Source organism: Sarcophilus harrisii, chromosome 3 (assembly GCF_902635505.1).
Source record: "Sarcophilus harrisii chromosome 3, mSarHar1.11, whole genome shotgun sequence".
Taxonomy (NCBI): Eukaryota; Metazoa; Chordata; class Mammalia; order Dasyuromorphia; family Dasyuridae; genus Sarcophilus; species Sarcophilus harrisii.
The window spans coordinates 315,843,088-315,915,176 of NC_045428.1; the positions used below are offsets into that span (position 1 = coordinate 315,843,088).

At 34.5% G+C, this 72,089-nt stretch overlaps 1 protein-coding gene and 1 long non-coding RNA gene across 3 annotated transcripts; one reads left to right on the top strand and one right to left on the bottom strand.

The window, feature by feature from the left end:
- Positions 1 to 12,240: 12,240 nt before the first annotated feature.
- On the bottom strand, positions 12,241 to 15,836 carry LOC105749839. The gene is made up of 4 exons (XR_001120724.2): positions 15,744 to 15,836; positions 15,302 to 15,466; positions 13,219 to 13,304; positions 12,241 to 12,349 (listed from the first exon to the last, which is right to left on the bottom strand). It is a non-coding gene; the product is annotated as an uncharacterized LOC105749839 (long non-coding RNA).
- On the top strand, positions 15,656 to 57,062 carry PLEKHB2 (pleckstrin homology domain containing B2). 2 transcript variants are annotated; one of them, XM_003763747.4, is made up of 8 exons: positions 15,656 to 15,859; positions 38,345 to 38,389; positions 40,678 to 40,830; positions 42,886 to 42,988; positions 45,454 to 45,493; positions 46,884 to 46,973; positions 48,621 to 48,726; positions 52,951 to 57,062. In XM_003763747.4, the coding sequence occupies exons 2-8, from the start codon at positions 38,353 to 38,355 to the stop codon at positions 53,085 to 53,087; spliced, it is 666 nt and encodes a 221-aa protein (XP_003763795.1). In that variant the 5' UTR covers positions 15,656 to 15,859; positions 38,345 to 38,352; the 3' UTR covers positions 53,088 to 57,062. The 2 variants fall into 2 exon arrangements, with proteins under 2 accessions (XP_003763795.1, XP_031815708.1); XM_031959848.1 differs by having other exon boundaries at positions 15,755 to 15,874.
- Positions 57,063 to 72,089: the final 15,027 nt, after the last annotated feature.

Here is a 72,089-nt window from a genome sequence, read left to right on the forward strand (position 1 = left end):
GAACATATATATCACACCAATTTTGTTTAAAGACCAAGGCTTAGTTACCTATCTTCACTTTTCTTTTTATACTTTCACTGGGTAAATTCTTTGGTTCTTATAGTTTTAATTTTTATCTCTTTACAAATGACTTAAGATCTACAAATGTAATCTTGGTTTCTCTCCTAGGTTCTAGTCCTTCAATAATATCTTTTTTTTTTCCTGATGCAATTGAGGTCAAGGGACTTGCCCAGAGTCACACAACTAGGAAGTGTTAGGTGTCTGAGGCCAGATTTGGACTCAGGTCCTCCTGACTTCAGGGCTGGTGCTCTATCTACTGCACCACCTAATTGCCTCCAATGATACCATTGTAAAGTGGATATTACTTTTATTGGGTAGGTAGGTGGTATAGTGGATAGAGTGCCTGTGTTCGGATCTGAGTTCATGACCCTGGGCAAGTCACTTAACTTTATTTACCTCAGTTTCTTTATCTGTAAAATGAGCTGGGAAAGGAAATGGCAAAAAAAAAAAAAAAAATTATCTTTGCCAAGAACCCCAAATAGGGTCATGGAGAATCAGACACAGCTGAAATGACATTACTACTACTACTACTACTACTACTACTACTACTACTACTACTACTACTACTACTATTACTACTACTACTTCTACTACTACATCTCATGCTCAACATATCTGAGATAGAATTCATTATCTTTCCCCTCAAAATCTTCCTGTCTTCTAAACTTCCCTATTATCATTAAGGACACCACTATCTTTATCAACCAGGTTCTCAATGCTGGTATTGGCGTCAACTCTACTTTCCTTTGGCCCATATGACCAACCACCTACCAAATCTTGCCATTTTTACCTCAACATAAAATGGAGGCATTTTTAAAAAGCCTCATTTTTAGTTTTTTTTTAGAAATCTTAAGCAGTATTATTTCTCTGGCTTAAAATCTTTTCTAAGCCTTTTCCTTTAAGGAGAGTGGAAAGAACAAAATGTAGGGCCTTTCTCTGAAATAGAGTAAATTTTACTAAATGGATTATCACGGGGAAGAACTCCTAAGGGGGAGTGATCCAGAATAAAGCTTAGTGGTGACTATTCTGGAATGTTAACCCCAAACTGTTTTTTTTTTTTCAAAAAAACACATTATGATCTTTTCCTTTTTCAAGATACCTATAAATGTTACTTAAAATCTTCTTGGGGAAGAGAATCAAGCTGAAAGGAATAAAAGACTAGGCTATTTAGACATCTCTCTCCCAACTAAAAGGCACCACAGTGCATTGAACACCAGGCTTAGAATCTGTAAGACTTCATGAATTGAAATCCAGCTTCAGATACTAGTTCTGTAATCCTAGGCAGGTCATTGAACCTTATTTGCTTCAGTTCCTCTTCTGTAAAAAACGAGCTGGAAAAAAGGAGAGAATACATCATTCCAGTGTCCCAAAGAGTCAGAAATGACTGAACAATAGCAGCTTCAAACTAGAAATAACTTAAGGGGAAGGAGGAGAGGGAAAGAGAAATGGGGGAGAGGGGGGGACAAAAGGAGGGGTAGGGAGAGAGACAGAAAGAGAGAGGGGAGAGAGAGACAGAAAGACAGAAACAGAGCGGGGAGGGAGACAGAGGGAGAGAGAAACAAAGAGGGGGGAGGGAGACAGAGGGAGAGAGAAACAAAGAGGGGGGAGGGAGACAGAGGGAGAGACAGAGACAGAAAGAGGAATCGAGAGAGAGAGGGAGAGAAAGAGAGGGACAGAGGGGGAGAGAGAGATAGAAAGAGAGGGAGGAAGGGAGAAAAAGAGACAGGCAGGCAGACAGATAGAGAGAGAAGGAGGGAGAGAGAAAAAAAAAATGAAGACAGATAGAGATAGACACAGAGAGGAAGAGACAAAGAGAAAGGGAGAGAGAGAGAGGCAGGGAAAGAAAGGGAGAGATAGAGAAATACAGAGAGACAGAGAGAGAGAGACAGAGATAGAGACAGGGAGACACAGAGAAATGGACAGATTAAGTGAAACTATTTCTGGCAGAACTGAGCCTAAATAAGTATTAATGAGATCTTTTTCTCCAGTAATCTTACACACACACACACACACACACACACACACACGCATTCCCCTTTTTTTCTAAACATGACATCACCCCAGTTTGGGTTCTGCTAAACGTTAGGATATTTCTTACTGGGGGCATATTTTATTAAGTATTTGTTCAGCATTTTTTAATACTATATGTGTGTAAGATCTAACTTAGTTTCAATTGATCAAGGATGGACAGAAGCAGCTACACCCACAGAAAGAACACTAGGAAATGAATGTAAACTGCTTGCATTTTTGTTCTTCTTCCCAGGTTATTTATACCTTCTAAATCCAATTCTCTCTGAGCAACAAGAAAACTGTTTGGTTCTGCACACATATATTGTATCCAAGATCTACTGTAATCTATTTAACATGTATAGGACTGCTTGCCATCTTTGGGGAGAGGGTGGAGGGAGGGAGGGGAAAAATCGGAACAGAAGTGAGTGCAAGGGATAATGTTGTAAAAAATTACCCTGGCATAGGTTCTGTCAATAAAAAGTTATTTAATTAAAAAAAAAATAATAATCTATTTAACAAGAAAAAAATACTATATGTGTGTACACACATATAATATATAAACATATATGTGTATATATACATGCCAATAAATTCAAAACTTTTCTTAATTTTATTTTCAATTTATAGGCTCTGGAGCTATTCTCCTTACCCTTATTTGCACTGACTAGCTAGGCCCACAAAAGAAGGCTGCATACTTTCACAAGAGTATGAATAGAGTCCAAAGAGAAAACATGTGATAAACGGGTAACCCAGCTCTTGCTTTTCTCCCCTTTGTAGATACTCATAAAGTTACCTTAGGCATGAGTTTGTTTGTTTTTCTGGTCTCCTTACAAAGTCTTAACATTGATTTTTCTTGGGGTATGTAATCTGTCCTTGCAACATTACCAATGTCCTTGTAAGCATTGTCTTTGCTCTCCAGACCCTGCTAAGATGCCAGGTTGTTCCTTATTCAAGAGCAGAGAGAAGAGCCTGAATCTCAAGCTTTAAAACGCAGCCTCTTCTTTCCCCCCCAAGAGATTTCTTCTCTGGATATTTGTTGGAGCAGCTTCTACCATTAATCTGCCAGATGCTAGAATGCCAAAATGCAAACTAGCTTTCATATAAAACTTATAGGATGTGACCAACTTTACCTAATGAATTTGAATAGAATCTCTGTGTAAATAAATGAAATGCTTTTGATAGGCTGGTCAAAGGAAATAGCTGGGGCTAAATACTTGGTTCATATCTCTTATCTGGAAAAGGTACTTGGGCTTATCTTCCTTAGTTGGAAACAAAGGTGGAACTTCCCTTAAGGTGGAGCTGATTAATTGAATGAATTAACCCATCTTCCCTTAAAAGTAATTCTGTTGTTTTGCTTCTAAAAATATTTATGTAAAAAAAGTAACCATTTTTAAAATTACAACTAGAAAACCTATAATTATTATTATCTCTTCTAATTTAGTGTGTAGGAGATAGAGAAGGGCAGAAAACATGGGGAAAAATATGTCATTTGAAACTTTTTACTGTACTGGGTTTCTGTACTAAGTGGCTTACTTTGCTTTTTAAAGTAACAAATTTAACTTTCAAAATTTAGGAGGAATCTTATGTGTATTAATATGTATGTATATACATACACACATATATACATAAATATATATGTGTGTGAATATTTTTATTACATTTTTTTCTTTACCAAATAGTAATTTATGTGGTTCTCAGTAAGGTGTGGGAAAAAGGATAGTGTTTGGGGAATACTGAGAAAGATAATTTGACTAGTATGTAGGGTACCTAAAGGGGAGGAATATTAGACAAGGTTACTTTTTTTTTCTATCTTTTTAGGAGCTTTTTTAACCTTGAGACTTTTGGCTTACTGACAATTTTTCCTAAGAATCTCATCTTTGCTTTACAGAGTGCTCTTATCCCTTCCCTCTGTGGCTGCATTGAGAAATCATGGATAAATCTCAATGACCTAATTATCTTTTGAGTTTTCAAAATATTCAGACTAACTTTCAAAGCCTTAGGTAACATAAAAGTAGAAAGAGTAACAATTTCTATTTTTTACAGTTCTCTCCAGATGCATTCTGCGTTCCTTCTGGTTTCTTTTGGATTGATCTGTCCATATAGCTGTGCCATGTGAACTAAGACTAATAATATTCCAAATTTATTCTCCAGGGAAGTCAGTGAAGTTCATGCTTGTCAGGTTCCATTCAGAGATTTCTTTAGACAAGTCCTCAAATGTGTCTTACTCGGGAAAATAAAATTGGTGTTATAAAAGTTTTGGAGCAATTCTGAAGTATAAATATAAGGAAAATAAATCTTCTTTGCATAAGAAATATTCATATTAATTCACCAAGCCTTTATAAAGCTCCTACAATATGATAGGCACTGTACTATGACCTGGGGAGACAAAACAATAAACACTCTGCTCTCTCAAGGATCTTATAATTTTATAGAATCAGTTGAGAACATCAGACCTAAGTCTTTATCCTGCACCTTATCCCACTCTGCTTCACCCACCCCACACTTGCCCTTGAGTTCCAAGAAAGGAATTAGTCAGGTTCAAGAAGTCTTGCTTTAAAAGACACAGAAAATCATACAAAAGACAAAATTGAACATCTGGAGAAGATTTGTGTTGGATGTTATAGGGGCTGAAGAAAAAATATAATTGATAGGCCTTGTAATAAAAGGACTTAGGGACTACTTGAAGAGATAATACTAATATACATAAAATTAAATAACAATATAAGTATAACCCATATTTCAATTGGGACTGGATCTGACATGATGCATCTATATACAATTTTTCTTGAGGGTATAGTATCTAACAAAATTTCTCTTGGTTTATCTCCTAATCACGAAAAAACCTTGGGAATCAATAGATGGTCCTTTTTATTTCTACAAAAAGGACTTTTGGCTCCTCAATAAATACTTTTAAAAGTAATCAAATGTAGGACTTTTACATTTTAAACAAAAATATACAGAATGGGCTCACACTTTAACTCCTTGTAACTCAGGAAACCCCTGTTTCTGCTAGGTGCTATGAAAGCCTCCTTTCTTATGGGTCTCATCTTTTCTCAGAATCTATATTATCCACATGTCTTAGACTATGATACATTTGGCTTGTTCCTTGATGTCTGCTAATGTGATCCTTTCTACCTTCTAAGGTCATGTAGAAGGAGCAGCCAGATGGCCTTTCCTAAGGTAAAAATTAATCTGGAAATCTCCATTTCATTAGCTTCTTGTTTTGGTCATGTATGTTGTGAAGCTGTTACTTCTTTATTCTTAAATTCCATCTCTGCTACCTTGGACCACATAGTTCAACTTTATTTTTTAGTTATTATTATTATTTTTATTATAATAACTTTTTTATTGACAGGACCCATGCCACGGTAATTTTTTACATTATCCCTTGCACTCGCTTCTGTTCCGATTTTTCTCCTCCCTCTCTCCACCCCCTCCCCAAGATGGCAAGCAGTCCTATACATGTTAAATATGCCACAGTATATCCTAGATACAATATATGTGTGCAGAACCAAACAGTTCTCTTGTTGCACATCCCTGTGTGATTCTCCCGAATCGGATTCAGAAAGTAAAAATAACCAGGGAAGAAAAACAAAAATGCAGTTTACATTCATGTCCCAATGTTTTTTCTTTGGGTGTAGCTGCTTCTGTCCATCCTTGATCAATTGAAACTGAGTTAGGTCTCTGTCAAAGAAATCCACTTTCATTAGAATGCATCCTCATACAGTATTGTTGTTGAAGTATATAATGATCTCCTGGTCCTGCTCATTTCACTTAGCATCAGTTCATGTAAGTCTCTCCAAGCCTCTCTGTATTCATCCTGCTGATCATTTCTTACAGAACAATAATATTCCATAACATTCATATACCACAATTTACCCAACCATTCTCCAATTGATGGGCAGCCACTCAGTTTCCAGCTTATAGCCACTACAAACAGGGCTGCCACAAACATTTTGGCATACAGGTCCCTTTCCCTTTAGTATCTCTTTGGGGTATAAGCCCAGTAGAAACACTGCTGGGTCAAAGGGTATACACATTGATAACTTTTGGGGCATAATTCCAGATTGTTCTCCAGAATGGTTGGATTCGTTCACAACTCCACACATGGTTCAATTTTAAGGTTATTTTTTTCCCCCTATGTTTTCATGTCTAGCCTTTATTTCATTTGAAAACCAATCTTAATAATCAGCTTAGGTGTGTTAAATATGATTATTGGGATATTTTCTTGGATTGAGTAAACCTCAAAGAAGAGGTTTTGAATAATGGCATTAGATGTACAGTCTCCAATGGTAATGGTGATCAAGGATCAAGGAATATTACAACTTCAACACCAAGAGTCAAAAGCCAGATGAAAAGAGTGAGAAAGGAAAACAAAAAGGCTTAAGATGAAATTAGGCTTATTACCTATGAAACAAGCATTCCAACAGAGCACACTGAAAGAGGTGGATAGATCTTGAGTGGGACATTGTAAGGGTTGAGAATAAGGGAGTAGGTGATGGGAGGACAGAGAATAAGGTTTATACAGTGATATCTAGGGGTTCAGAATCACTGAGATGAAGAGAGTATGAAGAAGGAAGGAGTATATTACTCATTGAAAAATGAATTAGAGCAAGTTAATATTCTCAGAAGTCTGGGAAACTGATAGGGAGGTAGGACAGTCCAGAGGATTAACCAGTAGAAAATGGAAATGGAAGGATGGATTCTGGAACTTGAAAGGGATATTTTAAAGAGTATCAATAGAACATTTATATATATATATATATATATATATATAATTATCCATTCCTAAAGTGGAAGATAAAATCAGAAACTTAGACTTTTCTTGATGTACACATTCCTACTCAAGATCATTGATATGTGAAGTATACATGAATAATGTGGAGAATAAAGTGGTGAAATAGTTCAGAGAAGGGAGGGAATTGGGGTAGACCACTGAATTATTTGAGGGAGACAAGATGGACAGTAACGAATCACCAAGTAAGCTTTGAATGTGTCCTGGATGCCCAGAACTATCCTACATGTTATAAGAGTACCTGGCATAGATTCTGCCCCCAATTTTACAATTTAGATAGGAGATAGTATGAAATCATGAAAAAAAGAAATAAACTATTTTGTAGGACATAGAACTTTATAGTTTACAAATAAAATAATAATAATAATAGCTCCCATTTTTAGCATAGTTTACAATTCATCCTCCCCGTTTCCTTATCTATACAATGTGGGAGTAGGACGAGGTGGCCTCTAAGGTCCCTTCCAAGTTCTAGCTCTACATCCTTTGATGCTATAAAACCACAAGTGTTACAGTGTGGTATAGTGACTAGTATAGTGGACTTTATCAGAAAAGTATTGCAAAAGGAAAACCTTGCTTCAGTTTCTGCTTCAGAAACTCGCCATGTGATCCCTGGTACATCACTTAAAATTCTGAGCCTCAATTCCTTCAAATTTAAGGGTGGAGTATATTATCTTGGATGAAATGAGATAAAATGCACACAGTGCTTTACAAACTTTAAAGTGTTACAGAAAATCCAATTTTCATCATCATCATCATCATTATACCTCTTTCTGGCCAAGAAACAAATCAAATACATGGAAAAGCTGAAATTCCCGTTTCTGATTCCAAATCTAGTATTCTTTATACTACATGATGCTACTTCTCAATATAATGCTAAACCTAAATTATTCCTGCTTTCAAAGAAACTACAATCCAGTCATAGTTGACAACTAGAGAGCACTTTATTGTATAAACAAATGTTAATTGGTCTGTTTCAGAGACTATAAAAGGCTAGAATAGGGAGAAAGATATCTTCTAGGAAGACATGCTTATCAAATTTGCAGATAACATAAAGCTGAGAGCAATAGTTAATACATGGGATAACAGAATCAGAATCCAAACAGATCTTGGCAGATTAACATATTGAACCTAATCTAATAAAATGAAATTCAATGAAAATAAATGTAAGGTTTTAAATTAGTGTTCAAAAAATAAACCCGACATATATAGTCTGGAGAAAGTATGGTTAAGTAATAGTTTGTCTGAAAGAGTTCTTGAGATCTTAACAGTTTGCAAACTCGATATAAATTGTGATGTGGCAGCCAAAAAAAAAAAAAAACAAAAACTCAAGATGACAAAAGGCTTTAAATCCACATAACATGAATAAATATTGGAGGAACTAGGGATATGACTCAGGGAGCACATGATAAATGTCCACAAGTTTTTGAAATACTTTGTTCTGTATTATACTGGAGGTTGAGGTTAGGTAATAACTACTTATATAATTTATAATTACTATCAGGAAAAAAATCTTCCTAATAATTAAATCTGTCTAAAAGAGGAATAGGCCATGAGAGATAGTAGGTTCTACTTACATGGAGATATTTAAGCAGGGGCTGGATGACTACTTCTAATAGGGATCTCTTTTTGGCACTGATTGAATTAAATGGTATGGATGAAAAAGATGGTATGCTTTTGGAGGGGGCTATCCCTTCAAACTCAAATATTCTATCAATCTGATGTAGGAATTGATCTTTTAGATAGTTAGATGGCATAGTGGATTGGATACTAGTCCTAGATCCAGTAAGTCTTACATTTAAATCCAACTCAGGTATTTGACTAGCTATGTGAGTCTCAACAAATCACTTACCTTCTGGGTTTTGAGGATCAAATGAGATACTATTTGTAAAGTGTTTTGCACTAGTTGCTGGAACATAGTTGATACTGAATATTTATTTTTTCCCTTCCTCTCTTCTTCCTTTTTTTTCTTCCTTCTCTTAAGAGAAATAATTGAGGTATCATCTAAGTGTTTTGATATCTTAAACCTTGGGGGTCCAGTTTTCCCATTTGCCTAGACTGTTTTCTTGATTTGGCCCTTCAAAACAGGAACCCGACTACCTGTTTCCAGCCTTATTTTAAAGACTTTTTTTTTCTTCTGATGATTCATTCAGTAATAAAACTAGTGAAGTGTTTCAAACTTCCTGGAGCTGTAATTGCCTGGGTAGGCTGAATGGATAAATATCACATGGGTACAGTTCACATTCCTTAAGGGACATTTGCTAATCTTCCGAGTTCAATTTATTTAAGTATCTACACTTTGGGCTTTTGGAAAACAACTGGGGGGAGGCTTTCTTTGTTTAAAGTTAATCTTAACGAGATTATAAATAGATTAAAGGAACATAGGATAGTTTATCTCTCAGACTTGTGGAAAAGGAAGAAACATAGGATAGTTTATCTCTCAGACTTGTGGAGGAGGAAGAAATTTGTGACCAAAGATGAACTAGAGACCATTATTGACCACAAAATAGAAAATTTTGATTACATCAAATTAAAAAGCCTTTGTACAAACAAAACTAATGCAAACAAGATTAGAAGGGAAACAACAAACTGGGAAAACATCTTCACAGTTAAAGTTTCTGATAAAGGCCTCATTTCCAAAATATATAGAGAATTGACTCTAATTTATAAGAAATCAAGCCATTCTCCAATTGATAAATGGTCAAAGGATATGAACAGACAATTTTCAGATGATGAAATTGAAACTATTTCCACTCATATGAGTGTTCCAAATCACTATTGATCAGAGAAATGCAGATTAAGACAACTCTGAGATACCACTACACACCTGTCAGATTGGCTAAGATGACAGGAAAAAATAATGATGAATGTTGCAGAGGATGCGGGAAAACTGGGACACTGATGCATTGTTGGTGGGGTTGTGAACAAATCCAACCATTCTGGAGAGCAATCTGGAATTATGCCCAAAAAGTTATCAAACTGTGCATACCTTTTGATCCAGCAGGGCTACTACTGGGCTTATACCCCAAAGAAATACTAAAGAAGGGAAAGGGACCTGTATGTGCCAAAATATTTGTGGCAGCTCTGTTTGGAGTGGCTAGAAACTGGAAACTGAATGGATGCCCATCAATTGGAGAATGGTTGGGTAAATTGTGGTATATGAATGTTATGGAATATTATTGTTCTGTAAGAAATGACCAGCAGGATGAGTACAGAGAGGCTTGGAGAGACTTACATGAACTGATGCTAAGTGAAATGAGCAGAACCAGGAGATCATTATACACTTCAACAATGATACTGTATGACGATGTATTATCATGGAAGTGGATTTCTTTGACAAAGAGAAGATCTAACTCAGTTTCAATTGATCAATGATGTACAGAAGCAGCTGCACCCAAAGAAAGAACACTGGGAAATGAATGTAAACTGCTTGCATTTTTGTTTTTCTTCCTGGGTTATTTATACCTTCTGAATCCAATTCTTCCTGTGCAACAAGAGACCTGTTTGGTTCTGCACACATATATTGTATCTAGGATATACTGTGGCATATTTAACATGTATAGGACTGCTTGCCATCTGGGGGAGAGGGTGGAGGGAGGGAGGGGAAAAATTGGAACAGAAGTGAGTGGAAAGGATAATGTTGTTAAAAAATTACCCTGGCATGGGTTCTGTCAATAAAAAGTTATAATTATTAAAAAAAAATAATAAAATAAAGTTAATCTTATCATTAACTTTTCAATCTTTTATCCCGAATGTTGTCAATAGGTAAATACCATTTTTCCTATTCCAATCTGAATCTTCAGGAAACCTTCTGCTTTTTATAAATCTATCATCTTCCCTTGCTCTGATTCTTTCTATGAGGCTGATACTGAGCCATAGAATCCATTACTTTTTGCAAGTAAGGCCAGTCCTTAGTTAAACTATGAAAATTGTCAAGTTATTTTGTAACTTCTTTTTCTATGTTTTCCCTCTGGATTTCCCTTGTATTCTCTGTTCCTCTTATTCTTTTATGCAAAAGTATAAATTAGAGGTGTCAAACTTAATGGCTCACCCACTGACTGAACCACAATAGAATGTAATTGGGAAAAGCTTAACAAAATCAATAAATATATTTTAATCATTATTAGAATAATTTATCATTATATTATACATTATTATAATATAATTAAATATTATACATTACAATAAAACTATCTGTATAATATGTATTATATATATAATATAATTATGTTACATGTTATATATATAAAACAAAATGTAACTCTCCATAGACATACATACACATAAAATTTTTAGTTTTTAAAATCAATATGCAGCAAGCTCTCTGTACATATCCAATTCTTGCCTAACCCCTTAGGTTGAAGGTCATAGTTCAGCGTTTCCTCTCAATACCTCCAGTGAATTGGGATTAATACATGATCCTTGTAGCTGCCTTTCCCTTCTGCAGAAGCAACATTTATTCCAATCTCCATCACCATTGAGAGCTGCCTGCCTGCCATTACACTCTCTAAAGTCAGTAATTACTCATTCCTCTACCACCAAACACCCAAGGTGTGAAGCAAAGACAAAGGCCTGGTCACAGTAATCTCAGTTAACAGTCCTCTCTCTCTATGGGATTATGGGGACCAAAAGGATGTTGTGAAATAATGATGCTTTACTTAAGACTACAGCTCTCCTGCACCACATGGAGGTATCAGTAACCTACTGGTACCCAGCATAAACTGAGATTTGAATGCAGGCTCTCTGAATCCAACACAGCATTCTTTTTACTGCAATGTTTACTCTATTGAAATCAATTCAGGAGTCTACACTCCTCTACTGCCTTGTTCCCTGGGGAGAGTGGATTCAAACTTAAAGTGGTAACTACCTACATTCCCTTTTCTGCTTTCTACTTTGAGTGATCTCTGAATAGTCATTTTGGGTAGGGGTCTTCTGTGTCCCACACAGTGATGCTGTATTCTTTTTTTTTTTTTAATTTTTTTATTATTATAGCTTTTTATTTACAAGATATATGCATAGGTAATTTTTCAGCATTGACCATTGCAAAATCTTTTGTTCCAATTTTTCCCCTTCTTCCCCCCACCCCCTCCCCTACATGGCAGGTTGACCAATACATGTTAAATATGTTAAAGTATATGTTAAATACAATATATGGATATATGTCCATACAGTTATTTTGCTGTACAAAAAGAATCAGACTTTGAAATAGTGTACAATTAACCTGTGAAGGAAATCAAAAATGCAGGCAGACAAAAATAGAGGGATTGGGAATTCTATGTAGGGAATTCATACTCATTTCCCAGCGTTCTTTTGCTGGGTGTAGCTGGTTCATTTTATTACTGCTCTATTGCAACTGATTTGGTTCATTTCATCGTTGAAGAGGGGCACATCCATCAGAATATTGTTGTTGAAGTATATAATGATCTCCTGGTCCTGCTCATTTCACTCAGATGATGATGCATTCTTAAAAGACAGGACTTAAAAAAGCTGAAAAATGGAATTTTATAGAAGATGAGCAAGAAAATTCTGAATGGCTAAATGGAGTTTCTTGAGCTAAAACTGACCCACAAGTCTCTTGATTCCTAATGCTTGTGAACCCAGACATTGTTGAAAAAAGGCATCTCTTCTTGGTTAGACTAAAATTTTGTCATGCTCCTGATTTCAAGAACAATTTATTCTTATGTATTGTCTTGTTTACTCTAGTCTTGAGTTCTGCTTTACTGCTTCCTTAGATAAATGTCTGCTAGCTATCTGTGATTTTCCTTTGTGAAACAAGAATTTGTTGTGAGAGAACTAACCTGATGGAAAATAAATTGATTATTACTCTTGATTCTGGAAAGGAACTACATCTCCTCTATAATGATTAGAGAAAGGATTTTATTCTGAACTCAATTTGGTGAGGGAAGGAGTGATCTCCCAGAAATGTTAATTCTACTGTACTTTAAGGTAGAGATCAGAGTTTTCTTGGAGACAATATAGGACTTTCTAGATTCCAGATCTTTTAAAATATATCCCTGTATCCCAGTTTAAAATCTGTGACATGATCCAGTCTGCGGGGGGAACCATATTTTTATTATCCTTTGCTTCTAGTTCTGCTCTTTGGAATCAAGTGCAAGTTTAATATATTTTCTATTTGATAACCCTTGGGAATATTTCAAAATAGTTATAATGTCCTCTTTTTATCTTTTTTTTTTTTTTGGCAGGGTAAATACCTCCATTTTCTATCCCTAGAAGTTGTATTGATATAAAGGCTTTAACATCCTGGTATCCTTCTTCTGGTATCTCTAATTTGTCAGGGTCCTTTGCTTTTACTTGTATCACATTGTGGGAGAGAGCACAGTGGGATTTGTACTTACCTGCCTAGCTTCTAGGTACAACCCCAGAAGCTACTGGTGGAAAGTTTGTAGCCTATATGGTGGTCAGGTAAAATGGCAAAAGAGACCTAAATAGTTTAAAAGAAGAAAAAGATCAGCTAGGAATAACTGAAAATAGCTCAGAAATTCTGACAAAATCCTATTGTTTATTTAGGAAATCGCACTAAAGAGAATCACACCTCATCCTGAGTTCTGAGCAGTCAAGCTCTTAGTGCTCCAGGCACTTTACTTAACCTGGGATCTTTAACTTAAAAAGTTTTAATAACTATTTTGATCCAATTGGTTTCTTTTGTAATTTTATATATTTCATTGTCTGCCTTTAAAAGACATAATTCTGAGAAAAAGTCCTTAGGCTTCACCAGGCTGCCAAAGATGATAATGAATTAAAAATCCTTGATCTAACACTTAAGTTACAGAGAAGCTGCCTATCACTTTGGGAATTTTGTTCTGCAATTTAATCTTAGGTACAAATCAACAATAGTAACAACCATCAAAAACGCACCAGGAGAGCTAAAGTGAGTCATTTTATCAAAATATCCTAATTTATGGAACAGAAGATGATTCTAAAATAATTCTTTTATAGTAAGTTTCAACTTTGTAAAGTATTTTTCCCCATTATTACATTTGATCCTTCTAACATTGTGGTGAGATAGGAAGGCATTGTTACATACCCTGTCGAAATGGAAATTTAGGGAGTTTGTGTGACTTGCTCCCAGCCCCTCTCCTCCCAATGAATTAGTGGATAAGCTTGGGACCATAAATCAGGTCTCTAGATTCTTGGAGAAAAAGACTCCTTCCACTATAAACTAAATTATAAATCCCTTGACAGCAGAAATCATTCTTATACTTTTGCTAAGCCCCATACAGTCTACAGAAAACAGAGCACTGTACATAATAAACATTCATATCTATACCTCTAGAAAGGAATAGAAACTAATGGCAGGTACCATATCTAAATTATCCCCCCAATGTCTAAAATAAATTAGCAGTTTGTTTAATAAATATCTGTTAAGTTAAAGGGGCAAAAAGAAATAGTGCAAAGAAAGCTGGTCTTAAAGTCAGGTGCTATCTCTGTTTCTGGCTTTATGCGTTACCTAAGGATATTTTTTTAAGAGAAAGTGCTCCTTAGCTTTGGCAGTAGGAGTTTCCTTACTGAGCTGTTCCCTTTATCAAAAACAAAAAAACAAAAACATAAACCCAGTCCTTATCCCTTAATTCATTAAGATGCTAGTTAGATACTGTTAGTATCTGTCTGCCTCAATTTCCTTTTCTGTAAAATGAAGATAAGAGCATCTACCTTCCAAAGTGATGAGGATCAAGTAAGATAATAATTGTAAAGGCTTTTCAAACCTTAAAGTTGTAAGGATCAAATGAGATATTTGAAAGGACTTAGCACAGTGCCTGGCACATCATTATTATTTTTCCCTTAACCATAAATTGGAGGTAGTAATACTCTTATCTCTGGCACATCATTATTATTTTTCCCTTAATCATAAATTGGAGGTTGCAATACTCTTATCTCTGGCACATCATTATTATTTTCCCCTTAACCATAAATTGGAGGTAGTAATACTCTTATCTCTGGCACATCATTATTATTTTTCCCTTAATCATAAATTGGAGGTTGCAATACTCTTATCTCTGGCACATCATTATTATTTTTCCCTTAATCATAAATTGGAGGTAGTAATACTCTTATCTCTGGCACATCATTATTATTTTTCCCTTAATCATAAATTGGAGGTAGTAATACTCTTATCTCTGGCACATCATTATTATTTTTCCCTTAACCATAAATTGGAGGTAGTAATACTCTTATCTCTGGCACATCATTATTATTTTTCCCTTAATCATAAATTGGAGGTTGCAATACTCTTATCTCTGGCACATCATTATTATTTTCCCCTTAACCATAAATTGGAGGTAGTAATACTTTACCTCCCAGAATTGTTAAGAGCTAATGAAATATCTGTAAAGTGCACAGTGCCTGACCCATAATAGGTGTTCAACAAATGCTAACTATTTTTATTTTCCTCAAGGGTTAAATGGGAATAATAGCCCTTACCTTGCAAGGCTGTGGTGAAGACTAAATGAGATCCGTAAAAGATTTAGCAGTGACTGGCACATAGTAGTAGGTGTTTAATAAGTTTTAATTATTATCATTGTTATTATTTTCCTCAACTATAAATTGGGGATAGTAATAGTTCTTATCCTCTTCCTCCTTCCTCAACTGCAAAATAATGATAATAATTAGTCCCTAATAATATAATAGATAATAATACAAGATAATAACTAATACCTGGCTTCCAGGGTTGTTATGAGGCTCAAATAAGATATGTGTAAAGCGCTGTCCACAGTAAGCACTTAATAAATGCTATTTATATTATTTATTGCAACAAGAAGCGCCCCCCCTCCAAACTACAATTCCCAGAAATCTTCACGGCGCATGCGTGGCTTGCCCAGCCCCTGGGCAGGAGTGACGTTGTAGCTCTGTGGCCACTTCTGACCTGCTGGATCTGCCCAGTGTCCCGTAGGGAAGAGCCGGAGGAGGTGCGTCCGTCGTTCCGTCCGTCAGATTAGGCTCCCACCTTGAGAGTTTCGTGGCCTGTTGAGTTACCCGAAGGTGAGCCTGGGAGAGGTGCGTTATGGGTGGTGGGTGTGTGAATGTGTGTGAGGGGCGTGGGGTCCGGCGGCGAAGTCCTTTCCCTTGGGACCCCTCGCTTTTACTTCAGACTCCGTCCCATCCCCCATTTCACGACCGGGTCCCAACTCTCAAGCCCACCGGCCTTTTCTGTCCGCACTCTTCGCTTTCGTCCAGCAGGTGCGGGATGTTCTCATCCATTCTCTTTACCTGCCCCTCGCCCCCATTTTTTTCCCGTACCCTGCCCCCACCTCTTCCGTGTTCCTTTATCCTCAACCCAACCGTTCCCATCCCCCCCCACCCCCATCCCCATCCCCATCCTCAAACTTCCCGGTTTTCTCCCGCCCCGCCCCCCACGGCTCGCACCTGCTTGGTCTCCTCCCGCCACCCTTGACCCCACCCTGCCCCTCGTGCGGCTCCACCCTCTATCCCTACCCTGTCCCATCTTTCGCCGTCCTCCCAAGCTGCTTCTGTCTCGGTCCGCATCCTCCCCCCCCCCGCCCCGCCCATCTCTAGCTCCTTCTGACCACCCCAATCTTGTGTTTGGGTTCCGTCTCTGTCCAGTCCCATCTTTTCATTTTCTCCACCTCTAAGACTTTCCTTTAGTCTCTTTTGGTCCCACCCCGTCGATTTGGGTCTTATTTCAATTAAATTTTATTTTTCTTAATCCCTGGTAATATTTATATTTTTTACGTTTGAGTGAAATACGTAGTCTCTTCCTCCTCCCTCCCCCGTTGAGAAAGAAGGAAAAATCCCTTGCTGACTAACAAACGGTCAAGCCAAGTAGATTCGCGTTTGCCTTGTCCAAAGATGTCTCAATCCGCGCCCGGTCTGCTTCCCCTCCCAGTCCGTCACTTTTGCTGGCTCTAAATGACCGCCCCGCGCACTGTATCAACCCGCCTGTCACGATGCGTTGGGCCCTGTGAGCCTTTGCTTCCTTCTTGCCCCAAACATAACTTTAACTTCTTCCCATACTCATCTCGCTTCCGTTTTATTTAGCAGAAACAGGTTTCTGCTGCCCCTCCTCCGATCTTCTATCGGGGTAGACTCTGATAAGGACTGAGATCCGGGATTGGGGATTTCGGTCCGTGTCACCTGACCGGGTTCGTTATCTGCGAGGAAAGCCGAGGGTGGAGAGAACCAGGTCACCGGGGCCCAACCCCTCGTTTTGTAATCTCTGTGTCTGGGGGGGGAGTTGCCCTGGGCTGCCTGGAAGCGGGCGCAGACCTGGAGGACAAGTTTTCAGGGCCGTTTGTCTCCCCCTGCAGTTACACTTGAGCAATCGATGGAAAAAGCTTTCCCTCAGAGCGATGCTTGAGTTACGGAACCAAGAAAATAACTTCCTTGAGTATATATTGTGATAGGTTAAATTGTGGCATAATAAATCAGGTTGCTTTTTATAAGGGTTACACGCGGCCGCCCTTGGCAGAAATGACACTTTTGGTATTGAAGACAAGAGGAGGAGGGTTTGGTTTGAAAACTTTTCAGCAAGGAAAAAAAATTGAAACCTTTCGATAGTGAGATTTTTCAACAAGAATGTAAAAGATTGTTACCAAAAAAAAAGAATTGCGTTAAGTAATGGAACAATAATTTGTTTCACAAAGTAGAAAATGACTAGAAAAATGACTGTTTAGAGGCACTGGGCCATCCTAATTTTCCCTCAAATTTAAAATGGAAGAATACTTCAATTCTGAAAAGTCAGAACCTATTTTCTTGTCTTTTTTACATTTTTTCCCTTAGTTATTTTATTAATTATTGTAATTATTAATTGTATCAATGAATTGATGTATCCTTCCCTCAGTGTGCTTTTTAATATTATTGAATATTTTTTTGAATAGTCAATATTTGTCATTTTTTACCTTTGGAAAATTCCTTTTAATCTCACTTCTTTGGAAATTTTGTGCGATGGAAGCAATGCGTTTTCTTACGGGATCCTCCTCCCCCCGAGAAAAAAAGCAATAATGTGATGTGATTTTCCCAACATACTTACATTTTTTTTAGGTATGTTAAGTAATATTTCACTTTTTTGGGGGGAGGAGTGTGACCTAAATTTTCTGGTTACTGGCAGAATTGTAAATTGGGTGCTAAATGATTAGTGCTTTTTATAGCAGCCTTTTTTAGAAAAATAGGGAAGCGGAAGTTGCTACTTTTTTAAGGCTTTCTGTGTTTTGAAACTACGGTCTAGGGTTTGCTATAGTTTGATGAATATGATTTCATTCTTTGAAAAGAAAACAAGCTAAAACTTTGATTTTTTTGAAAAATGGAATAATAATGTCTAATCAGCTTAGATTACCTCATCAAACATATGGTGTTAAAATATTAACCTGAAGAATATCACTTTGCAAACTGTTCTCTCCTTTTGTATTCATAGTGGAACCATTTTTAAGAAGACAAAGAATTTTAGAGATGAAAGAACCCTTAAAAATTAACTAGTTCAATTTCCTGATTTGACAGATAGTTATGTTCATTCCCTATCATCCCCACTATTTGTGAAAGATAATGAGAAATTTAGAAAATCACTTTTCATGAGATATACTCTACTTTTTTGGGATCAGCGTTCTAGAAGGAATCTCAAAAGCAGTGTGACAAAGCCCCTTCATTTTATAGAAAAGGTCAAGTTCCACTGAGATCAAAGGATTATACTATAAATTTTTTAAAATACTAGAATGGTTTTCTGGAAGACAATAGAATGCACTATGATTAGTAAAAGGTATTAGTTAACTATGTTTCTTTCCCAGGGTGGTGCTTCCCTTACCACCTTTTCTTGTACTGGTCATATTTTCCTATCCCCATTCTTTCCCAGATCTACATTGGCTGCACTCTCTTTCCTTCTCTATTTTAATTCCTTTGGTGGAAATCTTCTCAGCTTTCTACTCTATTACACTCTAGATTCCTTTGCTTCCTTGTCCTGTTGCTCCAACCCTGGTGTGGCTTCCACTGTTTGCTGTATTTGCTTCTATTTATGTATAGAGCTAGAAGTAATCAGAAAATTGCTAATTAGTCAGACTACAATTTTATGGCATGTAACTCAATCTTGGTCCTCATAAAAGTTAGGCAAATATTGGATTCTTAAGTTGATTTACTATCCTAATTTTTAATAGTTTCAGTCCTTCTTGGTCCTCAAGTCTCTAACCCCTTCTCCACCTTTTTGTCAAAGGACCTCACCTTACTTTTCACTGAAAAAATTGAAGCCATTTTAGGAAAACTTCCCTCCCTGACCTCCATCTCATGTTACCCGGTTATCTTTCAGTCTTGTCTCGGTAAAGAGATGGAATTTGACGTAGAAGGAACAGCAGAGAGGTCTACAACACTAGATTGTGGTACATAGAGGAGAGATGGGAAGGAGCCAGGTTATGAAGGGCTTTAAAAGTCTAAGGGGCCCTTGGAGTTTATTGAATGGGGGAGGTAACATGGACAGACCTGTGGTTTAGGAAGATCTAGGAGAAGAGGGTGATTGACACTTAAAATGGTGTGAAGTTCAAGATGAGCTTTAGAATGTGCAGATTTAGTTGAATGTTGATCAATTGTGTCTGTGTAATTCTATTTGAGGTTTTCTCCGAGTGGTTTGCCATTGAAAACTGAAACAAACAGAATTAGATGATTTGCCCCGTAAATCAATAATAAATGTTTGAGTCTGGATTTGAATTCAGGAAGATGTCTTTTTCCTGACTCTAGGCCTGGTGCTCTCTCTATTCACTGAACTATCTACTTGCCCCAGAAGCCAGATTGCAAAGTTAATAAGAATGAGGAAAGGGGGGCAGCTAAGTGGTGCAGTGGATAGAGCAGGAGCCCTGAAGTCAGGAGGACCTGAGTTCAAGTGCGGCTTCAGGCACTTAACAATTCCTAGCTGTGTGATCCTGGGTAAGTCACTTAATCCCAATTTCCTCAGCAAAAAAAAAAAAAAGAAAAAAAAAGAGGAAAGGAAGTGGAAGCACTTGCTATAGATGATGGCCTTCTCAAAAGTCATGGGACTCTCATAGGAAAGGGAAGAGAGAGAGAGATATAGGACAGTGTCCCTCCATTCTGAAAAAAACCTTATTTGATCCATTCATCCCCTGGGTGCCTCTACTTCTTTTTTTTTTTTTTTAATTTATCTTGATTAATGCCATTTTTCTTTTTTTTTTTTTCTTTTCTTTCTTTTTTTTTTTTTTATTTAATAGCCTTTTATTTACAGGATATATACATGGGTAACTTTACAGCATTAACAATTGCCAAACCTCTTGTTCCAATTTTTCACCTCTTACCCCCCCCCTCCCTTAAATGGCAGGATGACCAGTAGATGTTAAATATATTAAAATATAACTTAGATACACAATAAGTATACATGACCAAACCGTTATTTTGCTGTACAAAAAGAATCAGACTGAATTATTGTACAATTAGCTTGTGAAGGAAATCAAAAATGCAGGTGTGCATAAATATAGGGATTGGGAATTCAATGTAATGGTTTTTAGTCATCTCCCAGAGTTCTAAGCCTTCTTCAGTCTCACCAAACTTATCAATGATCTTTTGATTTCTGAATCAAAAGATCCTTTCTTAGAACTGATCCTTGACTTCTTTGCAGCAGCCATCTTTTATTCTTTCCTCTGCTTTTTCATGATAATTGCTCTCTTTGTTGACCTATTTGTTTGACTGCTCTTTCTTATTCTCCTCTGTTTTTTATACAGCTAGCTCATGTCCTTTACCTATGGGTGTTCCCCAGAGCTCTGACCTTGGTTTCTTTTCTTTTTTTTCTTTTTACTATTTCACTTGCTTTGGGTTCAAGCCCATCTCTGCAGATAATTCTGAGATCAAAAAATAACAACCTAATTAATCTCTTTGAGGAATTCTAATTACACATTTCTAGTTTCACTTGGACATCTTGAACCAGATGTCTTGCAAACATAATATCTTCATGGCAAAACAGAACTTGGGTTCTTTTCACTTAAACCTTCCCCCTCATCCAGACTGCTGTTACTTTTGTGGCATCCTTACAGTCCTAGTCATTCTAGGCTTCCAACCTTGGCATAATTTTCAGCCCACTTATCCTACATATCTAGGGACTGCCAAATACATTTTATCATTTCTACCTGCACAACATTTCTTGTCTGCTCCATTTTCTTTACTCAGGTACAACTCTAGTTCAATCCTTCATCACTTCTGTTTTAGATTTATGACTAGTCTTACCTCAAGTCTCTTCTCATTCCAGTCCCTCTTCCACTCTACTTCCAAGTTAGTTTTCTTTTTTTAAAATTTTCATTCATTTTTCAATTAAGCATTTTTTTCATACTTTTTCATTAATCCCATTTGAAGGGGAAAAAAACACCCCACCAAATCCGTATCAAATATAAGGATAGTCAAGCAAAAAAACCAAATTTGTTCCATTGACCATGCCCTAAAGTTTGAGTCTTATTTTGCATCTTAAGTACATTATCTCAGCTGTCTGGAGGTAGATAGCCGAGACATCCTTTGAAATTCAGGTTGATCCTTGCTTTGATCAGATCAGTTCTTTAAAATAGACTTTTGAGAATTGTCTTCAAACTGCTTTTGTTATTTTCTGAATTGTTCTGCTCCCTTTTACTTTGTTTTAGTTTTGTAGAAATCTTTCTAGGTTTCTCTTAAACTTTCCCTTTGCATCATTACTTAAGGCACTATAGCATTCTCTGAAAGTTCAGCTCAAGTTTTACCTGCTGAGACTTTTGCTAATTGGGTGACCTTCTAATGCCTTCCCCTTTCAGACTATTTTTTTTTTTCTTACCCTTGTGGCTTTTTTGTATTTAGTTATTTACATGTTGTCTCTTCCATTATAATGTATGTTTTTTGAGAATTGGGCTCTTTTGTCTTTTTTTTTATTCTCTGTGCTTAGCAATATGCCTGTGAATAGTAAGTGCTTAATAAATGCTTGTTAATTGACAGTCTTGCCCCCTGTTGTTGGATCACTGTGACTTTGTTATTTACCTTTCCTAAGTGTTTGTAAGTAATGGTTTCAAAATTTTTTGCGAAACAGGAAAAGGCTAAACTCTTCTGGTAGATATTCACAACTTCCATAATCTGACTGCCTGTGTTTTCCAGTCTTAAGGCTTTGCTCATATTTTCCCCTCAGTATCTTTTTTTCCCTTTAATTAAAAAACCCTCTAAACCAACAATTTTATTTTTAATCAATTTGACAAACATCAACATGGGAGCATTTTTTGCATATGAAGAGCAGAAAATAAGATTTTTTAATTGAAACCTTGAATCTGTTATGTAGTATTGTTTTGAGTATAAGATTTAATAAGATAAGTACTGTCCCGCTTGTCTGTGTTACATCTGAATGTTTCTGCTTACTTCTGTGCATTTTTAAAGTGTTTCATCCATTCTTTTTTTTTTTTTTTGCATCATTATCATTACTCTTTTATAGTAATCCCACCAAATAAAAACTCTCTTTTGTGACAAATCAGTATTATCAAACAAAACAAAATCATGCATTATGTCAGTATAATGCATGTTTCATTCTGCATTTATAATCTGTAATCTACAGAGTAGTGGGAAGCATGCTTCTTCATCAGTCTTTGGTGTCATGATTGTTCTTTGCATTGAACAGAGTTCCTAAGTTTTTCAGAATTTTCTTTTTGTGACTGTAATGTCAGTGACTGTAGTCATTAGCTACATTGTTTTCTTGATTCTTCTTACTTCATTCATTCTGTCTGTTCAAATTAAGTTTTCTGTCCCTTTTATAATTTATGGAGTAATAACATTCCATTACATTTGTGTATCTTGATTTATTTAGCTATCCTTTATTGTGAGGCACTCCCTTTGTTTCCAGTTCTTTGCTACAAGCTGTAGTATTGATAATCATTTTATAATATGCGACTTCTTTCCTCCTGTCTTTTTTCTCTGGATAAAAGACATTTGCATAGTCTTATTTCTTTGTCGGTTGAATTCCAAATTACCTTTCATAATGGTTAGATTACTTCATAACTGTAGACAGTGCATTAGTTTGACAGTTCTCCCACTACTCAGTATGAATTGGAATCTCAAAGTGAATAGCATTTTCACTTTGTTGTGTGTTTGCATTTTATTTTCTTTCTCATTTTTTTTCCTTTTTGATCTGATTTTTCTTGTACAGCAAGATAATTGTATAAATATATATGCATATATTGAATTTAACATATATTTTTTTTATCATGTTTAACATATATTGGATTACTTGCCATTTAGGGAAGAGGAGAAATTGGAATGCAAGATTTTGCAAGGGTCATTGTTGAAAAATTAAATGTTTTTGAAATGTTTTGAAAATAAGAAGGTTTAATTAAAAAAAAAAAAAGAAAATACTGCTCTTATAGTTTTCTTTGTTAAAGAATTTGGTAGTTTTTTCCCCCCACTATTTTTGCAAAACTGATAACTTAAATGAACTTGATGAATAGTTATGAAAATAGAAAAAACCTAGATGAACAGATAAAGAAGCAGAATGTAAATAGCTTAATGTTAGGAAAAAAAATTTAAGAAGCTTCAAAGCAATTCTCAGAGAATAAAACTTAGAAAATTCTTTTTTTTTTCCCCCTAAGGCAGTTGGGGTTAAGTGATTTGCTCAGTCACATAGCTAAGTGTCTGATATCAAATTTGAACTCAGGTTATATTGACTTCAGGGCTGGTACTCTTATCCACTGTGCTACCTAGCTACCTCAATTTCTATAATTCTTGTCTATGTTATTTTGTAAGTTCTTCAGGAGCCTTCCTCTATCAGGCATTTTTAACCTGTAATCTGTGAACTTGTTTTTAAAAATCAACTTGATTACTCTTTCAGTAAAATTGGTTTCCTAAATTATATGCATTTAAAAGTATTATTGTGAAAAAGGGGTCCATAGTTTTTACCAGATTGCTAAAAGTGTAGTCCCCAAGACAGAAAAGGTTAATACCTGTGATCTAGACCTTTTTACATTTGCTAGATACCAGGTTAGTAATTGAGCTGTCTCTCCTGGGCATCTCTCATGGCATACCAGCCCATTTTTTCTAGTTATATAATTCTTAGATGGTAATCCCTTGCTTTTCTTGTCTGTGGCTATAAAAGAATCAATAGGTCTTTCCATCTTTTCTGGGTTGTAGTTTAAATGTATATATTTTGGTCCTTATGTTATTAGAATGAAAGCTATTTGAGAGCAGAGACTGTCATACTTGTTAGTTGCACAATATTGGGGACATAGTAAGTTGTTGATAAAAGCCTTTTCATCCATCTATTCATTTCTTCAATCTTTAGAATATGCTTCAGTGTCATAATAATTATAATACTTAACATTTATATCGTTCTGTAAGCATTTGATCTTCACAATGACCATATGAAATAAATGTTATTTATATCTTATGGTTGAAAAATTTGAGATCTAAAAGTTTTAAATAATTTGCCTATTTTCACGCAGTCAGTTAAGTGTCCAAAAAGACAGAATTTCCATCCAGTCTTCCTGAATCCCCAAACCAGCACTCTTATCACTCTGTTGTCTGTTTTATGCTTGTCCACATGCATCCCTCCATTTCCCTTATTGTACTCTGGTCACCTACAACTTTGAATTATCAGGAATTTCAGTGTACAAAAGAATTGCCAAACTCAGAACCAGGTAAAATGTAATGGGAAATGTTTAACAAAATAAATAAAAATGCAACGTAGATCATGTTAATTTGTATGTTTGTAAACTATAGAACACCCTTAAGAGAATCCTGCTGTTAAAAGATGGGTTTGTGTCAAAGAACAATTGGGAATGCACAGCATACTGTGCAGTTTCCCAAATGAGACACAGCCTGCCATCACTTTCTTTTTCACTGTAGAGCCTAGTTTGTTGATCACCTGAAGTACTTGTCCTAGGGAAAACATATATTTGATATACTGGCCATTTGCACATTAGATTCTGGACGTTTGGTATTTTTCATCTATTTGTTTTGTTTTATTTTTGAATGAATTGGTAGAATTTTTTTTTAACTGGTTATGGGTCTGAAGAAGTCCTGCAATTTTCTGAAATTTGACAAATATAGTCATCATAGTGTTATTTGTAAATAGGAACTTTTAGAGGACAATACTACCCCCTGGAACTCCTTTTCCATCTATCCACTGCACAGGACATCTTTGTAATGAGTGTCTTTGGTGAACATTAAGTTGGTGCTGTATAAAGCTATATATCTGTAATAGTGAATATGAAATAAACTTGCAGGTATGCCAGAGTGTGTTTATATTAATTAATGCTCTGTAGCTGACCATTTTCTTAAAACGTGGTGCAAATGGTACAAAAATTTTGCATTATTTAATCATGCATTATTATGATTATAGAAATAATAGAGGGTTATGGATGGCAGCATTTTCATATGTGTCAGTGTTTTATAATATGTAACTGCCAGGATCATTAATTTTGCTGTGGTAGTCATACTCAGATAAAATAAGATAACGTATGTATGTGTTGTATATGTGTGTCTGTATATGTGTGTATGAAAGTCTTTGTAAATCCGAAAGTTCTATATAACATTGTTTTCATTATTGTTATTCTACTCTCAAGAAAAAGGAAAAGTAATTTTCACCCACTTCCTATGTTTCCTTCTCCCTTGTGGGAGCTCTCTTAGTCTAGTGGTCTTTTTGCCTCTCAGGTGATACTCTTCCTCTGAAATCTATAGCTTGCTACTCATTAGCTTGTCATTCTATAGGTAACATTTGCTTCCTTTCTCTTTCCTGTAGGGTTTTTTAATACCCTGATGGTTATCTAAACTAGTCTTATAGTTTATAGAACAAATTATTTTTTAATAAATGTTCTGCAAAATATCAATTGGCAATATAGTATAACTACTGAAAGCAGCAGGGGAGTCAACTGTTAAAAATAATGACCTAGTTGAACTTGCTGCTGTTTTAGTTGATGAAAAATAATCCACTTTGTCAAAAAAAAAAAAAAAAAAAAAGCTGGATTCTATCTTCTCTGTCCTCTCCCTTCCCTTTCTGCTTAGTCTGCTGCCTTTTGTGCAAGGCACAGTGGAGTTTGATATTTTGAAATGGTTAGAGTCTATATAAAAAACTAAAGTTCCAGATGAACTTAATAATTATTTCTATTCTCTTCCAGCTACTTGCTGATTAACCATTCTTTGTCTCTCTAATGTTTGGGTTATTGGAGATTTGTTTTTGACTTTCAGATTTCTCCAATAATTATAATCAGTGACATTTGAATAACTTGGTTTTTTGCTCTACTTCATACTAACAAGGAATAGTATTTAGAATCAAAGCGCAATGGGAAATTTAGAGAGAAACCAGATATTTTGCATATGACATTATTAACTTAAGATCTCTGCTTTATAGGCAATGTATATGTAAGCCATTTGGGCTTGACTCTTAAAATTACTTAACTATATAGCATTTGTTGATATTTAAAATATTTTGAATAGTTGGGTGAATGTTTTGAGTTTTTGTTTATAGACTGGTATTGTTCAGTATTTTTTCAGTTATGTCTGACTCTTCATGATTACATATGGGATTTTCCTTGCAGAGATAATGGATTTATCATTTCCTTTTCCAGCTTAGTTTACAGATGAAGAAACTGAGGCAAAGAGGATTAAGTGACTTGTCCAGAATCACATAGCTAGTAATTCTCTAGAGCTGGATTTGAGCTCAGGAGTATCAACTTTATTGATACCAGGTCTGGCATGCTCTAGTAAAAGCTCCTCTCTAATACTTGAGCTGTGAGGCTTTCTTTGCATTTGAAGGTTTTGTTAGCATTTCACAGAGACTATTACATCCACAAAGTCCATTCTCATGCCATATTGATATAGTGAGATGATTCTGAGTTTTTAAAGCCTATTTCACCAGAGTTTAATGTCTAACAGATGCTACCATAGCTGGAAAAGCATCGAGGGAAGTTCTGGCAAGATTGCTTTCCAGTGGCCACTTCAGCTAAGAATAGAAAGACAAATCAGTAGTAGGCTGGCCATTTGGTCCTGTAATTTTTGGACAAGTTAAGCCTTGAAACCAAAAAAAACATGTAAAATGACTCAATCCTCTGTGATGATGGTGATAAAAATAGTAGAAAAAAGGGGCAGAAAATAATAAGAAACACCTACTCTCCAAATATTAACAATGGTTCCTCCCATTTCAAATGGGAGGAAGTGAATTATATTAGTCTTTATAGTCTTTTGAAAAAAATAATAGAGGAGGTGTGGAAATATGGAACCTCCGAGATCCCTTATGATTTTAAAATAGTATGATTCTGTGACTCTCCTGCCAGTCTTTTGTTCCCAAGTTCGGTGTTCTTTTCAGTATGTCATTGAAATATATGGAAGCTTGTCGCTTAAAAAATTCTTTTAGTGGCAGTTAGGTAGCACAGTAGATAGAGCACCAGCCCTGAAGTCAGAAGGACCTCAGACACTTAACACTTCCTCAGCTGTGTGACCCTGGACAAGTCACTTAACCCCAATTGTGTGTGGGGGAAAAAAAGATCTTTTAGTTGGGTAGAAACCGCTGAGCTAATAGTTTTCAAATTTGTATGGAGTATTTTTTAAGCCCTCTTCTTAGCATCATCACATTGCATTATAGTTCTCCTTTTCTTTTTCTCTCTACAATGTATATGAAGTAAATAAATGCCTTTCCCAGTTTTTAAGCCTATTTAATTAATGATGGAATTGTCAGAAGTCAGTAATTTGTTCATAATATTCCAGGCTACTATATTGGTCCAGACTATATTTCATGAGTTATTGATTCTGATTAAGTGGAGTAATTTATAAGATTACATGGAATAATATACAGTAAATATATTTTATTCCATGTAATTCTGTAAATTACCTAAAATATAAAGTACTCTTTTTGGATAGTTTGGTTTGCTCAACTTTAGATGTTTTAGGCCTGGGATAGGGTTGGGAGTATGAGGGAGATAGTTTCATTTTTAGCTTATATTGAATTACTTAAAATTCATATTAACTTTGCCCTATATCTTAAGACCTACTTCAGAACCAACTTGGGTCTCCCTTTTTGTTTTGGTGGACACTAGAAGATAGTGTCCACAGCTACACCTGTGCAAGTGATAGAGAGATGTATAGGGAAGAAATGTAATAAAAAACTTGTTGGTTACTTGTATTGATATTTTGCCTGAATTTTCTCTTTATCAGACAGATTTTTATTTTATTGTCACATTTCAAAAAAGTGTGTATTGGTACATTGGAAGTAATATGACTTAGGTTCAAATTTCTTAACATTCTACTGTGGGCAAGTCGGCTCTATGAGTCACATTTATGAGCCTTGCTTTACCTCATGTATAAAATATCTTTTATTATTTTTCACTTCTAAATACTGCACGTTAGATTTCATATAATTTTTAATCTTCTCTTTGTTCAGCAGTGAGCACTTAGGTCACCATTAACATTTGGGTTTAATCCAAAATAATTGCTTAAAAAAGACAGTCCTTATTTCTTTTTATCTTGTTTGTTCTTTTCTTGCCTTTCGAGTCTTAAAAAGTATGTATACCCAAAGGCTCTCAGGGAATTATGGATGGCCTTATTTCTCAGTAAAAGTTTTCACATCATGTTCCACAGCAGTAAACTGGCAAAAAAATATAGTTATGATTAAAATATTTATAAAGAAGAGGACAAGAGAAAAATAAAAACAGCTTAAAATCATCCTTTTTTATAATACTGTTTTATTTTCCTAAATATGTGCAAATATAATTTTCAACATTCACCTTTGTAAAACCATATGTTCCGAATTTTTCTCCCTTCCTCTCCCTTTCTCTCCCCCTTTCCCTAGACAACAAGCAATCTACTATAGGTTAAACATTTGTAGTCTTCTAAACATAATTTCATATTCTTCATGCCGTGTAAGAAAAATCAGATCAAAAGAGAAAGAAAAGGAGAAAGAAAAAAAAAAGCAAACAAAAAAAGTGAAAATACTATGCTTTAATCTATATTCAGTCTCCATAGCTCTCTCTCTGGATGTGGCTGACTCTCTTCATCTTAAATCTTTGGAATTTGCCTTGAATCACTTTTTTGTTGAAAAGAGCCAAGTCCTTCACAGTTGAAGATCATCTTTCTGTTAGCACCAAACCCCAAGTTGATCTACAAAGCTGAAAGTAGGACCCAGGATCCAGGACTATAGTTAAGCTTGTAAGGAAGATAAAGGACAGGAATCTATATAAACAAAGAGCCAAGACAGGATTAGCTATTGTAGAGAAGGGCACTTGAATACTGTGAACCTTAATACTTCTTTGAAAAGTTCTACATAGCTAGGAAGGAACATGCAGGAAGGAGAGACCTTAAAGCAGAGTGGGGTCCATCTTGCCTGCTTACTGGGTCATTCAGAGAGAGACCAGTAGTGTAAACACATTCCGAATAAGTAGGTTGTGCTCCTATGGAGATTGATGGGAAATGGATTTCAGACAGAAGGATGGATGCTGGTGTCCTGGGTTCCACATAGTCCCAGGTCCATAGAAGCAGTACTGGAGGTTATGTGTGATACATGCCAAGAACAGAAAATTAGCAACCTTGCCCGTTTTATGTGGTGAGTATGAGCAAATAAGAGCTGATATATATATATATATATATATATATATATATATATATATACACACATACATATACACACACACACATAATGTATTTTTTTTTTATTATAGCTTTTTATTTTCAAAACATATGCATGGATAATTTTTTAGCATTGACCCTGGGAAAACTTTCTGTTCCAATTTTTCCCCTCCTTCCCTCACCCCCTCCCCTAGAAGGCAGGTAGTCCAATACATGTTAAATGTTAAAGTATATGTTAAATACAACATAACAATATTTATATAGTTATCTTGCTGCACAAAAACAATCGGATCTAGAAAGTAAAAAAAAAAAAAAAAAACCTGAGAGGGAAAATAAAAAATGCAAGCAAATAACAACAGAAAGAGTGGAAATAATATGTTGTGGTCCACACTCATTTCCCATAGTTAAGAGCTGATATTTATGTAGGAAGTATGTTTTCATGTAGTTCTTAACAAGTGACAGGCAAGCTTACTTAATACTTCATTTCAGAGATTAATAAAATAGCTTCTGTTTATATTGTACTTTACATGCATGATTGTGCTTGATTTTCATGACAGTCCTGTGACGAAGATGTCACATCAGGAAACCAAGGCTCAGAGAAATTATGTGAGTGGTTTCAGGCCCCATTAGCTAATAAGTATTTGAAGTGAGATGTTGAACATAAACCTTCCTGTAATTCCAGAGAAAAGGATCAGAAATGATATCTGTAGTGTGGTCTCTAAGAATACAGACTAAAGAAGGGCAGGACTGAGTGATCATTCATCTAAGTAAAAGGTACAACATATTGGGAAAGGTAAAAAGCTTATTTTTATTTGTACTGACAACAAGACAGGGAAGTATTAAAATGGTAATAAAAGAAAAAGAAATCCTTTCTAATTTAACATCTTTGAGATGCTGAAATGTAGTTTGAAGAAAGGTTGTGAGATATATTTTCTTAAAAGTATGTAAGGAAAGAGTGTTTAAGGATTGGTTTGCTCACAATCCTGCCTGAAAGTAATAGATAGACTTGATCCCTTAGTCTCTTTTCATTCTTTTGAGCTGCAAGTGCCTTTTCATTGTGCAGGTATGTAAAATTAATGCTTTTTCAAGAAAAAATAGGTACTTAGTAGTACAGGCATATTTTCTTTTAAGCAATCCTGATATGTGATAATCTTTTTTTTTAATTTTCATTTTCCTCAATGGCATGTAAAAACTTAAAAAAAAAACCAAAAACTGTATACATACAGTCATTAAAAAAAACCTACGTTTCCTTATGAATCCTGTTGGGAGAGAAAAATAAGAACAAAAGGGAAAAATCACGAGAGAAAAAAACAAGAAAAAGAAAAAAAATGAACATAGCTTGTGTTGATTTATATTAAGTTTCCAGCGTTCTCTCTCTGGATGTGGATGGCAAAGTTTATTGTGATTGCCTTGGATCACTGAACATTGAAAGTCAGGCCTTCTGGTTTCTCCAATCCCACTAAATTGTCATATGATTTACTTCTTTAGTTCCATAATTGTGTCATGCTCTTTTCATTTATTTTCTGAAGCCTTTAACCCTTTTCTTTCTAATTCAGTCATGATATATTAGACTTTTGGTGCTTAACCAAGTTTTTTTTGGTTTCCTGTGACCTTTTGGCAGACTTGTAATTTATATATATATATATATATGTTTTGCTGAGACAATTGAGGTTAAGTGACTTGCCCAGGGTCACACAGCAAAAAAATTAAAGGAAATGCTAAATTTCAGTTGTAGGTTAGTGAAGTTTTTTTAAAGTAGGTTAGAGGGTTTTTTTTTTTTTTTTTGGGGGGGGGGCATCCAAGTTCACATGTTCCCTAGAAATCTATCCTTAGATCCCTTGGGGATCCAGGTTAAATATTTCTGTATTCGGTGCTTCTCTTAAATTAATACTTATTGAAGAAGGATATCAGATATGATTTAGAATACAGTTTGAATCTAATAAATAAGCAGGCAAATAAATAACTAGTCTAAAGTACATTATTTGCAATGACAACCAGAATAAGTACTACATCTGCCATGATAATTAAGCCAAACTTAAGTTCTGAAAAACCTTGGAGTTCTATTCTCTATCCTTCCCTGTCTTCCCCCCCCCCCCCAAAAAAAAAAAATTAATGGCAGAATAAGCAAGCAGCAAAATTGGCTACCTTTACGTGTGTTTTCAACCAATGCAAAGAACTGTCAGAATTTGTTCAAAACTAATAATTTGACTAAAGGGTTGATGTCTTATCAAATTTGTTTAATAGTAGATAATTATTATCTTAATTATATAATATTTTCAGTCTATCTTGGACGTTTTTTGTAAAATAATTCATGAACTATAAGGGTTTATTTTTTTAATGCTAAACATTCATTATGGATAATTGAATAAAATTAATATATATTTGAAGAGATGAGAAAGCATCAAGATTTCGATGAAACATCTGCAAATCTAGAGTGTCAGAGACCAGTGGTGAAAAAACAAATTCAAATACACATAGCATTATGTAATGTATGTTTGTTGTATTCTGGTTGTGTAATGTTTGTGATACTTCAGTGATCTTGGTGAAACATCATATTTTTTATGTATTTATAAATATAAACCAGCACATTTAAAAATAAAAATCTTAAATTTTAAATCTGAAAACCCTTTAAAATCTATTGAATTCTAGCTACTACATACATCATTGCACCAAGGTGCTTTATTCAAGTGGTTTGTTGAGTATGTTAGTGACAACATTATTTTTGTTTCTCCCAATATTTAACATTTCTATTTTATTTCTCTTGTCATTCCAATCTTGATTCTTATCCTATATGATCAAATCAGTTATTCCTATACTTTAGCTATTTGTGTATAGATTTCAGAGGCCATGAGTTTTGTTGCTGTCTTTCTCCTTTTAAAAATATTTTTGTTTTGTTGGAGGAAAAGAGAAAGGGAAAAGTGAGAGAGGAAGAGAGAGAGATTATGTGTGTAATGATATCCTTATCTGATAGCTGCTATATCTCTTATGTTATCTGGTCTGGTGGATACATGTATTGGCAGGTTTCATTCCTTTGCAATTCAAACCCTTTTTGATTAGATTTGCAGATTATATTCATATCAGTTTCTGTAGGTGACGGACAGGAACTTGTCATCTCATTTTAAACTTTAATCCAGAAAGCCAGATTTGATTTTCATTTACCAGCTTCTTCAGCTGGCTGTTCACTTCTTAAAAAATAATATTCTATTTTTCCAAATACATGTAAAGTTGGTTTTCAAAATACATTTTCGTAAAACTATTTCTCCCTCTCTCCTTTACCTCCCCTTTCTCCCCAAGACAGCAAGCAATCTGATAGAGGTTAAATATGGGCAATCTTTTTAACATATTTCCTTATCTGTCAAGTTGTACAAGGAAAAATCAGACCAAAGTGGGGAAAATGGGAAAGAAAAAACAAACAAAATGCTTCAATTCACATTCAGTCCTCCATAGTTCTCTTTCTGAATATTATTGGTATTTTCCATCAGAAGTCTATTGGAATTGCCTTGTATTACCTCATTATTTAGAAGAACCATGTTCATCAGAATTGATCATCATATAATCTTTCTGTTGTCATATATAATGTTCTGGTTCTGCTCATTTCACTTAGCATCAGTTCATGTAAATCTCTCTCCTTTCTGAAATCATTCTGTAACATTTATATACCATAACTTAGACAGCCATCCTTCAACTGATAGGCATCCACTCAATTTTTAGTTTCTTACCACTACAAAAAGGGCTGCCACAAACATTTTTGCACATGGGGATCCTTTCCTCTTTTCTATGATTTCTTTGGGATACAGGCCCGAGACACTGCCGGATCAAAGGGTAAGCACTAGTTGTTCATTTTTCAATTCTTATCTTGTCTTCTGTTACTTTCTTTTGACAACAATGATTAAAGGATCATCTGTGCTTAATAAGTCTTCAGGTTTTTCCCCCCATGTCTTCATAAGCTGTCAGTGCTTTTTAGAGATCTTACAAGTTCTGTACATATGAGTCACCAAAAGTTGGTAGCAGTTATCTGCTTTGAAAAATCTTGTGAGATTCTAGTTATTATGTCTTGGATACTTGCCTTGAAAAGGTGTAGAATCTTCTCTTTATTATTAGTTTACAGTAGCTGCCTCAATATTCTTTTGCATTAATTATACCATCATTCAAAAAATTCCCCCTCCCCCCTTTGATCTTTTCTAATTGACATATCATCTTGCATCCACATCTTTATTGGACAGTAAGTAGTTACTTCCTTTTCAAGGAGTCAGTTCCCTCCTTTTTGGTAAGAACCAATTAACTGACTTTTTTTTTTTTTTTCTTAAAAGAATACTTCGTTCTTCTTGATAACTTGGATTTTGTAGAGAGGCATTCTTTGAGTTCCCTTTACCTTCTCTTCTAGGAGGGAGATCAGCCTATGCTAATAACTTTTTTGGCTAAGACAGAAAAAGAAACATTATACATTTTATGTAGGTCCTGGAAATACTGTCTTATTGTTCCTGGCTCCTGGAAGTATTCCTCAATCTTTTGTTCTAATAGTTTCTCTGGCCAATTCTCTCGAGAACTTTCACCTAATTAGTACCATTTTGCCATATTAGCATCTTGATAGTCAGACCTAACTTCTGTTCTCATGCTCTTTCAACTTCATTTTTATTCTTTTTCTCCTCTGAATCCTGTTGCTCTTGGGGTCATTTTTTTTTTCTTACTCTGCTGAAGTTCTTGTCTCCCGAAGCTAAATCTCTAGTCATCTTCACAATTATAAAACCTTTCAAATATTATTTTTCACATTTTTTTTCTTATTCAGGAACTGCTGACTGAGTGGAGCTTAGAGTTTGGGAAACAGATTTAATAAGGTTGAGAGATATACCTCACAACAATTTTGCCAAAATAAAATAAATCTTTTTGAAAAGGAACCTATAATTTAATGTCCCCATATAGACAAGAGTTGGCTAGCCATAGTTGCAAACTCATCTATGGGTCAGTAAAAAGAAAACAGGAAGAAACTAAGAAAAGAAAGGCTTTTTTTTTAGGGGGGGGGGGCAGCACATGGATCCAGGATTATAAATATAGTAAGACCTTAGTAACATTTAAAATTCATTAATTTTATTCCTTTTCAACCTTGGGTTTTAATTATCTGTGTGTTTTGTTCTATTCTTTTTAGGTTGAAGATCATTCTCCTTGCTGAAGCAGATAGCTACAAAATATGAATTAAAGAATTCTATTTTGTTTTTCTGTTAGCATTATGTGATGTTTATTTGCTTTACAAAGCAAATGTGTAATCCTGGATTTTAACTAATTTGTTTTTCTGTGTATTGTTTCTTTTTTTTTTTTTTTTTTTTTTTTTTTTTTTTTTTTTTTTTTTTTTTTTTTTTTTTTTTTATTTTTTTTTTCCCCTCTTTTTTTTTTTTTCCCCCCCCCCCCCCCCCCCCCCACCCCCTCCCCTAAATGGCAGGATGACCAGTAGATGTTAAATATATTAAAATATAACTTAGATACTGTGTATTGTTTCAATTGAAATTACTGCTTTACTTTTATCATAATAAATCTAGAGTTTTCAAGATAATATGCAAGTTTAAAAATAGCTTTAAAAATTGTATAACTACTGCTTTGTAGAGAAAATTGATTATAAACCAAAAGAGAAAAGAAGCCATTTCCAAAAATGAGATTTTTAGCATGGAAAAGGCCTTCTAGCAGAGGGTAAGATAGACACATTTTCATATGCAATTTGCGATATGTGGATTTTTACATTTATTTTTTAATGCAATGGTTAGGATGCTAGAGCTGATTTGGGGAATCTGAAATTGGAAAAATAGAGTGGATAGCAAAGTGTTATTATTAAATACGATGTTGAAAATCTGCAGAAACAATTTTCCTTTGGGCTTTGAGACAGAGAAATAGTTTTATTCTGAGATATTTTATGTAGAAGTTATGCCTTCTGGTCCTGAGGGAGCCTATTTTAAGGACATCTTCCAGTGGTATTTGATATTCACTATGCCAGTGTTGGGATTGAGTCAGCTCCTCATTATTCCTGAGCTTCTTCTGCACCATGCTATTAAGTTTGTTCTAGCCTCAAGCAAAAGAAATCATTTTTCATAATACCACATTTGATCATACTGCACTTTGGAGCTTGAATTGCAGTAAGACACATTGCTCTCTCCTGACAGGTTTTTTTTTTTTCCCTCTTTTTAGTTTTACAAGTTATAGCTATTACAGTAGTTGCTGGTCAAGTAATAACATTTAAGAGAGAGATACAGTATAAGTTATATTTTAATATATTTAACATCTACCGGTCATCCTGCCATTTAGGGGAGGGGGTGGGGGGGGTGGGGTAAGAGGTGAAAAATTGGAACAAGAGGTTTGGCAATTGTTAATGCTGTAAAGTTACCCATGTATATATATCCTGTAAATTAAAGGCTATTAAAAAAAAAAAAAAAAAAAAAAAAAAAAAAAGAGAGAGATACAGTAGTTAACCCCTGTGACACAGAAAACAGAAATTGTATGTTAACAAAAATCACAATCTCATACAGAAAAGGCTCTTTAGAAAATGAGTTGACAAAATACTTACTGTAGCTTCTATAGAAGTTGGTGCAAAAGGAATATGTCCCCCTCTCTTTTCTTTATCTTTTATCTCATGATTTTATTTCCATCAATAGGAGGGTAAAGAGAAATGAATTGGAAGTAATAGTAATTTGATAGAGCTAAAAGCAGAACTTGAGAAAATTAGTCTTATCCCTATTTTTCAGGTTGGACTAAAACTGAGACATGTGAAAAGACATTTTTATTTATAAATTAATCTTGGGAATTTAAGATGAATAGGGTGTTGATTTTGTACTCTCTTGGAAAATACAATTAGTCATCATTTTTTATTGTGCGATAACATGGATATAGCACAGATAGTATTGATATTACCCAATTTTCGTGATACCTGATAAATATTTTCTAATTACTATGTATTTATGAAACATCAATTGTAGGAAAACCAATGCATTTTTTAAACAAAGTCAGCAGTTAGGATATATATTATCAACAAAACTGCTGGTTCAATTTAATTTAAAAACCTTTAGTGGCTAAGCCATAAGGCACTGTGAATACAACTTTAATTTTTCCAATGCCATATTGAGTTTATGTCTCTGTCAGTTTAAAAACATTTGACTATTTGCATGATGCTGATAGAAAATGAAGCTGGCATCTTTCCAGTCATTTGTTAAAATATTACCACCAGGAACGGAGTGGCAGTTTTTGTTCTGAAGTGATTGCTTTTGTCAGCTAGAACCCAAGCCAGTTATAAGATATGACTTTAATTGGGTGCTATTAAGTATATACATATTTGGGAGTTATGTTTCTGAATCCTTGAGAATAGGAAAGCTTTCAGAGAACAGGTGTTTCTAATGTGTGAATAGCTGGATTGGGGATTTGGGGACTATATTTTTCCTATCTGGATCCACTTTCATCTTTATGCTTAAATTACTATTCAGACCATTTGTTTGTTTGTTTTCAATTTATTTATTAGTTTTCAACATTTATTTTTATATCTTAATTTTCTTTTTTTTTTGCCCCTCTCTTCCTCATTCCCCAAGATGGCAATCAATATGATATGGATTGTGCATGTACAACCACATTGGTCATGTTGTGAGAGAAGAAGCAGAACCAAAGGGAAAAAGTCATGAGAAAGAAAAATACAACAAAAAAGTGAAAATAGTGTACTTCATTCTGCATTCAGACTCCATAGTTCTTTTCTCTGGATGTGGATAGCATTTTCCATCATGTGTCTTTTTGAATTGTCTTAGATCATTTTATTGCTGAGAAAAGCAAAATTTGTCAAAAGTTTATCATTGCACAATGTTGCTGTTAGTTTGTACAGTGTTTTTTTGATTCTGCACACTTCACTTAATATCAGTTCATGTAAGTCCAGGCTTTCTGAAATCCATCTGCTCATCATTTCTTATAGAACAATAGTATTCCATTACATTCATATACTACAATTTGTTCAGCTGGTCCTGAATTTATGGACATCCCTTCAATTTTCAATTCTTTGCCAATATAGAGAGAACTGCTATAAATATTTTTGTACATGTGAGTCTTTGTCCATCTCTTATAATCTCTTTGGAATACAGACTTACTAGTGGTATTGCTCCATGAGAGAATATGGACAGTTTTATAGTCTTTTGGGTTTAGTTCCACGTTGCTCTTCAGAATGGTTAGATCAGTTTACAATTCCACCAGTTATGCATTAGTGTCCCAGTTTTCCTACATCCCCTCCACATTTATCATTTATCTTTTCTGTCATATTAGCCAATCTGAAGGTATGAGATGGTACCTCAGAGTTGTTTTAATTTACATTTCTCTAATCAATAGTGATTTAGAGCATTTTTTTCCTATAACCATGACTGGCTTTTTGACTCAGTGTTTGATCAATTGGACTATGCAGACTATTTAAGCTTTGTGCTTCAATACCCTTGAAAAATGGGTTGCTTGATCCTTTTCTGTCATAGTAGTGAGAATAAATTTTATTAGTAAATGAAGGAGGTAGATTAATTGCATTTTTAAGAAAAACCATTAAAGGGAAAACTTTATTTTTATCACCTGTTTATAAAGTATAAGAATTAGTGACTAATGGTGAATAGAAATACACTAGAATCTCATGTTCTGTTTGTTTACCTCATCGTTGCTTATGGATTTAATTGTTATTTTTATATAGATGACTCCCAGATCTTTTTATCTAGTTCCAGTCCCTCTCCTGGGCTTCAATATAGTTAGATTTGCTTATTAGTAAGTATGACTATTTGATTATGACTAATAAGGCAAGCTTAGCACTTGAAGAGAGAGCATAAAATGTGGCATGTAAGAAACATTTAGTAAATAAATGCTTCTTAAATTAGATTGAAAGTGATTAAAAAAAAATCTCATCCCATTTGTGATTTTAATAAAAACTAAAAATATGTCATCATTCTCATGTTTAGAGTGCAAAATTTCTAATCCTGTCTTTTTTTTCCTAAGGTGAAAGGATGGCATTTGTGAAGAGTGGTTGGTTGCTTCGACAAAGTGAGTAATGGGTTTAATTTTTTTTTTATACTTTAATAAATTCTAGAATAAATACTTCTATTGTGAAACGGACTTTTCAAAAGAAACATAGAACTTTATAAACAGGTTCTTAATTTTTCTTGAGGAAGAATTTTCATAGTTCCCAGAGCTCATGGTATAATGAAAACAATAACAACAAACAATTGGAATAAAAATATCTGGGTTGAATTTTAGTTTCAACATTTACTGATTATGGGCAGGTTATGTATGTCTTAACAATTTTGTTTGACTTCTTTCCTCAGAAAACTAGTTTCATAGTTTATGTGAACTGGCCCAGTTTGGATGTGGGCATTGTTTAAACTGTTTGTGGAGATGAAAACAACCCAATTCTGAGTTATCTGAGTATTAGACATAATGACAAAAAATTAAATTCCATAAAGGACTGGGACCAGATCTTATCTAAAATCTTATATCTTTCCTAGAGTTTTAGTAGGAGGCTTTCCACCTAGTAGATTATGTTTGTTGAATTGAACAATGAGTTCAGTGAGTTTATCCAAAAACAAAACCTCTATTCTGTTCTAAAACTTAGTCCTCAAAGAATCTTGTTGAACAAATCTGATTTCTCACTTAAATTGTCTTTCAAGACAGTCTTAGCTGTATTTTTCGTGTTTTCACTACTTCCCTCTTGGCTTATAGTTTGAAATAAAATGCATCTCTACTAGTACACTGCCTAGCCATTATTACTAGGGTTAAGAGATAGAAGATTGCCTTAGTTATTTGTGAGTTTATTCCTTTTCTGTTAGCTGCTCTATTTGGTTTAAGTTCATCATCTTGGAGATTACTTCACCTTTGGTTTTCACATCTCATTCTTTAGGCCCCAAATCACTGCAGTCTCTTAATTTGCCATCAGCTACTCTGCTTGGTGTACACTCCACCATCATTGTCACAATATCATGATATTCTGGAGTTTGGGCAATAAAGGAGGGAGAGCTTTCAGCTTTCTTTTGTATATTGTCTTCCTCTGTTAGATTTTAAGCTCCCTGAAGGTAGAATCTATTTAAAAGAATTAGTATCTTCTATGCTTAGGTTAGTGCCTGACACATAGAAGGAACCTAAAGAATATTTATTATATCCACCCAAAAGACTGCATGTAACAACAAATTGTATTTTTCAGAGTTAAAATCAGATTCTGAATTCAGCTAAAGCATTAATTGGATTAGCGTGGGTTGCTTATATTTGAAGTACCTGAAAATGGGACTAGACCAGATGATGCTTATTTAAGGTCTTTTCTAACTTTGTGATACTTTGAACATAGTATAGAATACAACTCTTAGGATATCTACCTACTTTTTACTTAATGAAGCAGCATCTCCCTTATGAATATTTTCCACTACTTTGTTTTGTGGTGGAAAGAACACCTTACTTTTTTTTTCTTTTTAACGCCTGACTTTCTAACACCAATTATCTTTTCTGTAAAATGAGAAGGTTAGACTAATTGAACTCTAAGATTACTTCAAATACTAAATTATATGATTAGATAGCCCTATTCTTCTTTACATTAAACCTAAAGCCATATGATGTTACACATCATAGTAGTTAGGAATATTAGGCAATTTATGTAGGGCATTTAGGTTTTCAGAGGACTCTCCTCTGAACAACCCAACCCTGTGACAGAGACAAGATAAGTAATTTAGAATGCACAACAAAGTGGACATAGTACAATTGAGGTTCCTGCTCATAATCACAGAACTCACCAGTCACAACTTGAACCCAAGACTTCTAGTTCCAGGTTAAGTGCTGCTCTCTGTTTCCCAGATGTGTCTTATCAGGTAAAGCAAGTATGTAGAAATGTTTTGAAAAGGGGAAAAGGGGGAAATGGCTGTTTCTGGGACAGATATCTTTTGAGGACTAAGAGACCTAAAATGTAATCTTTTAAGGGGGCTGAGCCAACCTATTGTAATCACCATGAGCAGTTGAGTACAGAGAATTAAATGGGAGATAGGCTTTTTTTTAGCTCAAATTGACATGTAATATTCTGTGCTTAACTTACTTTTAATTATGCAGTGAATGGACAGTATTTTAGTGTGCATTATATGTAAAATAGTGCATAGGACATTGCCATAACTGAAAATTTTTATTTTACTGTGTACTATTTTATTTTATTTTTTGATTGCCTAGTGAAAGTACCCTCATAGCCTTCCCCAAAGAGCCAAATAGGATAATTTCTTTTGTTTATATTACTGTATTGTTAAATCAGAGAATAAGCTGATATAGCTTTGAATCTAAATAACACTTATTATTTCATTCAGGCACAATTTTGAAGCGGTGGAAAAAAAACTGGTTTGATCTGTGGTCAGATGGCCACCTAATCTATTATGATGACCAGACCAGGCAGAGTGTAGAAGATAAGATTCACATGCTGGTGGACTGCATCAACATCCGAATGGGAAATGAATGCCGCGGTAATAAAATTATGCTTCATGCAAATTAAGTCCTTTTCTTCTATTTACTTTACTTGACTAGTCTAGGAGACATTTCTGTATTTACTTTGACCACTTTGTACTTTGTTAATGGATTGAAATAAAACTCTTTATATGAGTCCTATTGGAAGTCTTGATATTTAATCTTTGGATTCCATGTGATAGGAGCTTTTCAATAGGCAATATATGGTGTAATTTGAATTTCTGCCAGATAGATTTATATGTTTGGATTGTGAAGGGTCTCCCCAAACTTTGTAATAATAAGTACAAGTTATTCACTTTGTTATGTGTTCAAAGTTTAGTGTTGTGTATTTTAGCCAGTTTTTGATAGTTAACTATAATGAGGTAAAAAAAAAAAAAAAAAAAAACCACCACCACCACATATTCTTATTTCAACATGCTTCCTAAGGTAGTTTTAAAATAAATTATTTCGGAATTTTGAAACTTTATATTTTACTCATGTATTTTTCATTAATAGCTAATGAGCTATGAATAATGAGAATGATTATCATTTATATAGTGCTTTAAGGTTTACAAAAATAGTTTGTCTTATAGAAAAAAAGGTCTAAACAAATCTGTCCCAAATCTCAAAAAATACAAGCTGAGAAAATTAAATGTTTGAACTCTTAAGGAAAAGTAATTATAAACCCCAAAAGGGCAGAAAGCAGCTTCTGTGATAGCGTAATTTAATTTCTTACAGTGCCGAGTACATAACAAAGTGCTTAGTTTTCATTAAAACATGATGACTGAAGTGTGATCCCCAATGAAGTAGTAGATAGTACAAGAAGTAATAGCCTCATTTCACACATGAGAAACTGAAACTGAGAGAGAGGAAATGATCTGCTCATGATCACATAGCCCTACATGTTTAGAGGAAGACCTTGAACCTGGGTTTCCTGACATTTAAATCTAATATTCTTTACATCTATGTAACATTTTAGATAGCATCATTGAGTCTTAGAAATTGAAGAGATATTTAAACTAATTTTATTCTTTTACCCAATACCCTAGATTTTTAGTTACGGTTTGGTGTTTATGTCAATTTGCCATTCTGTCTTCCGCCATCCATGTTTGAATTATAACTTTATGAACCTACAAATACTGTTATTTAAAATCTGATTGTTTATATATTTTGATTAAAAAATGTTTATAGGAACAGATTTGTTGAATTAATTAGAAGGGATCTTAGACTATCTAGTCCAGGTCTCTTTCTTATTTGACAAATAATGGGATAAGCCTAAAAAACTTGAGTCCATGCTTTCATAGTCTTGTCAGAGATGGAATTTGAACTCAAGTTCTATTTCTGCTGTATTTCATGGTCTGGATTCTCATTCTTATTAAAGCAGTTTATCCTCTTCTTTCATACTTGCTGCTAGATAAAAGTTCATTTAGCTCATTTTATATAATACTTTGAATATACCTTGAATTTGGATACAGAAAACCAGTGTTAATTCTATACCATCCCTTTGTATGGAAATAGTATTCCTTAGAAAAGTATTGAAATTCAATTGAAAGAAATTGAAATTTTATTTCCCTGAAAGAAATTGAATGAGAATGAAAATTTTAACTTCTGTTTGTTTGATTATGGAAATAGAAAGGACTTGTTCATTTAAATAGAAAAGACTTGTTCACTTTACATATATTTTAGTGCTTAACTATATTTTTAACCTTGGTTCCTTTCAATGTAAGCATAGTGTTATTTTTCTCTTGTATACAGTTGGAGGCAACTTTGGTAATGAGGTGTGTTTTTTTTTTTTTTTTAAATGGGGCATTACCTTTATTGATTTATGTACTGACTGAGTGGTTGCCTCTTGGTCGTTCCCTTTTGAAGAAGTCTCCATATTTGCTAAAAAAGGAACTTTTCTTTAATGTCATTTCTGCCTTAAATCTCTCAGAAAACACATTATTTATTTTATTCAGGCTTATTCTCTGATTTGAGAGGATGTGTTTAATATGTGACTTAGTATTCTGTAATATATATTTTTTGTTTTACTTAGTCTCTCATTCTTCTAAACTCTTTCTAATCTTTTTCCATAGATTTTCATCCACCTGAAGGCAAGCCAAGAGACCGTATACTGCAGATTGTTTGCCGAGATGGAAAAACTATCAATCTTTGTGCCGAAAGTGAAGATGATTGCTTGTAAGTGTTGTTCTCTTTTGCATGTCTGATTTGAAAGAATATTTTCTGATTTGATTTTCAATTAAAGTTTTATGTTGTTGAGTGGGTGGAATTAGGGAGAGTGGGAGGAGTGTTTCCCTTCTGGGTGTAGAGTAAATGACTCTAGGAGAATAGATGAGGGAAACTTTAATAGTTCTCTAATTATTATGATTCTGTTTTCTGATTCTCCTGAGCTTCCTTGGTAATGTTGCTTTGAAATGAGAATAACTTCACTTAGCAACTGTACAATTGCTTTATATTTTCTTCTTCAGTTTGATTAATATTTTATCTTGAATCCAAATTAGTTAGCCAGCTGAGTTAAATGTTCTTAAAGTCTGCTTGTTTTTTGGTTATTTCCATATTTCTCTTTTTAAGAAAAAAAACCATGGAAACCCTGTGATCTTTTTGAAAATATGAATAGAGTATTAACATTTATATTATTTAGTCTTTTGCTTCTTAGCTTCCTTCTTCCAGTTTGAAAGCAGTACTGTTCTTCCATTTATTGAGTTATGCAGTTATGCAGCCTCCTTCCCTCACCTGTAGCCACTGTCCTTGTTCATGCCTTCATCCTTGGCCAAATGCTGCAACCTTCTAAGTGAACTGCTTGCTTCAGGTCTTTCCCAGCTCTTATCCATTCTCCTTCACAACTATCTTAAGTGCTGTTAGTGAAGCACACCTCTGACTGGGTCTTAAAGTCCTGATACATCCTGTTTTCTTCAAAATAAAATAGACATTCTTCTAGTTCACTTTATTTTAAGTTTAATTGTTTGACCGTGTTATTTTCCTTAACTGGATACAAGCTCTTTGAAGGCAGAAATAGTTTCAATTTTGTTTGTATAGATCTAATTCTTATTATACAAAATAATAATATGTTTGTTGCTTGATTGTTTCTTTGGTCATTTCCCTGTTCATCTGGAGATAATAGGTATATTTTTTATCTATTCCATTGTTATAAGTTGGTTCTGGCTTCAGTAAACGGATATACAACATCTGAGGTTGTTGTATTATATTGTATCTAAAATTATATTCTTGCCCTTAATGGGACAATTTCACATGATCCACATGTATCAATGTATATCAGAATATCTTTATTGCATATCCTTTCACTCTCAGCACACAAAAATTTTACAATGTTGATTGACTATTCTTTGAATTTATTTTGGATTTCAGTTATTGCAAGTCTTGAGTTATTATAATGTAAACATGGAATTTCTAAGGGCATACTCTTGTCTGTGTTGGTTCGAGAAGTGAATGGAAAAACTTCCTGGCAGTCTTTAAAAGGTGATTAATATAGTTTAGTGTTATGATGCTGGAATTTATACTAAAACAGCACAGTTGAATAGAATGATTATGTCTAGTTTAAAAATCTACCTCTAAAAATGACACTTGATGCATGGTCACCAAAAGCCTGTGCTTTGCACTGCCTGTTTGCAGGATAATCTTGGTGAAAATAAGGAATATAAAATGTAAAACTGACTGGTAGTGAATTTGAACTCGCATTCAAAGATTCACAGGATGCCAAAAATATAAGGGAACTTTAAGACCACCCAGTCTAATTCATATCTGAAGAGAAATTATTTTTATATATCTTATCTGACAAGTGGTTTATCCAATTCATCCTTTGCTTATAGATCATATATATAATTCATATAATTAGGATAATTATCATCCAAAGAATTCTGTTCTATTTTTGAATTATTTCTAAAGATTTTCTTTTTTTTAAGCTTAAATTTGTGCCCCATTTGTCCCATATCTTTTAAATTAAATATTTTTTTTTCAATTAGAAAAAATTTACCTTCTCATACACCTTTACTCCCTCTACCACCATACCCTCAAATTGAGAAAAACAAAACTCCTATTATAAATATGTATAGTCAAAACAAAAGAAATTTCTATTTTGGCTACTTGTAAATATTTATCTATTTCTTTATCTAATTATCTATCATTCTTCACTCCTAAGTTACTTCTCTATCAGGAATTGGGTTTGTAGGTTTCATCATTATTTTGCTAGACTCATGGTTGGTTATTGTACAGATCAGAGGTCTTATCTTTGCAAAATTGTTGTCATTGTATTAACTGTTCTTCTGGTTCTGTTTACTTTACTCTGTATCAGTTCATACAAGTCTTTCCAGATTTCTCTGAAACTGTTTCCTTTAGTATTTTGTATTGTCTGAAATTCTCAGTCTTTTTTTACCATAAAAGGAACTTTATTTATGTACAATGTAGAATTTATTTCCCTATGACTGATTTCTCCCTTGCTCTACCTTCTTAATAATCTTCCCTTCTCTCCTTTTCCACATTTCTCTATTGAGTATGGTATGAAGAACTAACAAGGTTAAATCTATAAAGTGGACATCTGTAAGAGATTTTAATTGTTAGCAACCCTTTGAATAGATAAGGATGACTTACCCTTAAGTAAAAAGTAAAATCTTTTTTCTTTCCTCCAGGGCCTGGAAATTTGCACTCCAGGATGCCAGGACAAATACTGTAAGTTTTCAGGTTTGGTATATACATTAAATCTTTTATGGTCAGACAGACTTTGTCATTATTAAATATATGTGATTGGTTAAATAACTTAACTGCACCCAAGGTGGGGAAGTTTGGACAAGGGAAATGAGAATGGTAATATGGGCTGCTTCATTGTATCTCCCATATTGCTTTACTTGGCTGCATGATTAGGTAGATGAAAACAATGAAAGTGAATTACATATTGAGAGGAAGCTAACTAAACTGTGGCTACTACCAGGTAGTTTGGTTTTACTTTACGCTTTCTTATAGATATACTATGGGTCATAGGACATTATTTTTTACACAGTATAATAAGTAGCCCTTTGTATTACGCTTTGTTTTGGTCTGAAGTACAAAATGTGCCAGCAAGATAACATGTATTCAGGTTTTCATGTATACATCTTGAAATTCTGAAATAACAATATGATCTTGAAGGTATATAATTGATATATTAGTATATCAAAATCTCTTATTTTTAATCTTTTTTTTTTTTTAAACAAATGGCTTCATTATTTCTGGATTTTACAGCCTAAAAATTAAGTCACATAGTATGTGAAACCTTTGGTTTCTCAGATAAAACAAAATGTGAAATATACACATAGGAATAAACATTGTAAAAGCTGAAGTAAAGAAAATTTTTAAAAATTGTTTTTCTGACTTGTTCTCTTGTAACACGCTCAGACCTTTTCCCATGTCAAACCCAATTTTGGACTGGATTAGCATTATTTCTGTAGTAAGTGCTAGGAGTCTACTATGGTTCATTTTAATGTAATTTGTAAGTGAATGTGGTATGTATGTGTGTACCAAAATGAAATCAAGATGGGGAAAGTCCATTGTATTTTTTTTTAAACTAGAGAGCAGTTAAATGGAGTATATTTGAAAGGCATGTTGCGGTAATGAACTACAGTATCTATATCCCTGTAATGTCTCTGTATACTCGGGAACAAAATACTAAGGAGTGCTAAGTTTTTTTAGATTTCAGCTTTTGTCACTGGCAAATTTTGACAGCAAAAAATGTGATTATGATTTCATAAAAGGCTTTTAAGAATAGTTTTATAAACTTTTGATTTTGGGGGAGTCTTTTTTGAAAGTTTTTGGCCTTAATCTTTATTCATATGAACATGATACTGTTCTAGATGATGCCATAAAGATTTACAGATGCTACTAGTCAGTTTCTTTCATATCACAAGTTTGATTCTTTTTGTTTTTGCCTTCTGCTTATTTCACTGAGCCTATTTATATTTCTTACTTATGAATGAGTCTGATTTTCATTTTCTATGTTCAAGATAACAAAGTATGTACACAGTACACTTTAAACCAGTTTTTCACACTCTCAAAATAATTTTTTTTATCCTTTCCTATTATCTAGGCCTATGTTGGCTCGGAAGTGATGTATGATGAGACTGCTGTTGCTTCATCTCCACCTCCTTATACAGCTTATGCCACGCCATCTCCTGAGGTATGGAAGGAAGTTTAAGAGAATAAGAAGAGTCCTAATTAAGGAAGGATTTTCATTTTGAATACATCATCACAGAACCTAGGATTGAACCAAAACTTGAATAACTGGATTATTCAAATTTAGATAATTTAGAAGTTGCTTTGTGCACGGGAAGGCTGCCTAGCAGTTTATAGTGTTTATTTTTTTTCTTCTTTTTTGACCACATTTAAGAGTTATAATATATAATATTTAGGAGTTATAATATTTGTCAGTGGAATTAATGCTCAAGTGGATAAAATCATGCATTTTCTAAAAGTTTTGCATGGTATTCATATGACTGATAGTCTTAATTAGTTTTATTCAATAAGCATTTATCTTTGCCTAGTGGGTGCCAGGCACTGTGCCAAATATATGTAAGAATATGAGCACTAGAAACTAGGGGAGTCATGATGGATTTTGGGAGAAGTCAGTATTTGAGCTGAGCCTTGACCACAGCTAAGAGGTAGATTATGAGAAAGGACATTACATATCTGTAGGGTAGTCTGTCTAAAGACATAAAGACTGGAGATGAAAAGTTATTTCAGGGAGTATCAAGAGACACTAGATGGGCTAGAACATAGAGTACATGAAGGGGGCCATTTGAAATCAATCTTGTGTACAAATTGGAATTTTTAAGGAAATGTTTTAAAAGAGCTGAATGCCTTGTGAATTCAAGTAATGTCATTATTGTGTGTGTGTATAAATATATATATTGACTTTACCAAATGTAAGTCAATTAGCATATAGATAGACTTAAAAAATTGATTTTTAACCTATAGTTCTTATATAGATCAAAGTTCTTGTACTGCTCTTATTAGCAGCTATAGCCTTTTAAGGTATATTCTCCTTGCCTGCTGATTTAGCAATTTAGCCATTATTGGTCTATGAGCAACTGATTTAATAATAGGTTAGGCAAAAGTAGAACTACTGAGAATAGTAATAATAATGATGAAGTTAGTTTGAGTAAAAGAAACCTGTATCTCCTATTTTTTTCCTCTATACTGAACAGTCCATAGTAGCTATTGCTTATGATGATATGTTTTAGCCCCCTTAAAATACTAAATTTTAGGTCTCTTAACTCTAAAGAGATCTCTTATGACATTTGTCCCAGAAATAGGTAGGCCTCAAGTCTAGATATTCAATAGGTAAGTTTTGTACAGGACATGGGACATAAATGGGTGCTTAATAAATGTTTATTGATTGGCTTAAGAATTAAAGATGACTTAAGAGGTCATCTATTCTAAATGCCTCCATTTATAGGTTAAGAAATTGAGGCCAGGATATATTAAATAATTTGCAAGGTCAGGTAGCTAGTTAACAGGGTTAGCATCAGTACCTAAGCTAAGCTCTCTATACCAGTTCCAGAGTTCTTTCCTCTGTGTCATATTGACTTTCAAATTTTAAAATAAAAAATCAATTTAAGAATAATGATTTGAACCATTTTTTCAGTTTTTTAATAAATGCTTTTTAAAAGTAAAAACTTACACTGCATTTCATTGTGCATGTTTATATTAACTGTTAAAATTTTGATAACTACAACTTAGGAGGGGGAATCTTAACATATTATTCTTGAGTTTCAGAAAACATGTTATAAATCTTAATCATATGCCTAATATTCTATTGAAACAGGTGTTTGGCTATGGTCAGTATAATGGAGTGTACCCTCCAGGAACTCAAGTTATTTATGCTGCTAATGGGCAGGCTTATGCAGTACCATACCAATATCCATATCCAGGTAACTAATAGCAATGTTATTGTCCTGTTAATTTGTGTGTGTGTGTGTGTACACACATATATATGTATGTATATGTATGTATGTATATATTGCTCTCTTCATTTGAAATATTTTGGAATATTATTCAATTTTTTGGATATTTTGGGACATTATTCAATTTTTTGTTTTTATCTAAGTATGATCTTCAAGTCAAACCTCTAACATAAGAATTTCATATTTCCAATTGCTTTGAAATGGTGAAATAAATGTAAAGATTATATAAGTTGAATCCTAACTTATTGGGGGGAAAAATAAGGAGAGAAATCATAATTAATGAAGCACATATTAAAGTGCTAAAGAAGCACTTTAATATGTAAAATTATGCCAAGACAAAAATGAAATGCCTTCATGCATCCCTTCAAGAGGCTTACCTTCTATTGGAATACATAGTACTTAGGTAAATACAGATATATTTGAGGAGGGTCAGGAAAGGCTTTGCATAGGATTTAACATCAGAACTTATCCTTGAAAGAAACTAAGAATTCTTTGTTTTAAAAAAAAAAAATTGTTATCTTTTGCTTTGCATCATTTTTGTTCCCAAAGATTCCTTTCTCTCCTTAAAGTTACCAGACCTTGTAATGCAAAATTTTAAAAAAGACAATTTAGCAAAACTTACCAACAGCTATGTCAAATTTGACGGTATATGTATTTCCCTTCTATTCCCACCTGTCTCCCCCCACACACCTTTGTAGGAAACGATAAGAATTCTAAAAGGTGGAACTGAGAATCTAATGCATGGCATGCATGAGGGCAGTCTATGGGAAGATGTGGTGATGGGAATATCGAATTTAGGGATACCTAGGAGATCAGTTTTGCTTGAATGTTAAATGCAACTTGGAGAACAATGTGAAATAAATGAATAAAAGTAGGTTGGGCTCCAATTTTGCAAGGCCTTAAATGCCAAGTTGAAGGATTTATAGGGGGATTGCTGAAGATTTTTGAGCAAAAAAGTGACATGATCAGAATTGTGCTTTAGAGAGATTATTTTGGCAGTCATGTGAAGGATGGATTGAAGAAGATAAAGCCTATAAACAGGAAGACCATTTAAGAAGTTAATTAAGTATATATTTTTTATAATATGGGTCCATTCAGAAGAATAAAATTCTTGGTGGGGAAGTTGGGGATAACATTTTGCTGAATTGGATTCAAAATGAATGTTCTTTATTGAAATTGATTGCCAATGTTCATCCTGTTAATCTTGATTAATAATGTGATTTTATGTATCTCATTTTTGAAAATAATTTCACACAGGTACATACTGCCAAATAGCATTTGTACAGTGAGATGGATTTTAAAATAATGGAAATTTCTTTTGCCTTTGTATCAAGGTCCAGAAAATTTTGCTGGAACTTGTCGTTTGAGTTCAAAAATATTTTTATCTGTTAGACATTTATGTGGGAATGGACCTCTCAATTCTTATTTTTAACTTTTGACAGCCTAGGAAGTATATAAAGTATCTTGATATTCCTTGTAATTCAAGTAATGTTAGTTGTCCTGGAATTGAATTTACCATACCATACATTTTGTACGTAAGTGCTGTTTTGCCTTGCAATTTTATGTTAAATTTATTAAGATACATCTTCAGTAAAAGATAATTTCAAATCATTCAGAGAGTCTGAGAATAGTGGTTGAGGATGGTTATTCTCATTCAGAAAAAATTTCAATCTTTACCCTGAGCTCTCTTCCTCCCCCCCAAAACAAACAAACAAACAAACAAACAACCCACCCAAATAACCCTACTACTTTTTTTTTCTTTTTCTTCTCTCATTTTTTAACATAATGGGTGTGCACTGATAATTAAATAATAGGAAAAGATTTGAATACAGCAATATACATAGCACCCAAAATGTTGTTGTTATAATTTATTCACTGTGCTTTGTAGTACACTGAGCAACAGTCATAGTGTCACATACTGTCTCTATCATAGGTAGTTGACTTTGCTGCTGTGGGAAAGCATATATGGATAGTATTAGAGTTGGCATCAAAGCCCATGTTACTTAATTCCCAGTACCCTGCCTCTTTTATACTTAGTATTACATATAAATACAAGTATTGAGTATGAAATATTTTAGAAGATAGTAGATGAGTAAGTGCTAAATGTATAATACTAATAAGTAGTATAAGGTTTCAGAAGAAGAGATTGCTACTGGCTAAAATGTCAAGGAAGACTTCATGAAAGTGGTAGCTTGTGAGCTGGGCTTTAGCAGTTCATAAGATTTGGCAGGTAGGAGTGGGAAGGTCAGTTAGTTCAGGCTTGAGTTAAGGTATGAAGGTGAGAATGTTAGTAACATTTTGTTAGAATGGTGACTAAAATGAATGTCTTGAGTTTAGAAAAAGAATTCAAGGTTAAATGTAGTATAATCATAGCTTTATTTTTTAGTTATGGGAATCCATTGAAAGCTTTTGAAAAACGAAGATTAATCAGTGGTATGTAGTAGAGAGACTGTAGGCAAAGACATCATTCATGATAATGATCTTTCATTCCCACTACAATCCTTTTACCTTTTGCTTGAATAATAACTTTAATACTGTGAACAGTAATAGTATAGATTTTATAATATTTACTTTAAAAGATTTTTAGAAAAATGTGTACTTGCTGCTCTTAGATATATATAGTAAATGATTTCTATATAGTTGATGAAAACAAAAGCAAGTATACAGAAAGATTTAGTTCTAATTTAAAACCTAATTTGCATGATTGAAAGTTTCTGTTTTAAAGTTCCTAACTACTCTATTTAAGCATGATTCTTAGGTAATAATGGTTTAAAGTTTAATGAGTTTGTCCTCTCTCCTTCTGTTATACTGCCAGTAAACTAATTAACTTTCTAACCACTTTTTCATCTTTGGAATTTCTATGGAATCTTGGATTTTCCACAACTCTGCTCATTTCTCAGTTATTACTCTATCCATTTGTTATCCTGATGGATATGTACTTAGTCAGCTGTAGGAGAAAATAGAAGCTGAAGTGTTAGAGATACATTAAGGCATATTAGAAAAATTGTGAAGAAACGCTGGTTTTGATAGTAAGTTCTGGGTTCTAATTTTAGCTCTGACATTTACTGCCAGTGTGATTTTAGGTAACTTAATTAACCTCTTTGGGCCACAGTTTGCAGTAAAAATAAGGGGGTTAGACTGATCTTTGAGTTCCATTGCAATTCTGAATCTCTGAGATTTTGCAATTTTTTATTTTAGTGGAATGATAGGTATTAGTAGAGAATTTATGTGACTTGAGTTGATAAGTTTGATTTTCAGTTAGCCTGAGTTTGAAAGTGGATGGGGTCTCAAGTATTGGACTTCGAAGATGTTAGTAAGCCTTTTCTAAATTCAGTTTTATTTTATTTTCAGTTCTGTTCTCTCCCCCCTCTTCGTTTTCATCTAACACTTGGGAAGACAAGAAAAATAAAACTCATTATAATAGGTATAAGGAAATCAAATTTCTGTATTTGCCATGCTCTCTTTCCCTTCCAAAAAGAAAAGAGAAAATATACTCTGATCTGCATTCTGATGAGTCAGTCCATCAGTTGTGTGTCTGGAAGTTGATAAGAGTATTTCATCATGAATCCTGTGGAATTGTGGTTCTCCATTGTTGATTAGAGTATAGATTTTTAATAGTTAATTATCTTCACATTATTACTGTTACTTTTTAAATTATTTTTATGTATCTGTTTACTTCGCTTTGCATTAGTTCATATATGTTTTTCTACTTTTTGGAAGCCAAATAATAGTAGAAAAGTGGTGGGATACCAAAAAAAGCTGTCCACATTGGATTCCACACTGGAAAGTTAAGACTTTCCTTGCATAACTTTGTTTACAAGAATATAGGTTGTAGGTCAAAAATTCAAATAGAAAATGGCTTGTATCTGTTTGAAGAAAAGTTAACTTTATTTGGTTGATTTAAAAAGGAAATATGTTGTACTGGTATCTCAAACTCTGAGGAAAAAGTCTTTTGACCTAAGTATTAGATATAAAATAAAACTGTTCTTCCCTTATCTTGTGCTTTGTTTCTTTAACAATTAGGTTTTACTGATACTTTTGTTATTTTATATTGGCCATTTCTGTATGTCTTCTCCTGAAATATGTATACTTCTCTTATCTATAATAAAGGAAAATAGTCAAGCCAAACTAACTAGCATAGCAGCTGTTTCTGACAATATAATATAACATTATATTGTATATCTTTTCTAGGACCTTATGGACAGCAGCCTGCCAACCATGTCATCATCAGGGAGCGTTACCGGGACAATGATGGAGACCTGGCTCTGGGCATGCTGGCTGGAGCAGCCACTGGCATGGCCTTGGGATCTTTGTTCTGGGTCTTCTAAGTTTCTTTATATCTTTGTATTTGTAGCCTCCAAAACCTGTATTTATTTTCTGTGTGTGATAATATATTTTGCAAGGTATTCCTGTTTTACTGTAAAGATTTTTAATGACAGTTAAAATAGTACTTTTAAAATAGTGACATCTTAATTATAATTAGTCAGTATAAATTTCACAAGGCAGGATAGTAAGTATGCTCTTCAGTTGAAATATAAAGGGGATACTTGATCATTTCAAGTTCTTTTATGGAACTTAGTTGTATAAGAAGGATTTATGAGCTCATTCATTTTGAAGAATATTATTGTTGCAGTGTTAAATGCAGAGCATAAGAGATATAGCTTTGTCATCTATATTAGAAGTATGCTGCTCAAATAATGACCCCTGAATAGATAATTATTTCTGGCAGGGAAAAACCAAATTAATCCAACTGCTAATTCTCAACTTAAGAATTAACCAGTGAACAGCCTGGGTGTTGCTGTTTGGCATGGCAGGATGGTAAACTATGCACGATAAAGCAATATAGACTTTTTGCACTACATACTCCAAAGAATAGTCTCCAAGGCAGTGGTGACATTTCATATACCTCTGTGGTTGGCTCTATCATTATCCCGTGGTGCTCTACTGGTGGACTATTTTCTGTCTTTTGAGTAGATTTATTGAATCTTAGGGATAGGAATTATAAGATTCTTGTAAAGAGCTCCCAGTCAGGACAAACTCTTGTAAACAGGGCTAGAAACCTGCAATTCTCTGACATAAACCATAGAAATTTATAAAATCAATTCAGAAGCTGAGGTGATAGGGTTTTTTTTTTTTTTTTTTTTTTTTTGTTTCTTTGAAAGTTGGTGGTATCCATTCATTTAAAAAATGACAGACATGGCTTTTACCTTCTAAACTTCTTTTTAGCATAAGAAAATATATTCAAAGTTATTGAGTTCATTTTTCTGTTGTATAGTCTGAGTCATCCCCTCTCTTCTCACTATGTTTTGAAAAAATGAATATATTGACAGCTTACAGGTAGTGCTTTTGGTTTTATTTGACTGCCCTGCTACAGAATATTCTTTTAAGGTGGAGCAGACTGAATGGTAAAAGTAAGGCAAAAGAATTAAGATTAAACTCAGGATTATTAGTGTGATTGTTGAGTTCTTGATCATTTTATAGAATGTAGGTAAGGTGGAAGGAGGAGGCTAATGGGAAGAACTTATGACAGGAGAAAATGATTGTAGAAATTAGGAAAGAGTGCTCCTGAGCACATGTATCCTGTTGTAGATCTGTAGATCAGTAAATAGATAGCTGATTTAGTCTTATTTCATGTGACATTCCACTAAAAATTTTATTTTTGCCAACAATCTTTTAACATACTTTGAAAATATGTGTATGCTTTCATCCCATTTTAATTTTTGTAATAAAACTCCTCATCCTCATGAACTAGATATAATCCTTTTTCATGGACCATTTGATAAAATCTGCTTTCCTTTACTTGAAAAACCAAAGTGTTTATTCTCCAAATCTATACTTAGTTGAAGCTGAGAAAACAGTAGGAAGGAAAGAAACATCCAAGGAAATGAATTGTATATTGTTAGTGAACAGTCATTCCAGAATTTGTAATGGTAAGATTACCTCATGTGTAGATTGTATGTGTTTTTCAGTTTCTTGTGTTATTTGTAGGTTAGGTATTTTTGATGCTTCCTAAACTTTTTTTTATTGTAATTTACTTAAAAATCACTAGTTAATAAAGTTGTATTTAAGGAGTCAGGGAAATAGGATGAGAGCCATGGTTGCAATATTAAAATAATTCAAGATTGTCTTAGGTATTTTTTAAAAGGTTGTACTTTGCAAATAATGCTATTAGCCATCTTTCTGAAAGATATAAAAAGTTGATGATTGCACTGTTATGACTAAGTATAGTTAAAGAAGTTTAGATAGCTTTAACTATATTCTATTTGACCAAGTAGACTGGCACATTTGTTTTCATTAATTTTCTCTCAAAGCTTATAATTTATGGTTGTAGTAACATGCTTCTTTAGAACCCAGCTAGTGAAATTATGTAAGAATAAAACAACCAAAATCTAAAAGGTAAACCCAAACACATCAGGCAGCTAACATCATACAATTATTTGATTATTATTTAATTCATTAAAGAAATATTTATGGAATGCCTGCCACATGCAGGACAAATGATGTGTGATTTTTTTTTTAATCTATATTTTAGTTTGAAATTTTCCTGTCATGGTATAGTGATAATAATTCCCTTGAAGTCCTTTTTTTGTGATACAAATTCAGTTTTGTATTTTGGATGACTATTGTATATCATTTTTCTCAACCAATTAACTAGTTCTATGTCTGATGAAGCAAAAATCCATGTCAAATTGAAGGCCAAACCAACTTTATAATGAATCTTTGGATTCTTGGCAATTTCTGTAGCCCCCTCTTTTTTTTGAACTGGAGATGTCTGTGTCAGCAGACAGTATATGTACATGAGTGCCATCTCACTTGATATTTGACAGTTGGGGGAAAAAATCACATAAGGTCTGACTACAATCAATTTATTCTTTGAAATCATTGCTGTTAAGACTTTGAATTTTATGTAATAATATTAAATTAATGATTTAGACAAGGTAGTTTATGTGAATCTTCTAAAGCGCTGTGAATTGAAGGGATATATTTGCAATAAAACTGCTTTAATATTGCACTGGGTTGTTAATATGACTCAAGGAAAGCACCATGTCACTGGTTCGTTGTCTGCATTCTAGGGCTAAAATATCTGTAAATACACACTCTAATCTTTTGGCAGTTCTCATTATCCAGGGACCAAAGGGAGTATTTTGTTTCCCTGACTCCATTTGGGCTTGGATTGGGATCTCCATCATCTGATATGGAGTCATTATTATGCTTTAGTCGGTAGGACCTTTAGAAGAGCCAGGTCTTTGGATGAGCTTCTCCAAAACTGTGCCTTTTGCGCATGTTTTCCCTTATCTTTGTGTAACTACTTGCATTTATGGTCACCAAATTTTAGAGGATGGTACAAGAAAGTAGCCTATTACAATCTTTTTACACAATGGAATACCCAGAAAGGGTAAAGAAAATGATTTGTCTGAGATAATTAGCTGATGGCTCAATAGTGGTTAAGAACTCAAATTTCCTGATTCCCAAGGCAGTGCATTTTTCTATAAGCTAGCTACAGCTAGGTAGAGTTGTTAGTGATTTTACCTTGAGATGAAACAAATACAGTACATTGGGCAGTTTCTAAAATCTTATCCTTATTACTTATAATCATTGTTTTTGACTGATTCCCTTTCTAAATAGTGTTTTGAATAAATAATCCTAACTAAAGAAATTGCCAAACTAAGGGGCTTTTTTGGTTTGTATATCTGGCAAGGTTTATTGTCTTTTACCTTCCATTTGCATTTTTTCTTTTTTTAGGAATTTAGTCTACCTAGGGGAAAAAAAAAACAAAAACTGACCACCTACGTTTTATATGTGTTCTTTCTGATGGCTCTAATCAAAAGATTCCTTGGTTGGTGTCAAGATTATAGGTCAGGTATGATAGACTTGAATTGAGTAAGATAAAGGAAAAGTGTTTTTGGCCTCCATGCAGCTTTCCCCTCAGAACTCAGGGGAAATGGACTAGAAGTAAAAATATGGCTTTCCCAAACCAAGATATCTGTCTTCTTAGAGAGAGACCACAGTATAAGTATAAGGCAACTGTCTAGTTAATAAAGGGCAGAATACTAGTTTTTGAGATGTGCTGCAAGTGATGCAAATTTCCTATCTTTGTTATTTTGGACAATCTCTTCACAGCTGTTGCAGACACTGTTTAGAAAGCATTGAAATCTCTTTGCCTGAGATTTTTTTTTCCTGTGGTTGCCATCTTTCCTCTACCATCTTATTTCTAACTGTTATGCCTGTGAAACCTCTTCTTCTATGCAGAATGTGTTTATGTAGATAGTGAAAAATGTTAATAAAATGAGTGTTGAACTGCATATGATATGTTATCTTGTCTCAATTCTTTATATTAATGGGATATGGTATCTGGTTTTTCTGATTCGGTGCTAGCATAGGTTTGATCAACAATTTGATAAGACTTAGGTATTTATATCTGTCTGTCTACCTACCCATCTACCTATCTGTGTTTTCATTTCTTTTTAGTAAACTTAATACGAAAACAGATTAATCAGTCACTAGCCTGGAAGATAGAGCTCAGATCTAGAGTTCTTAATACTTAGCTGTTCCCTGATTTGGTCTAACTATCTCTTGGCATCAGTGATCCCTTATGACTGGAATTCATTTTTTCTACATCTTTGCCTGTTGAAATTATTGGTATTTCTTCTTGGCTACATCACAAATTACTAGCCATTAAAGCTATTTTTGTACATGATCTGAGAAGGCACTTTGTCAATTTTCAGCTATTCATTTAAGATGATGTCTTGTACAGTTACTTGGAATTGACTTTTTACTCTACGTATATACATTGACCAAAACACTAAAAATATAAGTCCTACATTCTAGTCTTCTTTATACCATGATGAGACATTTGTAAGCAGACTTTAAGAAAGTGTAGTGAATCAACAACAAATGACGTAATTTAGGACCTAGAAAATATTAAGATGTGTGTATGTGCGTGCACACACACACACACACACACACACAAAGAAATTTTAGTTTTTTGAGGGAAAAAAAACCCAGGTCTTTTGAAGACATTTTTGAGAGTCTTTTTTTGTTGTCAAATACAAACTCTTAGCCCTTAAACCTCTTTATAACCTGGTCCCATATTAGATTAGCTTTTTAGCCTTAGTAATTATTTTCCACAGACCATGTGATTGAGCCAAACTGGCTTTCTTGAATTTTTTATTTTTGGAATTCTTTCTCTTATTCTCTTTCTCCCAGTCCTTATGCACCCTCATTCCTGGAATGAATCTCCTATTCATTTACCTCTAGTCTAAGACTGCCTAATTTTCTTTTTAACACTCATTTGTAGTCACTGTCTTGTATATGTAGTTCTTACTCTCTTAGCAGCTAGTGTCTTTCCTTCCAAGGTTAGCTCCTAAGGAAGAACATATATGTATTTTGTAAAGACCTGTATATGTGTGTATAATCCCTATTAAAATGTAAATTAAGGCTATGGACTTTGGAAGCTAGCACAAAATAGATGCTTTATCAGTGTCTTTTTTTTTTTTCCATGTAGGGTTCTGAAATGGATTTTTTAAAATGATCTGAGGTGTTTATTCATATTAGATGTTTGTGAATGGAAGCAGATGACAAGTCCTTTTGAGTTTATCTTTTTTGGGGGGTGGGGGGAGAGGATTTGACTTACAGTGCTTACTGGGCTTTGGTATCAGCTGCCCTGAGTGTACTATAGGGTATGACTGCTCAGAAAGACAATTTTAAAAAATAGATGATAAGACATAACTAGTGAATGATAAGCAACGGGCAAAAGCTACCTATAGACTCATTCCGAGCCAGCTGATCTAATAGTTGTACAAAATATTGCTATGGCCTGATTTATGTTGACAGTTACATTAAAAGTGAATTGGAATTTTTATTGGTTCCATACATTACATGAGCTATTTAGAACTCTTAGTTTATTTATATATTCATAGCATGTACTCATTAAAAAAATAGAGGGATTGCAAATTATATATAAATTGCTAGTTTATATGCATGATGTACATATTGTGCCATAGAAGTTTCTTTTTTAAATAGGTGGAATAAAAAATATAAATGTTTATTTTTTTAGTTAAAATATTTTATTTTCAAAATATATGCATGGATAATTTTCAACATTTGCCCTTGTAAAACCTTGTATTCCAAATTTTCTTCCTCTCCCATCCCCTCCCCTAGATGGCAAGTAATCCAATATATGTTAAACATGTACAATTCTATACATATTTCCACAAATATGCTGCACAGGAAAAATCACATCAAAAAGGAAAAAAATGAGAAAACAAAATACAAGCAAACAATAACCAAAAGAATGAAAATACTTTGTTGTGATCCATATACTGTTCCCACACTCCTCTTTCTGGGTGTAGATGGCTCTTTTCATCCTAAGACCATTGGAATTGGCCTGAATCATCTCATTGTTGAAGAGAGCCATGTGCGTCAGAATTGATCATCACATAATCTTAATAGCTGCCATGTACAATGATCTGGTCCTGCTCATTTCACTCAGCATCAGTTCACGTAAGTCTCTCCAGGCCTTTCTGAAATCATCCTGATGGTCATTTCTTACCGAACAATAATAATTCCATAACATTCATATACCACAATTTATTCAGCCATTCTCCAATTGATGAGCATCCACTCAGTTTCCAATTTCTAGCCACTACAAAGAGGGCTGCCACAAACATTCTTGCACATACAGGTCCCTTTCCCTTCTTTATGATCTCTTTGGGGTATAAGCCCAGTAGAAACACTGCTGGATCAAAGGGTATGCACAGTTTGATAACTTTTTGAGCATAGTTCCATATTGCTCTCTCGAATGATTAAATCAGTTCACAACTCCACTAATGATGTAATAGTTCCCACATCTCATTCACATTCTTCATTATCTTTTCTTGTATTTTTAGCCAATCTGAGAGGTGTGCAATGATAACTCAGAATTGTCATAATTCTCATTTCTCTGGTAAATAGTGATTTAGAGCATTTTTTGTATGACTAGAAATAGTTTCAATTTCTTCATCCGAAAATTGTTCATATACTTTGACCATTTATCAATTGGAGAATGGCTTGAATTCTTATAAATTGGAGTCAGTTTTCTATTTTAGAAATGAGGCCTTTATCAGAACCTTTGAATGTAAAATTTTTTTTCCTGTTTATTGCTCCCTTTCTCATTTTGTCTGATTGGTTTTGTTTGTACAAAACCTTTAAAATTTAATATAATCAAAATTGTACGTTTTGTATTCAATAATGTACTCCACTTCTTTAGCCACAAGAAATTGAAACCCTGAGAGGAGTAATGATTTGCTCCAGGTCACACAGGTAGTAAATAATGAGCTTATTAAAATATACATTTCCTTTTTTACCCCTATTCATCCCTATACAAGTCACTATAGATTCCATAAGTGATCTTGGATTCAGGTTTGAAGATACAACTTTTTTGGAAAAAAATCTCATAGGATCAATAGCTACAGTGGAAGTTAAAAAAAAAATTGTTTTAAAAATTAGTAATTGTCCTATTCAGTGATAGTGCCTAATGATTTTTGTTATGTTAAACAACAAATTCTGTAGGTAATAAATTAGCTGTTTATTTACCAGCGTAGTTATTACTCTGACTCTCTTCCCCACTTGCAACCCCAACAACTGAAAGCTGTTAAAAGATTAGTTTTTATATTTTTATTTCTTGGGAAAAGTCTTCAAAAACCTAAGGACTATGTTTCCCATGACAACGTTTTAGGCATGGTAATAGAAGGATTGAGAAGATATTTTGCAATTGAGTAAATGGGGTTTCCTGACATCCCTCAAATTCCAACATGTAGGTGTAGAATGGGACTATGTGCTAAATGGGGCCTTTCAGGATATACCAGATCAACTGGAAAAATAATTATAAATATTTTCAAACTTTAAAGTGAAGAAATGTCATTCAGTTCCTTCAAGTAAGAATTTGAAAAGTACTTTAAATTCTTGTGGGAGAAACTATACCAAAAGGTAAATTTATTTTTGCCATTGAAAAATAATGATAGTGATATACTGAATAAAATGAAGTCCATTGTCATTACTCCATGATGAAAGTCAATAAGAAATAATAAAATTACTTGCTAAAAGAATAAAAAGGCACTCAGAAAAAGCGAAGCGAACGAGGTATCCTACCAAATTGTCTAGGGTCCTTGAAGAAGTTTTAATAATTGTGAGAAATACTGATGAAAGAGGAAATAGGAAATGAGCAAAGTTTCTCCCCCTCTTCCCTCCCCCCCCCCCCAGTGGAATATGTCAAAGTAGGAAAGCACAAACATATTTTGTTTTGTTTTGTTTTGTTTTTAACTAGACAGAGTTAAGTGACATGCCCAGGGTCATACAGCTAGGAAATGTTAAGTATCTGAAGCCATATTTGAACTCGAGTCCTGACCTCAGGGCCAGTGCTCCATTCACTGCACCATCTAGCTGCAAGAGTTTTCTAAGCCTTATTAGGGTTAAAAAATTAGCTTCAAAAGTATAGGATGTGGACAATGTAGCTCTGCAGCAAGTTTCTGTCAAAAAGAGCTGGGGATTGTAGAGAACTGTTAGTCTTGTCAGTCAGCAGTGTTAGCTAGTAAAGCTCAAGGGATTTCCTGCTACATTGAGAGACATGGTATCCTAAGCAAGAAAAGCAATCGTTCTAAAATGTTTTGTCCTGATCAGGCCAAATCGGGGGATTGGTTTCAGTTCTAAGTACCATGTTTTAGGAAGGACATTGACAAATTGACATGCATCTAGAGGAAGGTGACCAACAATGGGAGGAATTAAAATCTTGCAAAACTAGAACCCTTGAAGGAGCTGAGGGCATTTTAATCTTATAGAAGAAAAGACTGGAGAACATAGTAGCCATCTTTATTTGAAAAGATGTTAAAGAAGACAGCAGACTTATTGTGCGTAGGCCCAGAAGGCAGAACCAACGAAGCAGAGTTTTTGGCTCAATATAAAGAAAAAAAAAGGACCTTTGTGGAAATATTTTGCAAAACTTCAAATAAATTCAATGGGAGGTGGGGGTGGGAAGGAAGTAAGAGAGAATCTGGAATTGAATGTTTAAAAAACTTGTTAATAATTGTTTTAAATGTAACTGGGAGAAATAAAAAAAAAATCCTGGCAATTAAGAGTTATCTAAAAGTTGTGTGTGTGTTTTAGTAAGGAATGAGTTTCCCATGACTGAAAGTCTTCATGCAGAATACCAATAAATAAACATTTTTCAGGAATATTATAGTGGATTTCTGTTTGGAAAAGGTTGGAGTAAGTGACCTCTGAAATCTTTTCCAGCTCTGAAATTCAATTATCCTTGTGCTTTTAAAACAAATACCCAGCTATGATTCCCTATCCAATCAGGTGCGTCAGGCTTTAAAACATTGGTAGACTGTGTGGCTTGATTTGACAATGTTTAGAAGGTGTTCTTTTCACAAAGACTTAACCCATTGTACTTAAGTGCTACAGTGTCTGAAATTTTATCATTAAAAATTCATTATTTTGAATCATGAGCAGCTTTTCCCAAGTTTCTCTTTGAAAATGCAAATACTATAGGAATGGGAGGGGTAATACATTTAGGCATTATTAATTATTTAGAGTACTGTGAATTAGTTACTTAATTATTTTTTTTTCCCTGACAGGTGAGAGCTGTGCTGTGTGGGAATGGGGATTTTAATTGGGGTTAGGGCAATAAAAGATTTTTGAGAAATGCAGGGGTAATTTTAGTGCATGGAATGATCATGAATTCAGAATTTTCTGGCACAGTATTCCTTCTAATAAAAGAAAGTATACCCTGTGTTCTTTAAGGTTGGATTTCAGCTTGGGAAATTCTGGGGGAACAGGAAGAAGATTTTGATGGCTCCTTTCCCCCTTCCCCACTGGTGTCCCATGTCCATCATTTCACGACATCCTTGGTGGCTACTACCCAAGGGCTTATCACTGATATGACCATTCCAAAGGTAGTGCTGGGAACTTTCTTTGCCAAGGAAACTTTCTTGTGTCTCACATTCTTGGAGCCTTCATGAGACCATGTAATGACTTTTAGAATTGAAAGTGACCTCTATCTAATTCATCTAATACCATCTATACTTCAAAAAATCCCTTGTATACTTGACAATTGGGTCAGCCAGCCTCTGCTCAAATACCTTTAATGAGGGGAACCTCCTCCTTCCTAGGCAGTTCTAATTGTTAGAAAGTTTATTTTCTTTATTTTGTTTTCTTGATAAGACTATCTAAATGACAATCAGTTCTATTAGACAGTAAGGTCTTTGAGGACAGAGAGCAGGACTTACTTTTTGTATTCCTCATTGCACCTCCAGCAAAGGGATTGGAAAAACAGTAGGTAATTACATTTCGGAGAATGAATAGTTGACTAATCAGTCTGATTGGAAATCTGGTGTCATAGAAAGTGTCCTTGCCCCCAAACTAGGAGATAATCCGAATTTGATTCTTGCCTCCAACATGAAATTGTGAACTTCATCTCAGTGAGTCTAGTTTCTTGTTTATGGAATAGGTATAATAAATACCTATAGGATTTACTGCCTAGGGTTGTTAAAACTCAAATGAGATGATGCTTGTAAAGCAGTCTCTGAACCCCAACAGTGCTATCAATAAATATCAGTTATAAACTCTAATTGGAGAGATTTGAGGGCAATTCTTAAGAAACAAGAATGATGTCTGGAGGGAGCATCCTCTGTCTATTAATTGAGAGGGCCAGATATATAGAACTGCAAGAGAATGGAGAAATTATATAGTCCAACTTCCTCATTTTACAAATGAGCAAATCGAGGACTAGGAAGGTGAAAATGCTTTGCTGAAGATCACACAGGATGGGAGGATATTCTGGGTTTGTAAGAACTCCTTTGTCTCCAAAGAATCTTTTTCCATTCTAATGGTAGGGATTTCAACAAGGTTTTGGCATAGGATTTTTTGGGAGGGAGGGGTGCAAATCTTTCAACATTTTTCACATCATAGAGCAGCCATTGGTACATCCACACCACCTCAGTAAAGCCCTCTGGGGATATGAGATGGAGAAAAAACCAGCATGGCATAGTGGATGGGATGAAGGGAAACATTTTGGAAGAGAACAAATGGTGACGGATTTTCGGACTCTGGATATTTCTCTGCATTGCAAATGAACAACACTAGCCTAAGCAGAATGGACAACTATGCAGTGGTTATTTGTGTAGTATAATTTGATAGAATATAAGAAACTTCTTCTAAATTCAGAATGTCCTCCCATCCTGTCTTTCGCTGATGCTTAAAATTTCACCAGTCATTCTTGGTTAAAGTATCACTGTTAAAATGCATATTCCTCTGAAATACGATCACTCATTGCTATTTGTTTCATAAGTGAATCAAAATAATGTCTTATAGGTCCTCTAGCAAGGCTTGTGACCCTTTTTTGTCAGAGAAATTTTTACATTAACTTGGTATATAAAATATAGGTATGAGTATATATATATATGTGCATGTAAATATATATATGTAAAATATATAAATAAAATATAAAATATAATTATACATTAAAATATAATACATATATAATAATATATATAATAAAAATATATAAAATAAATATATAATAAAAATAAATATAAAATGTATAATAAATATATATAATAAAAATAAAAAAAATATATAATATATATACACAATACACAATCTATGTATATAAAAAAAGATATACAAATCAAACATTATTAATTAATAAATCATAATTTCACAATCCCTACATCCAATTACAAGAAGGGTCATGAATCCCAGTTTAAGAAGTTGGACTCTAGGGAACTCTTAACAATTTGATGCCTGGGGAGCAGAAAGTCACTTGTGTGGGATCACATAGATTGTTAGCAAACCAAAATGTACTGAAATTTTACAAATGTGAGCATAGAGAACAGTTGCTGATAGCAACAAATTCAGAGAAAAGCATGAGCTCTCCAGATCTATCCAGGAAATGTGGCAAGGAAAGTATATTTAAATTCCTCTGCCCCAACCCAGAGACATTTGGATGAAGAAATTCATCCTTTGCTTATTTCATTATTTTGCTGCATGCAAAGTGGCTCTTAACTTCAGCTCCCTTATTTTACAAGAGGACACAAAGAGGTCCCCCAGGCAGTAATTACACTTGGACTCCTCGTTGCCCTTCCTTGCTTTGGGGTATTAGGAACTTTGGAGTCACTCAGTAACATGAATGGACACAATCAGGGTCCTGTCTGAAGCATCCATGGGCTGGCTCTGTTCTTGCTTTTTTATGGCTGGGGGGAAGGGGACTGGACGGGTTGTCCAAGACCCCATATTCTAGATGGGATGCCTTGGACATAAAGAAACTCGTCTTCCCAGGAGGAGTTGGAGCGATCCCATATAGAGACACTAGGGGGCAAGCCAGCACAAGAAATCCATACCAGGCTCTCCTAGGACTGCTGCTGTCTGGTTTTGACCCTTTAATGTCTAATGCAATGGGAGAAGGGAAACTTTGCTGGGAAAAAATAGACCTAATATTTGCCTATTGTTCCCCGCTTTCCCTTGCATTAGTAAGAATTCCAGAGGATCATTTCCTCTCAAAGCTTTTCTCCCCAAGCAGATAGCAGGAAGCACTGGATGTTGTCATGTGATAACAGCTGGCTTTTATATATAGCCCTTTTAAGGTTTGCAAAATTTTATTTTTTTAAATGCTCAGTAAATGTTTATTGATTTGAATAGTCATACATGTTGTAATTTGAAAAAGATGCCATCTCACTCAGTGGGTGTGACAGTGCAGATGGGCAAAATGTAATGATTTCCATTGTATGAACATTTTGTGATGTCAACTAAGCTGGAGGCAAGAAATACAGGTGGGCTTGTAAAGCCAGAGGCATTAGTGACCAACCATACAGAGAAGGGCCAGCCCTTCGATATTTTATTAATATGTGCATTATTATCTTGCTCTCTGTGCTTGATTGGTCTCTGCTTTGCTCCAAATTGGGTATCAATAGTTTATTATTTTTATTTTATTTTATTATTTAAAAATAATTATAACTTTTTATTGGCAGAACCCATGGCAGGGTAATTTTTTACATCATCCCTTGCACTCACTTCTGTTCCGATTTTTCCCCTCCCTCCCTCCACCCCTTCTCCCAGATGGCAAGCAGTCCTATACAGAGTATCAATAGTTTAAAATGCTACCTAGAACAACAACCACCTGAAGAAAGAGAGATTAGAACTTGAATAGGAGAGGGAGAATTCCTGAATATGCACAAACATTATCTCACTTGAACCTCATTATAACCCTGTGTAATGGGAGATTGTATCATCATTACAATTTTGGAGAGGAGAAACAGGAGGCCAAAAAAAGCAATTAAGTGTCTTAGGTGAAAGGGAGAGGAAGCATTTGTTAAGTATGTACTTTATGCCAGGGGGATGCAGTTATGTGGTGCAGTGGATAGAGTGCTGAGCTTAAAGTCAGGAAAACTTATCTTTCTGCCTTTGAATCTGGCTTCTGGCATTTACTAGTTGTTACTTTACCCTGGTTTGCCCCAGTTTCCTTATCTGTGAAAGAAGCTGGAGAAGAAAATGGCAGACTACTCCAATATCTTTGCCAAGAAAACCTTAAATGGGATCACTGACAGCACTGAATAATAACAGCGTTATATATCAGACACTCTGCTGCTGCTTTATGGACTTTATCTCATTTGATCTTCATAACAACTCTGGAAGGTAGGGGCTATTATCCCCATTTCACAGATGAGAAAACTGAAGTTAAGTGACTTATTTAGGGTCACACAGCTAGTAAATATCTGAGGACAGATTTGAACTCAGGATTTCCTGACTCTAAGCCCAGAGCTCTCTCCACTAATCCTTCTAACTGTCTTGAGATCTTGGAGTAGAAATTTAATAGATTTCTTTAACACCAATTTCATATGTGTGGCAGCATGATGCAGTATATAGAGTACCAGACTTGGAATTAGGTATATTTCAATCAAGATCCTCCTATCTATCAATAAATAAGTCTATTTTAACATTTGCTTTTGCCCAACTTTGTGATGGACTGGTAGAGAATACAAAACAAAGAGAAGACTCCATTCTTGCCTTAAAGGGTAATGCATTATACATGAAATGATGAGAGAACAATTAAAGCTTAAGGTGTGTAGTTCAGACTATTAAAGCTTTAGTCATTCAAAGAAAAAAATGAGGTCTTTGAGGAAAGTTGGTAGGGATAGGAGTGGGGAGGAAAAGCTCCATGGAAGTGAGATTTTCAGTGTATGTCATCCACCCTGGACATTTTACCATCTGCTCTGTCCCCTTCTTCATATCTGGAATAATATTTTTAGAAAAAAATTTATGCAGAGACCCTATCCCCTTCTTTGAAGAAGTAATCAAATTCTTTGAATCATTGAAACTCTGCCCTGAGGTTTAACCTAAATTGGCAAACCCAAGTAACTCTCTACCAGTTGAGCCAACCACATTTCATACCATAGAGCCTGGCCATTCTCCCTTCTTTCTAGTCCCTCCCCGTTCCAATTCCCCAAACATATTTTTAACTTCTTGGGCTGGGAATAAATACTACCATTGCTTCTAGAAAGGAGGTGACAGTCAATACCTCCATCCATGGGCCATTCTTGTGCCTTCCCAAACTAAAACTTACTTCATTTCCTTCCGACTTGTCTCCCATTATTAGAATATAAATGCTTTGAGGACAGGAATTGTTACACATTTGTCTTTGTCTAGCATCTAGCACAGATTTTCGCATGTAGTTAATGCTTGATTACTGTTATTTTATTCATTCATTCAGTAGGTGGAAGGGGATGAACAGGGCATTTTAAACTAACAGCAAAAGTCATAGGAGCTCAGAGAAAGGAACATTTGTGAGTAGGCTGGACTAATTGAAATATTCTTGTTCATGTATGTTTATAGGAAGACTGAAATCTTTTTTTTGGGTCCCTCAGTCATACTGTGGAAGCTCCCATTTATACTTGCTTATTCTTTCTTTCTTTCTTTTTTGTTTGTTTTATATATATATTTTTTTATTATAATAACTTTTTATTGACAGAACCTATGCCAGGGTAATTTTTTACAACATTATCCCTTGCACTCACTTCTGTTCCGATTTTTCCCCTTTCTCCTTCCAACCCCTCCCGTAGATTGCAAGCAGTCCTATATATGTTAAATATGTTGCATATACTTGCTTATTCTTAATCCTTAAGGCACAGTAGATAGAGCACTGGGTTTGGGATCAGGAAGATGAGTTCAAATCCAGCCTTAGATATTTACTAGCTGTTTGACTCTGGAAGTCACTTAAGTTCTGTTTGCCCTTAATTCACCGGAGAGGGCAAAGCACTTTTCCAAGAAAACCCCATACACATTATGGTCCATGGAGTCACAAAAAGTCAGACAGACTGAACTGCTCCAACATTCTTAATTCTTGGATTTTAGTTTCATGTTTGCTAGACAACAATTGGCTTTGGTTTAGCATGGTAGAAGAAGCAAGATGAGAATAAGTTAACTTGGGTTTTGGTCCCAAGGTTGCTATAAACTATCTGTGTAATTATAGGAAGTCACAAGCAAGACTTCATGGGCAAGGTACTATTTGAATTTGCCTTGAAAAATTGCATGAGTATTCCAAAATTAAAGCTGGAAAAGTAAAACATTGTAAGTACAAGAAACAGTTATGAGCAAATGCAAGGAAGTGGGAAAAGACAAGCATCAGGGGGCACAGATTGCTCCATTTAGCTGGAACATAGCATATTCAGAGGAGAATAATATGAGATATGTTGCCTGAGATAACATTTTGGGCAAACAGCTGAGAAAGTATTGAGAATCCCCACCCATTCTTACATTGCAAGTACAAGAAACAGTATGAGCAAATGCAAGGAAGTGGGAAAGTCAGTTTTCTCATGTGTAAAATATGATAGCACCCTTCCCACAGGGTTATTGTCAGAATCAAGTGAAATAATGTATGTAGCAATTGCTTTGTGAACTTTAAAGTACTGTGTAAGTGTGTGCATTATTTCCCCAAGACTTGCCTTCTTGAGAAGGGTTAAAATGCCTACATGGTGTTCTTTATGTAGCCTCTAGCTTTAGTTAACCTCAATGACTATAGGTTTAGGAGAGTCACAACAGGTTAAGAAAGCAGAAGAGGATGCTGAGCCAACAAAAACTATCTTCAATAAATCAATAGCTGCCTCCCCAGCCACTTGAAAACCAGTTGTTTCAGATGTCATCATCCTGACTACCTCTGTGCCTGGGTCGATATGCTACGGAAGCAGTGTAAGTATTCAGATGAGCTGTCTTTGAGAACTAACTGTGGCAAGAGCTGGACCATTTCATTTGGCAGGTTCCTTAAGATTTTCCTAAGAGTGTTTCCAGGGTTGGTCCTCAGCCAAATTCAGAAACTCTGTCAAGTTTGCCTTCGTTTTTTCCTCCATCCTCCTTTTTTATTTACTTTCAGGTGCCGGACTCAGCATTCTTAAGCTACTTTAATGCTCCTATTTGAGTCCCTTCTGTCATGGGAGAAGGCTCTGAGAAAATCATTCTGATTGAGGTATTAGAGGCTTTATGGATTTATTTCTCCCAGAGAGATTTGCATATTTTAAAAAAGGATCCTGGACTAAGGGTATTCTTGCTGCAAAAGAATGACTTTTTAATGATGGAATTTTAGGTATCATTAGGATAGATGTTATCTGAGGAAGATCCTTCTTTAGCTTTCTCTCCAATTCCATATAAACCTAACTCTACTTAGTTTTAAGACTTATCCTATTTGTGGCTATGTATATACAGGTAGGAGAGAGGAAGAGGAAAAGAAGAGGAAGAGAGATTTAGCTGATCATGAACAATATGTTTATTTGCTTTGATTCTCATTTGTTAAACTATTAGGTCCTATTATTCAAGTGGTCATGAATGAAATTGACAATTGGGGTGAACAAATCTTTTGTAATTCTTATAGGAAAAACATGAATTTTTATAAGCAAGAGAAGAACCCATATTTGTACCTCAGAGGTTAAATTGGAGAAATGAAAGTCTCATGACCATTACCCACTAGCACCATTGTCTGGACTCTTCCATAGTACTGATCAGGATAGGTGGAGGGAAATTCTGTTAGCACCCTGGAAATGAGGGAGAAAAGGGAGAATGTAAAGGGAATTTCTTTGAAGCATGTTTCAATAGCAGAGGAACATATTTTCCAAAACTTTCATTTTTTTTCAAATAAGAAAACTGAAGCACTGGGGATTAGGAGTCATATAGTCAAGGTCATCTTCATAGTTAGTTACAAAATTAGGGCAGGAAGCCAGGCAGAGCTGTAATAATGCAGGATGATTAGGACTTTGGCCAGAGAACATTGATTTAGAGAGTTCTGACAGTTCTTGTATTCCTTGGGTAGTATGGAAACAATTGATCTTAGCATCTAGTGAAAAAGAATAGTTAGTTAAAAATAATACAAATAATAATTAATTAGAATAGAAAGTTACCAGGTGGTCTGCTTCCTTTTCTCTGACCTTCCCAGGAGAACTTCTCCCCTTCCTGCAGACTTCTGAACAGTGGTCTCCTAGTACATTGAAATCACTGCTCATGGAAACCAGTATTACAAAGTCTTCACCACTGGGAGTGAAAGACTCTCATCTGAGGCAAACAGAGGAATTGATATTTTATCCTAAATGTTAATAGAGAAATTCAGTAGAGGGGAAATAGGAAATAATGAGTCTGTTTTGAATATTCTGAGTTCAAGCTTTTGTCTGGACATCCAATTCGATATGTGAAACAGATAGTCAGTGATGAGGGACTGGAGCACAGGGGAGATTTTGGATGGGTATATACAATGATCAGTTAGTTTCATAGAAATGATAATTAAACCTTTGGGAGCTCATGAAGTCACCAAGAGAGAAGCTATAGAGAGAGATAAGAAGAAAGTTTAGGAAAGAACCTGAGATTACATCCAGAATTAGGGAACAGGATTAAAAAAAAAAAAACGAAAAGGGGGTGAGGTGGGCTGAAGGATGATCAGAAAGTTGTGAGGAAAACTGGGAAAGAGTAGTTTAGTGAAAAGCCAGAAAGAAAGAATATTCAGGAGGAGAGAATGGCCAGCAGTGCCAAATGCAGCAGAGAGGTCAAGGAGGATGAGGACTCTGAAAAGACCATATGATTTTGCAATTGGTAGCTTCGGAGAGAGCAGTTTCACTTAAGTGGTATGATTAGAGACTAGAAGGCAAAGGGTTAATGAATGAATGACAGAGAAATTTAAGCAACAATTGGGAACAGCTTTTTCTAGGCCATTAGCTAGAAAGATGGAAAAGAAAGGGGATGGGGTAAAGTTTAGTGAAGGCTTTATTTTTTTTTATTTTCTTAAGAATGAGAAGATCTGAGTATATTTGAAGGGCCAGAAGACAGTGCATAGGAAGAGACTGAATAGTAACGAGAGAGGGGGCATAATTGAGGGGACAATTTGCTGAAGAAAATCTTTTATAATTGTCCCATCCATCCTGATGGACAGGGATTCTATCCTTTTTAAAATCTTGCTATTTGCCCCATTGTAACTCAGAATTTTTCTTTGTTGTTTTTTGATTTCTTTACATTTGACTTTTTAAAATTAAAATTTTAAATGTTTTAATTATTTTGCTAGCTTTTGTTCATTCTGAGTATTTGAATTCTTGACATTATTCTTACAAAATTATGCCACAATTTAGTATTCATTTAATGTACCTTCTACCTTCTAAGTTTTATAAAAACCTACACTGATTAATGAATTCTCTATGTATTCACAACATTGTCTTTTTCTTTTTTTAACTATTATTTTATTTTTTTCCAGTTATATGTCAAGAAAATTTTTTGAGTTTCCTCCCTCTCTCTCTTCCCCTCCTCTGAAGATGGTAATCTGATATAGATTATACACATACTCTCATGTAAAATATATTTCCGTATTAGTCATAGTTGTGAAAGAAGAAACAAATCAAAAGGAAAAAAAAAAACAGGAGAAAGAGTAAAGTAAGTTAAAGAAAATATGCTTCAATCTGCAATCCATGAGTTGTTTATCTGGTTATAGATAGAATTTGCCTTCATGAGTCTTTTGCACTTGTCTTGTGTTATTGTGTTACTGAGAAGAGCTGTCAGTCATAGCTGAGCATCACATAATGTTGCTGTTACTATGTACAATGCTCTCCTAGTTTTACTCACTTCACTTAGCATCAATTCATGCAAGTTCTTGCAGAGTTTTTTGAAATTTGCCTGCTCATCATTTCTTACAGAACAGTAGTATTTCATTACATTTATAAAGTATACAGCTTATTCAGTCATTCTTCAGTTGATGAATATCCCTTCAATTTCTAGCATTTTGCCACCATGAAGAGGGTTGCTATAAACATTTTTGCACATGTAGGTTCCTTTCTCCT

Excerpts from the sequence above, each read along its gene's own strand:
- PLEKHB2 (XM_003763747.4), top strand. The coding sequence starts at position 38,353 with ATGGCATTTGTGAAGAGTGGTTGGTTGCTTCGACAAA. Across the intron at positions 42,989-45,453 it reads GAAAGTGAAGATGATTGCTT|GGCCTGGAAATTTGCACTCC; the intron begins GTAAGTGTTGTT and ends TCTTTCCTCCAG. Across the intron at positions 48,727-52,950 it reads ATACCAATATCCATATCCAG|GACCTTATGGACAGCAGCCT; the intron begins GTAACTAATAGC and ends TATCTTTTCTAG.